Raw genomic sequence first — 72,089 nt, forward strand, 5'->3', positions numbered from 1 at the left:
AAGCAGTCAGTTGACAAAGCATTCCAACAGACTGATGATAGTGCAGCCCGAGGTGATGATCAGGCAGCTCTGCACATTTATTCAGCAGCGAGGTGGGCAGAGCGATTCTGCCAGCATAACACAACACTTCAAAGACAGAATACAGTCAAAAGATTTGCCTCTCTTCAAAAATCTTCTCAAAGAGATTGCCACTCTAGAAAAAGTTTCTGGTGTCTCAAGATGGGTTTTGAAACCAGAATACCGGTAGTAGCAGCCAGAAATTCAGCTTTATTCGATCTTGAACACTGTGAAGCGTCCCGTTTTATTTTCATTTTTTATTTTTGTTACTAGATGAGAAAGCATGAGCTAGGAAATGAGTTTGTACATGATAAAAGTAGCAGTTGCTTTGCGATTTTGAGTTGCAAAATTCAACTTCTCAAGACCTGGTAAAAGCTACAGAATGAAAAGCTTGTAGTGTATGCATTAGAGTCACGAGCAATGTGCTCATTTTTGGAATTTCAGGTCTCAATATCCAACAGCATTAAATTTAACGGCAAGTGTAGAGTTATCCATCAATTTGGAGATGATAAAATTTCTTATATGAGCATCAACCCTTTGGTGGAGCCCAACAAATTAAATGAGAAAGAATTGACGTCCCTCAATTTACAAGTAGCAATTAATAGATTGTTTACTCACATTACATTCATCTGGTCATTCCTGATGTTCTTCTCCTGTACAACAGTCTCATGACATGGTCAATGTTTGGCGAGTCAGGAAGTATTAGCACAGCCTCTCTGGCACGCCATATATTATCACGGACATATTGAAGTGTCGATGAGGGATGAAGCACTTGGTTTCTACATGTAATCTCCACCTATTTCAAGTTCAAAATGAAAATTGTAACCTATAAAAACTAACATAGTATAATTTCTTTGTTTATATATACATACATCAACCCAAATGTATGCATGATTCAACATTCAAAAATCCAATTCAATAGGTTTCAATAGTTTGATCACAATTGTTCTTTTGCTAAGCCTATATATAAGTCTGAGCTCTATCAAAACTATGTTTATGAGATTTGACATTGACAACATTATTTTTATTTATTATTTTTTTTTACAATCTGACATAGGCAATATTATTATTTTTAATTAGCATCGTGTATTCAACTTATACTGATTAATTCTAAGAATGACCGATTCTGTTCCATTGAAATTTTCCACTGGTTATAAGAATAAATCAAGAAGCGATCATGATGAATGCCCCATCAATCTAGCATGCTTAAGTTAATCACCTATTAAGAGAAATTCATTTATTAATTTACCAAAACTAAGACTCAATCCTCAAATATCTTGGAAACTAAGAAGGTAACCTATCGTTACACTATTAATCATTGCTATTGAAGTAGTCCTAGACTTTCTAGGGGATTGTATATTAAGAATGTCGAAAGATGGAAGTTAAAAGATCAAGATCATTAAGCTCAATGGATGTGGTGGAGCTTTGCAGTCCTACGTGTCCCATAGGATAGAAAGTCTTGTTGTGTTGTTAGTCAAAGTCAAGATGTGGAAGAGGCTACTTATGGAGGTTCAAAGCTCATGGAACTCAAGCTAAGTCTAACGAGCCCAATATACTCATTTTAAAGAAGCAAGGCTAACCAAGAGCAAGTCACTTACCGTGGCCCATGTCTCGACATGAACCCCGACTCACCTTCTGACTCAGTCTCAGCCCCCGCACCCTTTCTCAACCTCAGTCTCAGCAACTAACTCACCTTCTCTCTTAGTCTCAGTGACTAGCTCATATTCTGGCTCAATCTCGGGCCCTCACATTCTCTCTCAGTCTCAATCTCAGTCTAAACAATCGATACACTTTCTCTCTGAATTTTAGTCTCAGTGACTAACTCACTTTTGGCTCAGTCTCGAACCCCTGCACCCTCTCTCAGTCTTAGTCTTAGCGACTAACTTTGTCTATTCTCAATGTCACTCCATATCAACATCACCTTTTTTCACCTTCAAGAAGAGCTTCTACCCTACACAAGCTCACTAACAAAGACTGCAAATATTCTAGGACATATGACATCCCAAGAATGGAGGAGCAGTTACGAGATTGTCGAATATGGTCTCTTAGATGCCCCCTACTGACATGGAGTTGGATGAGTAGGGAAGCAACCAATGGCTACGAAAATCTAGCATCACGCTAGCGGAGCCCTTGCTCTTCCTAGCCCCTCGCTGGTGGTCTCCACCTTATGACAAACTTAGAATTCATAACCCTGCACTAGTGACTCAGTCTCGGATCCTGATAACGTCATGGCTAAATCCTAGGTCCTAATCTCATCCGTATCTTGACATCAATCACCGATGACATTTTCCTCTTGGCTGCTTGAGATTATCAGCTCAAGTCATACCAACAGATAAGTCTATAGTCCATTTTACATAATTTTGATTCAATACATTCCTTCCATCTCTCATAAAAATCATCCTAGTCTCAAACTAGCGTCTCAACCTTACCACGGGCTCCTGATGTCTCAACTCTATGATAGGCCCGATTCCTAATTTCTGATCCCAGCATCGCTTAGGCTCAGCCTCAGATCCTGACATCATCCATATAGCTGCCTTAGTGACTATCTCCCTCATTTCTCATTCAAGCAAGCCACATGCAATCCACAAACATAAGCAAGACAAGTTTCAAAAAGCAAAGATTATTTATAACAAAAGATCTTTTACATGTTGCCAGGATAGGGATAGGATAGGGACAACTCCCAAATTGAAAAGACAAGAGACAGGGACAACATTAAAAAGACAAGAGATAAAGACAACATCAAGAAAAAGAGGTACAATTAGTCGGCCTTCTCAAAGACGAGCAGTTCATTCCAAACTTACTTTAGATCTAGGAACGACATATCATTTTCTCTTGGAATCAGTTTGGCTCGAATGAATTGGTGGATGACACCCTTAAAGTTGTGCTGGGGCAACTTGATGCTTCTCTGAGCAAGCAAATCATAAAACTCCTCAAAAGCTAAAATAGCTTTCTTTTGGGTTTCTTGATGGTTTTCTTGGCTCGTTTGATATTCCATTATCTCAGTCTTGGTAACCTCCAATTTAGAGGCCATCTTAGCCTTGGTAGCCTCCCATTCCATCGACACTTTTGCTCTCTATTCCTTCTCTTCAGCCAATTATAGATCTAGTCATTCTTTTGTTAAGTCTGAGGTTAGGAGCTCAGATCAAAGCTGCAAATGTTGACCCTCCACATTGACCAGCTTCACTGCCTGCAAGGCCAATTTGCACTGGGCTTGAGTAACTCCTCATGAGCTCAAGACTCTGAAGTTTATATCCTCTCATCTAATTCCTCCAAGGCTTGCGTAGCAGCCTTTGCCTGAATCAGATCCTCTCCCAGTATCTGAGCCTTATCAGAGTAAGTCTTGGCCTTGTACTCCACCCTACCTCATTCTTAGCCCTCTGCGAAGCAGCAGTCAAGTCCTTTTTGACTTCTTGTCTCGACTGACTCTTTAGTTTAGCTACTCAATCTTCCATATCGTGTTATTTTTGTGTCAGATTGTTGAGGTAGTATAATCCCTTCACCTCCACCTTGAATTGTACAATCAAAATGGTAGTTTATAGATGGTATAGGAGCTTCAAATTAGAAAGCACATCATACCTTCCTACTAGACCAAACCAAGTGTCTGTCCATATTCAAAATGCCTAGGTGCAACATGGTATCTTTCTCATAAGTGCGAAGTTGAGTGAGTCAGGAAAGGCTAGACCCCACGAGCACTTCCTCAAGAACATGAGGCAAGGGGGTTGAGTCAAGGTGAGGTCTTATGGGCTTAGAAGATCCTGAGGGCAACTCATAGATGATGGTGGTGCTTAGATCCTTCCCTTCGAAGGCTAGGCTGCTTTTTGTCTCTTCGAGACCCCAACCTTAATTTTTGACCTCTTTGCAATTTCTCCCAAGGATGTTGATTTCCATTTCTATGTCTCCCCAATCGCAAGAGCTAACTTTCAACCCTCACTCCTATCCGTTGTAGCGGAGCTAGAGGGTTGTAGTTTTTTAGAAGAATGTTCCACCGAGGAGGATAGATCTCAACTAGGGTATGTGCTAGGGTCTCACCCTTGGTCATAGCTTCAGAAGGAATATCAAAATTCCACCCATGGTAGAAAGATGAGGGATCGACAACACAAAGGATCCCTCGGCCATACCTTCTGAGGTCCACATACCTCCATGACATTATGTCTTACTTTAGGATCTTACTCAGCGATGCGTTCAACATTATTTAACCCACAAATCAGATGAAAAGTTAGTTAGTTAAAAAGGAAAAGTTAACTAAAGATGTGCCTTACGCAAGTGATTGTCGAGCTTCACGACCTCAGGGCTTAATACAGTCCAGTACAATATGGCTTCATATTTCACCAGAAGATTGGCGTTGAACCTCAATCCAAATAGGATATCAGTCGTGTCCAGATATGCAGGCTCCAACTTAGTCATCAAATGATGGCTGAATTGGTAGATTGTCCTGCTAGAGTGTTGGCCAGGTATACAGTTGAGATGGTTTGACAAAGATAAAATAGTTTTTCCACCCCTAGTGTGAACGGGGTACTTGCCTAGGAAGTAACACTCTAACTTAGCCATGAAGTAAAAAATATTAGTACAATCAACCTCTAGGGTTTTAATGTTTGAGAATATACTTAAGTTTAGCCAGTCTGACCAAGGGTTGATCCAAATAGGACTTGATGTTTGGAAGAGAGAAATCTAGTCAGTACTAGATGACTAGCAAGGATAAGTCCTAATCGAAGAATAGACAGGTGAAAAGTCTACTGAGTGACTAGTCATAACTGAAGCTTAGGTAAGGGGAAGTCCTAGTGAGTAATGTCAGACCCTAGTGAGTGAAACTAGGTAGTGGAAGTCTCGGTAAGTGAAGTCGGTCATAGTGAGTGAAGCTAGGTGGTGGAAGTCTTGGTGAGTGAAGCTGGGCCCTAGTGAGTGAAGTTAGGTAGTGGAAGTCCTATTGAGTGAAGCTGGGCCCTAGTGAGTAAAGCTAGGTGGTGGAAGTCCTAGTGAGTGAAGCCAGATAATGGAAGTCCTAATGAGTGAAGATGGACAACCCTAGGGGAGATAACCCTAGGTTATATGTGACCGACTGATTTTTAGTCGATCATGCGTGGTCGACCATACTAGCGAATCCTAAAATCTGTCAACACTATTTTACTTTACTATTGTATCTATTGTGCTAACTCATTGTTGTAGGAAAATCTTAGTAGATCAGCTTGGTTAGATATTAAGCAAGACCAGAGAAAGTCCAAACAGGTCTAACCATCCGGAGGACTAGATGTTTGGCATATAAGTGAAGGTAAGATATTGGAGGAGAGTGACTAAGTGAGGACACGTTCGGATTGAGGGGACAGTGGGCGTCGATCTAATTTAGGTTCATTTCAGAAACCTAAATTGAGATCCTGATTAGATCCTAGTCTAGAGGATATAGTCTAAGTCATAAATTAATTATATTATTACTGTGCTAACTTTATTTTACAGGTTTAATATTGTCGTGTTGGACTAACTTAACTTGCAGGGAAAAAGGAGTAAAAAGGCCTCGGGTGAACAGTACCCGAGGTATCTTCGAGCATTGGAAGATGTCTTCGCACTGTTCATGGAAGGCTCCTTCAGTGCTATAGAAGGCGCCTTTCAAGGGATAAAATTAAAACTTCATCGCAGATAAGGAGCAACGAGTTTAGGATCTGATTTGACACGTTGGAGGCACCTTCAAAGTTATGGAAGGTGTCTTCCACACTTTTTATAAGGATGTCTCAAGGAGCATTCAAAATATAACTTCTATACGAGCTTCTATGCGTCTGATTAACTTTCCGATTGCTCCAGCTTCCTGCTGCTGCCCTGCTACAACTTTGCTATGCCCGATTACCGTCGAGAAGCCGACCAAACACTGAGCTCGGGCTGATTGCCTACGAAACATGTTTGGTAACAAAGTATTAATTCTTGTACTTAATTATTGCATATGGAAAGTGTAGTGTGTTACACTTTTTGATACTTTTTATACTCGATCTCCTCTTTCAACGGTTCCAGAAGAAGTGTTTTAGTGGATTATCGATCGATAGGTCCACGAAACCTAGATCTTGGAGTAGGAGTCGCCGAATGTTCCGAACTAAGTAAAACCAAACCGTATTTTTTTTACTTTTTTTTATTTGTATTTTCACTGCACGTACTTTGATTTCAAAATTGAAAAGATAAGATTTTTGAAAACCACATGATTCACCCCCTTCTTACGCGTGTCTCAATCTAACAAAAAATGCCAAGCTCTATTTTCCTAAGGTAAAATAGATAATGAAAGATGGTGGGTTTAGTAGAATCTGATACAACTAAAAGATGATAACTGCGCTACAGATTAAAAATTAAGAGTTAAAAGTTAGTTGAGATAAAGAAAGCTAGAAATAATGGGCTAGTTCTTATAGGAAGGGATGGAGGGGAAATCTAAGGTCACCATCTAGTTGGCCGAAGAAACATGTAATATATCCTATGGGTGACTCATGTGGTCAGTGCTCCAACATCAAAATCATAATTTTATGGTCGGAAGGAATGCAAAAGGTTTCTCAGAGCTATGGGGATACACCCTGGGTATAGGTGATTTGCTGGAACTCATATCACTTATCGAATGGATCATCAACATCCATGGACTCATAAAGAAAGAAGAAGGGGGAGAAGATAAAAAAGCCAGAGAAGAAAAGAGCGACAAACTTATTATACATGGGGAAGGAGACGAGGACAAAGACTTGAAAGCAAAAGGAGATGAATGAACACGACCTCACGTTTTCCTAATCTAATATACCTTAGCAGCGACATAGTAGTGATGTCACATCAATCCACCAAACCGTTAAATGGTGAGATCTCTTCCCCACTGTCGGATCATTATGTGAGATTATCATGATCACGATAAAGATTTTGCCATCAAGGCGCAATAGTGCTAGGTTACGAGAAGACACATCCCTCTCTAAGACCGTTCAAATGCAACCATCGGATGCAAAAATGGGAAAAGGCACCAATGCATCCCCAACATTAGATCCAAGGTTACTTCATTAATAACATCATTACCGCCATTGCATTTAATACTATAAAGCGCTCTGCTCGAGACAAATACCTAACATTTCCCATTAATACCGCAACATAGGGCACCAATAATTAGCATAATACGCAATCTCGTGTATCACATCCATTAAATTCAAGATTTTCTCTCATCACAGTCCAATCATTCAAACTATACCTTTTTTTAACTAGACTCGAGGAGGAGACTTGTGATACGGTGGAACTCTATAGTCCTATGTGTAAGTACCCATAGTTGGTTTTGATGTGATCAATCAAGTTAAGTTAGGCTCTGCGTGTTTAATGTCTTGTGTCTAAGTATGCAGGGACCTAGGAACATAAGAAGTTGAGCGAAATACATAGTTAACGAAAAAGATGGCATGGGAAGTGAGTCGATGGACTCAGTACTGTTAGGACCCTTAGCGGTCGGCTCGAGGAGAGGTGAATAGCCCCTGCACAAATTAAATAAAACAAAACCTTTCTCGAATAAATAACTTGATTAAAATAACACTTGCATATAAGAAATACAAAAAGAAATAAAAGACAAAGGCACACAGATTTACTTGGTTATAATCGGGGAGGTTATTAATCCAAGGTAGTGAAGTCACACTAATTTCTCCTTCAGGCGGAGAAACCTCTTTACAACAATGAAAGCATAGAAAAAAATGAAGCTAAATAGAAATAAAAGTGTCTACAAGTGTTGCTTGAGTATTTCTTGTTCTTCTTAGCTTCTGGGAGCAGGGCTGCTTATATATCCCTGCTTGGGGTGCCTGGAGGCGTTCCAGGCGCCTAGAATGGGATAGAAATCTATCCTCAATGCAACGATCAAAGACCACATTGATATGGATGAAATTCGAGGTTCGGGCTCCCGGAATGGTTCTGGGCACCCCGGATTGGTCCGTGCGCCCCAACCTTCTCTGGGCACCCTAACTTGGTCCGGGCGCCCCAGGCATCAAAAGTTAGCCTTTTGCTAACTTTTGGTCTGACCTTCCTTCTTCGGTTCTGCTCGCCTCGGTCCGGGTCTTCCTCTCTGGCTCTGCTCGCTTGGGTAATTTCGACCATTCAGAATAGGGCTCACTCGAATCTAACTTCCGGCCTTCTCGTCGAGCAATCTTCCGCTCCGACTTCTCGTCCCTCGGAATCATCACGTGCTTCCTTCTCGTCCGCCAGCGTACTCTTCCACAGCTTTTCGCCCCTCGGATGCACTGAGCCCATCGGCTCTCTCCCGTGCTGACCTCGCTAGCTGCGTCTTTTGCTCCTCGAGCAATCTTCTGCTCCTAGCTTCTCATCCCTTGGAAACACTGCATGCTCCCTTCTCGTCCGCCGGTGTACTCTTCCACAGCACCTCGTCCCTCAGACGCACCGAGTCCGTCGACTCTCTCCCGTGTCATCCTTCTCGCTAGCTACATCTTTCGCTCGACTTCCTGTGCTCCTAAGTTCCTACACACTTAGACATATGGTTAAACACAACATGACCTAACCTAACTTGTTTGATCACATCAAAACTACCTTGGGGTACTAACAATCTTCCCCTTTTTGATGTGAGAAACCCAAGTTAAGTTAGGGCAAACCAATATAAAGTAAAAGTAATAAATTTGCAATTAAAGTGTAAAAAATTTGAAAAAGTATAAACTACCTCCCCTAGACTTAATCTTCCCTTCTCCCCCTTTGATCACATAAAAAAGTGGGGTACTTCAAAAGTCTAAGGGTAACTTGTCAAGAATTTTAAGTCATTTAACAAACAAAATTCTGAATTTATAAGGTTAAAATGAATTAAAAAACCTTTAGTGAATCCTAAACACAAGTCTAAGAAAGAAATAGAAATTGAAATCCTTAAAACAATTTTAGAAATCTTGAAATATTTTCTAAAAAATAGAGCATGCATTTTGACAGAAGAAAATATATTTTCAAGATTTATAATTTCAAAAATTCTTTTAAAAAAATATTTAGATAAATAACTTGAAAAAAAATTTCAGAAAAAGTTTTCTTAATTAGTAGGGATAACTCTTGCGAAATAATTAAAAGTTTTGAATAACAAAATTCAAATGTTAAAAAAATGGGATTTTTCTATAGATGAATATTGAATTCCTCTTTCTCAAAAAAAAAAAATTTAGATCAAATTTATTTTGAACAATAATTAAACTTAAAATGAATTTTGTGGAAAAAAATCAATTGTAAAAAAAATTTCTAAGTAAAAAAAATGTTTGAGTAACTATTTAAAGCATTGATTACAATTAAATGCTTTATTAGTTAGTCAATTAAATATTTTATTTCATTAATTGACTTCCAGACTGTGACGAGACACTAGACTTTCTTGATTATTGGAGCAACAACCATTTTCTAGATAAAGCCTCTTAAGGAAATCAAACATTTAATCTACTCTCTGAAAGCCCTAACTTTAAAGTTTTAATCCAAGAATGATTTTGGAACCCAATATAGGTTCCTTCCAACTTGGTTGATTAAAAATCTTTTAGGAATATATTTCTGAAATTTTTTCCTAATTTGTCCATTGTGGTAATTAAGGTATCAATTTAGACTATTAAATTTTCTAATACTTGTACTATATGAGCATGTATGATTTTTCAAGTTCTTTATTTTTCTTTTTTGCAAATTATCATTTACCAATTTTATTTTGTCAAATTCTTCTAATGGACAAGATTTGGCTAAAATTAATTTTAACTCTTGGTTTTCTTTTTCTAGCTTATAGCAATCCTATGATAATAATTTAACAAACTTGAATAATTTATCGGGAGACAGAGATCGTACGTGACTTTATTTTGTCAATCCCATCATCCGTAGTTCCCCCTGAACTACTACTTTCTTCCGATGTAGCTTCCCCTTCATCGATGCTTTCGATGCTCATTTCGGACAAGCTTGCTTCGCGTTCATTTTCTTGATGACTTGCCACTAACGCAAGTTCGGAGAAAGCCTCAATCTCTGATTCAGACGACATTTCGTTCCACGTAGCCTTTATTGTTTTGTACTTGTTAGATTGGACAGGCTTCTTGTTCTTGGTCTTGTCCTTGTTCTTCAACTTAGAACAGTTGTCTTTAACGTGCCCTTCTTCATTGCAGTGGTAACATTTGATTTTTCTTTTCTTTCTACCCTACATATGGTTAGTTTTTCTATATTTAAATAATTTTTTAAATCGCCTTACCATCATTGTCATTTCGTCATCGTCGAGAGAGGATTCTGAATCTTGTTTGTCCATTTTTGCCTTAAAGGCAATATTGTGCTTTGGCTCCTTCTTTGAATTTGCACATCTTGTTTCATGGATTTCAAAAGTTGAAAATAACTCTTTCAAGGTAACAGATTCTAAATCCTTAGAGATATAGTAGGCATCTACTAATGATGCTCATTTTGTATTTCTAGGAAATGCATTAAAAGCGTACCTTAGTGAATCTTGGTTGCTTACATTTTCTCCGAGATTCGAAAGTCTGGTGATAAGCTCCTTAATCCTCGAGTGAAGATGTGCTATAGTTTCATCTTCTTCTAATCGGAGGTTGTTGATCTGGTTACGAAGTAAGTCTTGTCTTGCAATTTTTGCCTCCGAGGTTTCTTCATGAAGTTCTAAGAATTTTTCCCAAAGCTCCTTGGCGGGCTCGTAAGCTCCAATCCGGTTGACTTCTTGTGGCGGTAGGATGCTCAGCAGATGAAACTCTGCCTTGACGTTTGCCACTAAATCAGCATATTCCTTCTTTGTCCATTGATATTTTTCCTTGCCCTCGGGTGCTTCAAAATCAAATTTCATTATTAATAATAAATCGAAATATGTTTTGAAAAATACCTCCATTCTCTTTTTCTAGCTCACAAACTCCCCCTCGAACTTTGGTGGATAGATGCTTGGTCCGACCATCTCGTGTGCTTCGTTCGACGGTTAGTCCTCCTGAAGTGTCCTTGCTCTGATACCACTTATTAGGACCCTTGGTGGCTGACAAGAGGGGGGGTGAATAGTCCCTGCACAAATTAAATAAAACAAAACCTTTCTCGAACAAATAACTTGATTAAAATAACACTTGCATATAAGAAATACAAAAAGAATGAAAAGATAGAGACACATGGGTTTACTTGATTACAACCGGGGAGGTTGTTAATCCAAGCCAGTGAAGTCGCATTAATTTCTACTTCAGGTGAAGAAGCCTCTTTACAGCAATGAAAGCACAGAAAAGATAAAGCTAAATAGAAATGAAAGCGTCTATAAGTGTTGCTTGAGTATTTCTTGTTCTTCTTAGCTTTTGGGAGTAGGGATGCTTATATAACCCTGCTCGGGGCGCCTAGAGGCATTCCAGACACCTGGAATGGGATAGAAATCTATCTATAATGCAACGGTCAAAGACCACGTTGATATGGATGAAATTCAGGTTATGGGCGCTCGGAATGGTTCTGGGTGCCTCGGACTAGTCTAGGCGCCCCGACCTGCTCCGGGCACCCTGACCTGCTCCGGGTGCCCCGACCTGCTCCGGGCATGTCGGACTGGTCCGGGCACCCCGTGTTGATACCCCAAGGTTGTTTGATGTGATCAAACAAGTTAGGTTAGGTTCTATTGTATTTAACCCTGTATCTAAGTGTGCAGGAAGTTAGGAGCACAGGATGTCAAGAGAAAGACGTAGCTAGCAAGAAGGACCGCACGGGAGAGAGCTGATAGGCTCGGTGCGTCTGAGGGGCGAGTTGCTGCGGAAGAGTACGCGGGCGGATGAGAAGGAAGAACGCTGTGTTTCTGAGGGACGAGAAGCCAGGAGCGGAAGCTTGCACGAGAAGGCCTTAAGTTGGATTTGGGTGAGCCCTATTCCGGATGGCTGAGATCACCCAAGCAAGAGGAACTAGAGCGGAAGACACTGACCGAGGTGAGCGAAACCGAAGCGGAAGGCCTGGATTGAAAAAAGTCAACTTAGTTGACTTTCTTAATCCGGGATCCCCATAATAGGATTTTATTTGGATCATGCTTGATCGTGATCCGTTACAAAGGGAATAAAATTTTATCCCCCTCCAGGCGCTTGGAACCCTTCCAAGCGCCCCGAGCAGGGCTATATAAGCAACCCTGCTCCCAAAACTAAAAGATAACATGAATTATTCAAGCAACACTTGTACATGCTTCTTTGTCTGTTTTAGTTTCATCTTTCTGTTCTTCATTGCTTTAAAGAGGCTTCTTCACCTGAAAGAGAAATTAGTGCAACTTTATTCCTTGGATTAACAACCTCCCCGGTTTTAACCAAGTAAAGTTCTCTATGTCTCTATCTTTTCAGTTTATTTCTTATTTTGTCTATGCAAGCATTTTATTCCAAGTTATAAGTCCAAGAAAGATATTTGTTTTGCTTAATTTGTGTAGGGGATATTCACCCCCCTCTAGCCGACCGCCAAAGGTCCTAACAAGTGGTATCAGTGAATGACGCTTCAAGAGGACTAATTGCCGAATGAAGCACATGAGATGGCCGGACTGAGCATTTGCCCACCAAAGTTTGAGGGTGAGTTCGCGAGATGGAAAAAGATAATGGAGGTATTCTTTAAAACCAACTTTGAATTACTTTTAATAATGAAATTCAGTTTTGTAGCAGCCGAAGGCAAGGAAGAATACCAGCGGACGTAGAAGGAGTAAGTCGACTTCATGGCAAACTGTAAAGCAGAGTTCCATCTGCTGAGCATCCTACCGCCACAAGAAGTTAACCGGATCGACGTCTACGACTCAGCAAAGGAGCTTTGGGAGAAGTTCCTTGAGGTACACGAAAGGATGTCCGAAGCCAAGCTCGCGAGACAGGATCTGCGAAGGAATCAGTTAAGCAACATAAAACTGGAAGCAGAAGAAACTGTTGCACATCTTCACTCAAGAATGAAGGAACTAATCACCGGACTCACGGATCTTGGAGAAAAGGTAAACAACCAAGATTCGCTAAGGTACGCGCTAAATACATTTCCTAGATCTACTGAGTGGGCATCATTAGTAGATGCTTACTATATTTCTAAAGATTTAGAAGTTGTCACCTTAGAAGAAATGTTGTCAACATTTGAAGTCCATAAAACAAGATGTGCAGATTCGAAGAAGGAGCCAAAGTACAATATTGCCCTTAAGGTTAAGATGGACGAACAAGATTCAGAATCTTCTCTCGACAACGACGAAAAGGTAATGATGGTAAGATAATTTAAAAAATTATTTAAATCTAGAAAAACTAACCATTTGTAGGGTAGAAAGAAAAGAACAATCAGATGCTACCATTGTAATGAAGAAGGACACGTTAAAGACAACTGCCCTAAATTGAAGAACAGGGACAAGGGTGAGAACAAGAAGCTCATCCAAATGAACAAGCATAAAAACCTGAAGGTGACATGGATGAAACGTTGTCCGAATCAAAGATTGAGGCTTCCTCTTGACTTGCATTAATGGCAAGTCATCAAGACAATGAAAACGAAGCAAGCTTGTCCAAAATAAGCATCGAGAGCATCAATGAAGGGGGAGCGACATCGGAAGAAAACAGTAGTTCAGGGGGAGCTACAGATAACGATATCGACAATATAAGTCAGATACAATCTCTTCATTCTGATAAGTTATTTAAATTTATTAAATTATTATCTAAATACTGTTGCAAATTAGGAAAAAAATAAAGAATTAAAGTTGATTCTAGCCAAATCTTATTTATTAGAAGATTTTGAAAAATTAAAATTGGAAAATGATAAATTGAAGACACAAGTAGAAAACTTGAAAAATCATACATGTTTAACTATTCAAACTCAAAATTTTAAAAGACTAAGCTGGTATCTTAGATTTCACAGGGGTCAAATTAAAAAAATTCCCAAAAGTTATGTGCCCCCAAAATTTCTGATTAATCATGTAGGAAGACACCTATATTGGGTTCCAAAAACTTGTATAAATTAAAATTTTAAATGGACTTAGGGTTTTCAGAGAGTAGATTAAATGTTTGATTTCCTTAAGAGGATTTGTCTAGAAAGTGATTGTTGCTCTAATAACCAAGAAGGTCTAGTGCCTTGCCACAACTTGGAAGCCAATTAATGAAATAAATTATTTAATTGACTAACTGACAAAGAATTTAATTATAATTAATGCTTTAAAATAGTTATTCAAACATTTTTTTAGAATTTTTTTTACTTAGAAATTTTTTCTTACAAAACTTAAAGTTTCTAAAATTATTGTAAATTTTTCTAAGTGATATCAAAATAATTTTTAAAAATTTTCAAAGTTTTTAAAAAACTTGATAGGTTTTACAAAATTATTTGAAAATCAGAGTTTTATAAAAATAGATGTTTTTTAAAATGTACCCTTAGATTTTTTTTGTACCCCATTTTTTTATGTGATCAAAGGGGGAGAAGGGAAAATTAAGTCTAGGGGGAGCTAGTGTAGCCTTTTCTAATTTTTTGTACTTTTTACAAAATTTATTTCTTTTACTTTATGTCGGTTTACCCTAACTTAACTTAAGTTGCTCACATCAAAAAGGGGGAGATTGTTGGTACCCCAAGGTTATTTTGATGTGATCAAATAAGTTAAGTTAGGTCCTGTTGTGTTTAACACTATGTCTAAGTATGCAGAAAGTTAGGAGCACAGAATGTCGAGCAAAAGACGCAGCTAGTGAGAAGAACCGCACGGGAGAGAGCCGACAGGCTCGGTGTGTCCGAGGGACGAGGTGCTGCGGAAGAGTACCCGGGTGAACTCGGTTCGGACGCCCAGACTTCGGGCGCTCGGAATCCTTCCGGGCGCCCGGAATCAGATTTTATCCTGATCGCATTTGACCGTGATCCGTTACGAAGGGGATAAAATGTTATCCCCCTCCAGGCGCCTGGAATCATTCCAGGTGACCCGAGCAGGGCTTTATAAACAACCCTGCTCCCAAAGCTAAAGGAGAACAAGAATTATTCAAGCAACACTTGTACACACTTCTTTGTCTGTTTTTGCTTCATCTTTCTGTGCTTCATTGCTGTAAAGAGGCTTCTCTGCTTGAAGGATAAATTAGTGCAACTTTATTCCTTGGAATCTCACCGATTGTAACCAAGTAAAGTTCTCTGTGTCTTCGTCTTTTTAGTTTATTTCTTATTTTGTCTATGCAAGTGTTTTATTCTAAGTTTTAAGTCCGAGAAAGGTATTTGTTTTGCTTAATTTGTGCAGGGACTATTCACCCCCCCTCTAGCTGTCTGCCAAGGGTCTTAACACCCCGGACTAGTCCGGGCGCCCCGACCTGGTCGGGGCGCCCTGGGCATCAGAAGTCAGCCTTTTGCTGACTTTTGGTCTGGGTCTCCTTCTTTGGTTCCGCTCGCCTTGGTCCTGGTCTTCCGCTCCGACTCCGCTTGCTTGGGTGATTTCGGCCATCCGGAATAGGGCTCACCCGAACCCAACTTCCGGCCTTCTCGTTGAGCAATCTTCCACTCCGGCTTCTCATCCCTAAGAATCGTCACGTGCTTCCTTCTCGCCCATCAGCGTACTCTTCTACAGCTTTTCGTCCCTCGGACGCACCGAGCACGTCGGCTCTCTCCCGTGCTGACCTTCTCGCTAGCTACGCCTTTTGCTCCTCGAGCAATCTTCCGCTCCTGGCTTCTCGTCCCTCATAAACACTGCATACTCCCTTCTCATCCTCTAGTGTACTCTTCCGCAGCACCTCGTCCCTTAAACGCACCAAACTCGTCGTCTCTCTCTTGTGCCGTCCTTCTTGCTAGCTGCGTCTTTCGCTTAACTTCCTATGCTCCTAAGTTCTTGCACATTTAGACACAGGGTTAAATACAACAGGACCTAACTTAACTTATTTGATCACATCAAAATTACCTTGGGGTACCAACAGGTACATCCGAAGGATAAGATGCTATGGAAGAGTATAGTGGTAGACGAGAAGGACTCGTGCGTCACTTTCGAGGGATGAGAAATCAGAGAGGAAGACTACTAGATGAGAAGGCTGAAGTTGGGTTAGGATAAGCTCAACTCTAAACGGCCAGAGGATCACCCAAGTGATCGGACAAGTCAACACTAAGTTGGCTGTGTCCAGGCGCCTGGAGCAGTACTGGAGCCATTGCAGCGAGGATCAGACTGGAGTCCACATCAGCAAGGTTTCAAACACTCGGACTGGGTTTAGTCACCTGAAAAGCAATAACTTCATTGACGAAGAACCGTTACAAAGTGGATCAAAACAACAATGTTCAGGCACTGATTAGGTCCAGGCGCCCAAAATGCGCCACGTCGGCAAATGGCCAGTTTCAACCAATGGGTTATAAATAGAGTTTTGATCTATGAAGTTCAATACAACACTCATTAACAACTTTGTACTTTCATTTCTTTACTCTGCTTTATAAATTTGCACTGTTAAATGTCTATAAGAGGCTACTCCACCTTCACCGAATGTGAAGTTTAGTGAGCTCTTATTTACCTTGGATTAACAAACTCTCTTGTTGTAATCAAGTAAAGTTCTTTGTCATATCTTTATTTAGTTTATGTTTTTATTTGTTCAACTAACGTTTGCTCATCTTTACCGAGTTCAAATAGCAAGAGATAGTTTTAAATTTAATTTGTAGGTTATTTACCCCCTGTAGCTAGCCTAATGCGGGCCTACACTGTGTCACATAGGATAGAAACTCTTGCTAAATTGTTAGTCAAAATCAAGATGCAGAAGAGGTTACTTATGGAGGGTCAAAGCTCATCATAGAAGGAACTCAAGCTAAGTCTAATGAGCCCAATACACTTATTCTGAAGAGGCAAGGCTAACCAAGAGCAAGCCAGTTACCATGGACCCTATCTCGAGATGAATCTCGACTCACCTTCTAGCTTAGTGTCGGGCCCTTGCACCCTCTTTCAGTCTTAGTCTCTGTGTCAGCAACTAAATCACCTTCTCTCTCAGTCTCAATCTCAGCGACTGCCTCATCTTCTAGTTTAGTCTCAAGCCCCTGAATTCTTTCTAAGTCACAGTCTCAGTCTCAATCTCAACAACTGACATACCTTCTCTCTCAGTCTTAGTCTCAATGACTGACTTACCTTCTTGCTCAGTCTTAGGCCCTTGTACCATCTCTCAATCTCAAGCTCAGCAATTGACTCTGTTTGTTCTCAAGGTTATTCCATACCAACATCACCTTTTTTCACCTTCAAGATGGACTCCTGCCCTACATAAGCTCATTGACATTGACTATGAATATTTCAGGACATGACATTCTAAGAATGGAGGAACAATTGCTAGGTTATCATATCTGATCTCTTAGATACTCTTTACTAGCATGTGGCACTGGATGAGTAGGGAAGCAATCAATGGCTGTCAAATCCAGTCTCCTCACCAACTCTTACAATAATGATATTTGGGGTGGTGTGGAGGTGCTCTCTTGACAACTATATAACCCCTCTCAAAGGTAATGAGAGGAGATTCTAAATTCTCTTCAACTCCACCAGGTTTTAACTTTCTTCTCCATCTTCATTCTTCAATATACCATCTCAAAGAAACCCTAATTTGAGGATTAGAGTGACCTAGGATTCATTCCCTGTTTAGTCTAACCCTCTATTTGAGTGTCTAAGGTCTTTTCATTTCCTTTATCGATGATTTTCAAAGAGTGTGCATGTAAGTGAGTTTGTTGATTGGTGGCTTGACCGTCCACGATATTTTGGAATTCAATGTTTGCAAGATTCTTATGCATGGATATAAAACATTTTTCAATGTTTTGAAGATATTTATGCAGGGATATAAAAAATTTTATCCATTAATGCATGTTTTTTTATTAGTAATCTAGATATTCAGTTCTTATTATCTGATTAATTTTAGAGGTGACCAACCCAACTATACAGAAGTTTTCCACCGTATTGGGAGATTATTGGTGCAATCATTCTCGGGTCAAGGTTGACCAGTTAACTAAGCTAAAGTGGATTCAGATTTGAGTTTCGATGTTTGGACAATATGTTTTGGTAAATATGTGAGAAGCAGTCAAGTAGGTCAAGGTTAATCGGATACTTGATTGGGAAAGTCTTAACTCAAGGTTAGGCAAAGTAAAGTCCTAACTCAAGGGTTAGGCAAAGTAAAGTCCAAGTGGATCAAGGAGGACTGCACGTTAGGAAAGAAAAGTCCTAACTATAGTTAGGAAAAGGAAAGTCCAAGTGAGTCAAGGAGGATCACACATTGGTAAAAGAAAGTTTAAGTGGGTTAGGGAGGATCACACATTGGCAAGGAAAAATCCTAATTGAGGTTAGGCAAGAGGAATATCCAAGTGGATCAAGGAGTACCACACTTAGTGATCGGAAGTCCAATGAGAAGTTGGCAAAGAGAAAGTCCAAGTGGGTCAAAGGTTGATCGGACACTTGGAGGTCGTAAGTCCAATAGGGAGTTGGCATGAAACGAGGAAGTTCTGACGTAGCAAATTTTCGAAGGTCATAACTTTTGACTCTAATATTGAAATAAGGTGATCTCAGATGGAAAATGAAGCTCCTTTAGAGGTCTACACATTTTTCTATTTACCAATCGATTAGGTAATAGATTAGAGGGGGAGGGTAAATCGATTAGGTAATCGATTAGTTAATGAAGCATAGTACACAAAGTGTCTTGATCGATTGGGTAATCGATCAAGATCTTTCCTAATGGACTAGGTAATCAATTGAGAGAGTTTGTAAGTGAACAGTAAGTTTCTGAATTGATTAAGTGATCGATTAAAGTTGTCAATCGATCAGGTGATTGATTGAGAGAGTTTCTTCATGATGAAATCTGAGTTTCCCAATCGATTAGGTGGGAGGAGAAACTCGCGATAAACAGTGAGCTTCTTAATCGATCAACTGATCGATTGAAGCCAAGCAATTGATTGGCTAATCGATTGAGAGAAGAAGAAAAGAGTCATTGTGAGGTTTGGATAACTGGATTTGCTCAGATCTGACGTAGTAATTGATTAGGAGTAAGGTCAATCATTGGGAACCCTAATCTGTAGGATATAAGGCGTTCGAAGGATTCAAATCAACAACTCTTCTTCTCCGCTCACCACCAGTTCTTGGAAGACTCTGAGAGAAGTGCTACTATATTTTTGAGTCTACAAAAGGTATTTCAAGAAACAAGAGATCAAGAAAGTAAGGTTCTCAATTGTATTGTGTATTTACATCTTATTTCCATTGTATTTTTATATGTGAGCTTGTATAAGGTTTCTCTATCTCCGAATTATTTTTAAGAATAAGTGTTTTCATAGTGGAGTGTGTGCATTGTGTGAATCCTTGGGTTAGTCATCTCAAGGAGGTGGTGTTGGTGTAATCGACCTAGGTTTGATCGGTATGATCATGATTTTGATGTGTATGTCAAAAAGTTTAAGTTAGACTTTCATATGTGTTTGATATGTATTTGAGTCTTGTAGGACTTGATGAAACACATGAGGAACTTGGTGCGGCCAAGTTTGGGAAGCTCATCTTAGGGCTCAGATCCTTGAGTCGGTGAAGGATGGTGGAAGATATCCAAGGGACCGCCAGACGAAGAGCAATGGAATAAAGCTGAGGGAAGTGAACTTTAAGGCAACGCGAAGGGTGCATGGAAATGAGCCACAGGCTCGGGTACATCTGAGGGATGAAGGCCGAGGAAGAGGGCTTCAAGGGCGACTCCGGAAAGGATGAGTGTGAGTGAATGTAAGGTACCAGTCAACTGGTACTCTGGACCAGTCGACTGGTCCAAATTCATGAAGAGCACAGAAAGGTTTTATGCTCATCGGCTATGGAGATCAGTCAACTGGTATATGATCGTTGGCAGAAAATGAGTTCTGCAGAAAGCCGTTGGCTGTGTCTAACAGCTACATCAGTCGATTGGTGCATGGACCAGTCGACTGATGTCAGGTTGAATTGATATGATGATCAACTCTCTCATCTTATTTATAGGTACCTTTGGGGCATGAAGGAAGTTATTCATGCTTGTTGAATAACTCCTAAGTTCTTGCCTAAAGCTTCCAAGTCTTCTCTTCCTCTCCAAACCTAAGTTTCATCTTTTAAAGAGGAAGAGACCATTGTGAGAGGTTTGCTCCACCGAGAAGGAGAAAGCTCTAGCTGGAGATTGCCGGGGACTAATCCACCGAAGGATTAAGGGTTCGCCCACCTCAAGAACAAGCCGTGGAGTAGGAGCAAGCAATCTCCGAACCACGTAAAGGAATCGTGTTAGCGTTTGTGTTCTTTACTTATTGCTTTCATTGTTTTAGTTTCATTTTCACTTGTGCAAACTAACCTGGTAGAGAAGAAATCAAATTGGGGGTGACCTAGCTATTCAACCCTCCTTCTAGCCAGCCACCGATCTCCTATAGATGGATACCAAGTAAATCCTAGTGTTAGCATTTCTTTGAGTTTTCCATTGTAACATATCAACAAGATGAAGCGATTAGAGCTAATCCCCCCCTCTAGCTCCCGTATTGTCATAACAAGTGGTATCAGAGCGAGATCACTCTTCTTTAGACTAATCACCAAGAGAGCAATGAGCTAGAGGAAGAAGAAGAGATTGAAGCTTGAAGCCCTAATTTCAACAAGTTGAAGACTTATTTTCAAAGAGTACAAGTTCTAAAATGGAGTGCCAAGATGGATTTGGATATGATATACAAACACCTCCACCATTCAGAATCGGTAGCTTCAACCTTTGAAAATCAAGGGATGAAAATTTCTTTATGATGGAAATAAAGCAATGATTTTCTCTAATGGAGGAATTACAAGCTTCGATGAATAGCAAAGGGAAGCTTCTCAAGAAAAGAAAATGGACCAAGGAGCAATTAAGTGTTGGAACCCCAAGGTTGTTTTGGTGTGATCAACAAGTTAAGGTAGGTCCTGTTTGTTTTAACCTTGTGTCTAAGTGTGCAGGAGCTTAGGAACACAGGTAGTCGAGCGGAAGACGCAGCTAGCGAGAAGGACAGCAGTCTGAGGGACGAGGTGCTGCGGAAGAGTACACCGGCGGACGAGAAGGAAGCGTGCGGTGGTTCCGAGGGACGAAAGCTGGAGCGGAAGATTGCTCGGGGAGCAAGAGACGCAGCTAGCGAGAAGGACGGCACGCGGTGCGTCCGAGGGACGAAGACTGCGGATGAGTACGCCGGCAGACGAGAAGGAAACACGCAGCGATTCCGAGGGACGAGAAGCCGGAGGGAAGCTCGCTCGAGAAGACCGGAAGTTGGGTTCGGGTGAGCCCTTTTCCGGATGGCAGAGATCACCCAAGCGAGCGGATCCGGAGGAGAAGAACCGGACCGAGGAGGGACTGAACCAGAGAAGAGGTCCCGGACAAAAAAGTCAACGCTGTTGACTTTGGGCTCCGGGGCGCCCAGAATAGTCTGGGGCGCCCGGAACCCTTCCGGGCGCCCGGACCCTAATTTTGACCAGGATCACAATTTACGTGATCTGAACATTGGGGGATAAAGTTTTATCCCCCCAGGGCGCCCGGAACCCTTCCAGGCGCCCCGACCAAGGCTATAAATATAGCCTTGGTCCAGAAGCTTTTAATCAATTCAGAACTCACGCATTTCTTTCAAACACTTGTACGCTTCCTGTAGTTAGCTTCTGTTGTGCACTTCAACTTTGTAAGAGGCTTCTCCGCCTGAAGGAGAAATTCTAGTGCGATCATCTTTCTTGGATTAACAACCTCCCCGGTTGTAACCGAGTCAAAACCTGGTGCCTCGTTTTCTGTTCTGATCTTAGTTTATTGCTTTGATTATTTTACAAGTGTCAGTTTAAGAGTTCGAGAAGGGTTGGTTTGTGTTTTGATTTCTGCAGGGCTATTCAACCCTCCCTTCTAGCCGGCCCAACGGTCCTACATTAAGAATATCTGAGGCAAGCGATAAGGTAATCAAAATTTTAGTTATTTTATTTCCTAACAATATTTTGTGCAAAATAGGCGATTACAAGACTGCAAACGAATTATGGAGAAATTTGGCCAAACTCCATGAAACTCCACTCTCAATGGAATTTAAGGAGAAAGGCAAAGAGGGAAACTTTTTGTTCTAAATACAAGAGGATTCAGAGGCTGAGAGATGCTGAACATTTGAGAAAGGAATTGAAGAAGCATCCACCTCAAAAATTGAGGGAGAGAGATCATTGACATTAGAAGAACACGAAGCCTCATCATCGAGGTCAATGAGAAAGAAGAGGTGGTGCCTCCATAAGTCAACAAAGCACAAATTGTCAAGGTATATCAATTTCAAGTTGCAAAAATAAAAATCACATTATATACTTTGAGTGTAGGAAAAAAGAGTACTACAAGAGTAAGTATCCTAAATTGATGAAGAAGAAGGCTCAAGCGACTCTCAAGTTGAAGGAGAAGCCAAAAGAGGTCAGGCCCATAATACAAAAAGGGAAGGAGCACATTGTGTTTTTCTTATAATCAAAGAGGGTATTATCGAAACTAATGTTCAAAGGGAAGAAATCCAACCAAGAAGAAAGGAGGAAGCTCAATTCAAGGGGAAACTTCAAAGAACAAAGTTAAGGTACTATTAGTTAATGATATTTATTTAAATAATGATAAAAGCATGCTAGATCCCATCTTTATTATTTTAATATTATTTATCATGAAAATAGAAAGTATAAAAATTTAAGTAAAATTATAAGTCATTTCATGTTAGAACCACCTTACCAAAGGATAGGAAGGTAGAAAATGGTCTAGGCAAGAAATCTAAGATTTTTAGATATATGCCTAAAAAGAAAAATGCTCAAGGAAATCAAGAAAAATCCAAATGTAAAAATTCAAGAATAGAAAATCAAGTCTTGAGGTCAAGACTTTATAGATTGGAAAAGACTCTTAAAAGAATAAAAAATATCTTTAAGGGGTCAAATGAACAAGATCGAAGGGTAGATCGGTAAAATTCATTCAATGGTAAGAAAGGTTTGAGATACAAACCAAAAGTCAAAGAGAATGTGTCATCTTATCATAGAGTTCCATATAGTTATGGAACTAACCTTAAGTCTAAGAGTCGAGTTAAGGAAAAAAGGGAAGTTATCCCAAGAGGTAACCTTGAGATGACTAGTATGACTAAGCTTTTAAGAAGACTAAAAAAGTCATTAAGAAAGTCACAAGGAAGGTTATTCCTAGAGTTGACCTAGAGATGACTAAGACTTCTATGAAGTCTAGAAAGGTCATTAGGAAGGTATCAAGGGAAGTTATCCCTAATAAATACCTATAATACCCAAAAAGCACCAATAGATTTTGTGTTCCTAAGAATGTGCTCTTTATACCCTAGATGGGTTTAGAGTATGTCAGCTATAATTGGAAGGGTAGTTAATCCAATCTTGGTGAAGTTGACACTTTAGGGTATTTCAAAGTATTATATACCTTGAAAATAAAAAGTTAATTTTTACTCTTAAAAGAGTAAAATGTGCCAAAAATTTAAAATATGGGCTTATTCAAATTGGCACAAATAGGATAGAATCTAAAAATTGTCAAGTTGAGATTTTGACATTTTCTAGGGAGAAAAAGGCAAAATTAGGTTTATTTCTAGATTTAGCGATTAGTTAGTGATATTTAGATAGTTAATTTAGGTATTTTTATTTATGCTAAAATTACTATATTTTGCATGCCCTATCACATATCATGACATCATTGTTTTTGCATTCATATTGTTATGAAAAATATCGCATGCCATGTTATACATACATTATTTAGCCATGATGTTTCTCTTTTGAAAAATATACATTAGATGTATGTCATGATCATTTTTATGCATTATTTTAATATTTTAAAATTAAAGATAATGACATAAATTGACATCCTAAGTTAGCTAATCAAAGTTTAAATGTTTACTTAGAAATGTATGATCCCTTAGTTTAGGGAAAATTTTTGTTACATCTCACAAAAATTATAAGGTTGGCTTGTTTGTGCGTTGAGACACATTAGATATAAATGAGATGTTAGGAAGATGAACAAAACTCAAAATATTATTTTAGTGTATCTTTTTGGAGTTATAGTATCATTAAAATATAAAATTATGTGAAGTCCAATCATAGGGAAAGTAAGTTTATAAGTCATGTGCATTTAGCCCAAATATCATGGTTGGAAATTTAATTTTGAAAATCATTTCAAAATTATTTTAGAAAACCTTCGTAAAGTCTATCTTTTGATAGTAATCACCATTGATTAGTTAGATACAAAGTAGAGTGAAACATTGAAGTTTTTTTTTAATGGCTTTTAATTGTGTATCAATCTTCGATAATGAGAGTTATTTTTATAGAAAACTATTTTCCTTGATAGTATATGATATAAATAATATCTACATAAAATTTCATAAATTTTGGAAAATTGTAGAATTATATAGGAATTTTTAAACTTCGATCTAAAATTTATTTTAGAAAATTAGAAATCCCAATCGATCAAGTGATTGATAGGGACTTGATTTAATTGATCGGGTGATCGATTGCTGATGGATTTTTACGAGCAGAACCCCTCAAATCAATCAGGTGAGATTAAGAGTAACTTAATCGATTAAAGCCCAACTTCAATCGATTAAGACATGACAAAATCGATTGGTAGCTGAAACCAATAGATTAGGAAGGTTGTTTTTTTGTTTAAGTGGTATGATTTTAGTCCATTAAAGCCACATTTAGTCAAGTTAACCATCCCTAATCCTCTGAAATACTTGTATAAGTATATTAGGGTAATATTTTCGATGAAAATAAGAAAGGAATGGTTAAAAGAGACTAATTTAGAGTTTAGGAGGAGGTTTAGTTTCAAAGTTAAATTTTGAACATTAAAACTTCAATTTTGGGTTTACTAATACTTTAGGAACTCCAAGTCATTGTTGGTGCAATGATAAGAGTTAGTACATGTTTTGAGGGAGAGGTCTTGTTAGAAGCAATCTTGAGGATCCAGTGTGACCATGTGTTTTGATATTTGGGTAAAGAGTTTAAGTTAGGTTTACCCTTGTATTTGATATGTGTATTTAAGTTGTGCATATTTGTAGGATACACATATATAACTTAGCTTTATGGCTTTGGGTCCAGTGAAGGATGGAGCATCCGAGAGACTATAGATAAGACAGCAAGGACAATCCAAGGGAATCACACTTTGAGGCATATGCGAAGGATGACATTGGGACAAGCAGTGGACTTGAATGCATTCAAGAGACGAGAGCCAAAGGAAGTAGACTTGAGGGAAAGAGGTCAAGGTTACAAGGAAAAGTTAAGTGAGTCGTGAGGGTCCGATTGTTGAGAGATTATACTCGAGGTAAAATCCTAGGTTTAGGATTTATTTGTCGATTGACAACTTTACAAGTCGATTGGAAGTGAACAGAATACTTCTATTCACTTGGCCAATGTTGAGCAGTCGACTAGTAAAGTCACCAGTCAACTGGTATTGAGTTGTTGGGATGTAACGGTCGAATTTCCACAGAAGGTAGTCTACTAGTATACTTACCAATCGACTAGTAGGCGGGGTTTTCCAACTTATGACCTATATAACCAAGGCTTTAGAGCTTGGTTAGATTTGATGAAATTAGTGGTGGTTAACCATAATTAGTAGTCAACAAGTTCTCAAGTGCTCTTTGTAATCCAAAAGGTCTTGAATGGTGTTGTGGTGAGGTTTCTTCACCCACAAGGAGACTTGAGGTAGATGGAGTTTGCCGAGGGCTAATCCACCAACAGATAAGGATCATTCACCTTTCAGGTAGTAGTGGAGTAGGAGCAAATTATCTCTAAACCACGTAAATTGACGTGTAGTGGTTTGCATTTCTTTTCTTGTCTTTAGCTTTTATATTCATATTTATATTCTTTGTAATTCACTATGCTAACGAATACGTAGGAAAGCTATTTGGGGTAATGATCTATTCAACCCCTTTACGAGTCAACCATCTATCCCCAATAAGTGGTATTAGAGCAAGGTCACACTTCACCGAACTAACTGCCAGGAAGAGCAACTTTCACGGATGACCGACTTGATTGAATCATCAAAGTATGAAGGAGGAAGTCTATAGGACATCACATTTTGAATGATGAAGATAAACTTCTTTGAGACTGATTAGGACACTATGGTGGTTGTCGAGGAGTCATTCAAAGTCCCAAAAGACAAGAAAGGGAAGAGACTCTGACCACATTACTGGACAGAAGAGCAAACCTTACAATCAAAGGTAATATCAATTTTAATCAATATTTTATCTAATTATGTGATGAGTGATGTAGGTGAGTATGAGAACGCCCATGATTTATGGAGCAAGGTAAATATGGTTCTAAGCGAAGAACCTAAGCCTACACACAAAGAAGAAAAGCCCAAAGAAAGGGACGAAGTGGTTCAAGTGGAGGAGGAGCAACCCAAAGGTGGCATATGTTCAACTTTAAAGAAGAAGGAAGATGAGGAGGTATCATCCACATCTTCAAGGGTTGAAGAAGAATCCAAGACAAGTGAAGAAGAAGTCTTGGAAGTTAACCTTCCAAGCATCTCCACCAAAATCAGGTCAAAGGACCACATTGTATGCTTTAGTTGTAATGAGAAGGGACACCACAAGAGTATGTGTCCAATGGGTAAGAAAAGGGTAAATCCTAAATTCATTCAAGTTGTTTTAGATGTTAATGTGGGTTGTAGGAATGAAGAAACCAAAAGGTGGAGAATGCGCATTGTGTGCTTCACATGTGGGGAGAAAGGACACTACCACACCAAATGCCCTAAGAAGAGGGAAATCAAGAAACTAGCGTATTTGAAGAAATGAGAGAAGAAAAGGTCATGTCGAGGAAGAGCTTCAAGGGTAAGGGAGGTATACCCTAATTTGAATTATAATTTAAATTTTTATTTTTCCATGCATGCTAGGATGGATAATGATTATCATCATATAGCAATAAAGAATTTTGGCTTTAAGTATCATGATAGAAGTAGAGTAAATTTTAGAATTAATCCTAAGGTACCTATGCATGATAAACTTAGATAAATTAGATTCTCATTACCTAAGGAGAAGAAGGTAATGGAGAACCTAGGCAAAAATCCTAAGAAGGGGAGATGCATGCCTAGAAAGATGGGTAGGTCTAGGAATGTCCATGGTGGACAAGTCAATTCTAGGGTTAGGAATCTAGAAAAGGAGAATCAAGCTTTGAAGGTAAAACTTGATAATTTGAAGAAAATCCTAGAAAGATTCAATGTTAGATCTAAGAGGTTAAGTATGGTGTTGGGTAGCTAAAAATTTAACAATGATAGATCAAATTTGGGATACCGATCTAATTCCTCCAAGGCCAAGAAAAGATCATATGCTAGGGTGACATATGATAATTGCAAGAGAAGAGTAACCAAGGGAAAGGGAGAGCCATCCAAGGTAAATGAGAAGAAATATGTTAGGGTTGCATATGATTATGGCTAGGATGAGGTGTCCAAGGTGCACCATTGTGGTTTAGCCATAATGGAGAAAGCATCTAAGAAGATGGCTAAGGTTAAGAGCTCTAGGGGAAGTTCAAAGAGTCAATTTAGGACTCATAGCCAATGGATCTCAAGTGGATATTACTTGGGATTCTAGATGAGTCATGGAATGTGCCAAAGTGGTTTAGAGATGAACTTGAGTCTCAAATTCAAGGAATTAGCATAATCGGGTTTAGTTTCATGCATAAAAAAATATGAATTGGATTCATAGTGCATGAAAATTGGTTTTAGAAGTATAAATTCCATATAAACTAATGCTAGGGATGCATTATGGTTTAGTATATGTAGACACATCAAGAGAAAGCCAAAACTAGAACTTTAGGTCAAAGTTCAATCGAACCATTTAGATAGTTTTAGATTTTGTGTCAATCTTGGGATTCGAAGTATATACATTTTAAAATATATTTTTCCCAAGTATCATGAGTAAAATAGACCTTACCATAAAATTTAGAGATTTTTGGATGTCTATAGAATTTTTAATACATTTCTAAAGTTGGGTCAGAAATACTATTTGGGTCGAAAATAGGATGTCAGTCGATTGATGAAGATACTAGTCGACTAGTAATAGTGTTTATCAAATACAGAATGGTTATGTGAGGTTATTTTGATAAGGGCAGTCAACTGAGATCTAAGGTAGTCGACTGATATAAATCTGAAATTATTTTTCAGCATTGGGTTTGTTCAGGACCACTCGTATAGGTGTATGAGATCTTTGGGAGATAAATACATGAGTTTATAGTCAATTTGGATGATCAAGTTTCGACAATTGGGATATTGTTGGAAGCTTTTTGATATCAGGCAAAGAGGGAGAAGTAAGGTCTAAGTGGCAAACCTTAAATAACTTTGTGGTGAAAAATTCCTAACTCAATGGGAAGCTTAGGTGTACGAGGAGCCTTGTGATATGTTCCAATACATGTTGCATGTTTCATTAGCATGATTGATTATTATTATATTTTCCTTAACTTAAACGTATTGTCAAACATAAAAAAAGGAGAGATCATTGAAACCAATCTTGAGGGTCTGGTGTGACCATGTGTTTTGATGTTTGGGCAAAGGGTTTAAGTTAGGTTTACCCTTGTATTTGATATATGTATTTGAGTTGTGTAGGTTTGTATGATTCACATATGACTTAGCTTGATTGTTTCGGATCCGGTGAAGGATGGAGCATCTGATGGACTGTGGATAAGGCAACAAGGATAAGCCGAGGGAAGCACACTTCGAGGCATACACAAAGGATGACATTGGGACAAGCCGCGAGCTTGAATGCATTATGCATTCGAGGGACGAGAGCCAAAAAAAGTAAGCTTGAAGGTAAGAGGTCAAGACTATGAGGATAAGTCAAGTGAGTCATGAGAGTCCGAGTGCTGAGAAATTATACTCGGGGTAAAATCCTAGGTTTATGGTTTATCAGTCAACTGGTGACTTTGCTAGTTGACTAGTTCAGTTGACTGTACAATCGACTGGGAGTGAACAGAATGCTTCTGTTCGCTTGGCCAATGTGGAGTAGTTGACTGGTAAAGTCATAAGTCGACTGGCATCGAGCCGTTGAGGTGTAATGGTCGAATTTCAACAAAGGGTAGTCGACTGGTACACTTACTGGTCGGCTGGTGGGCGGGGGTTTTCCAACCCATGGCTTATATAACCAAGGCTTTGGAGCTTGGTTAGATTTGACGAAATTAGTGGTGGTTAACCCTAATTAGTAGTCAACAAGTTCTCAAATTCTCTTTGTAATTCAAGAGGTCTTGGTTGGTGTTATAGTGAGGTTTCTCCATTCACAAGGAGACTTGAGGTAGCTAGAGTTTGTTGGGAGCTAATTCACCGACGGATAGAGATCGTTTACCTTACGGATAATCGTGGAGTAAGAGCTAGTTATCTTCGAACCATGTAAATCGATGTATAGTTGTTTGCATTTCATTTCTTGTCTTTAGTTTTTGTATTCGTATTTGTATTCTTTGTATTTTATTGTCCTAACGAATTATAAAAAAGCAATTTGGGGTAACAAGCTATCCAACCCCCTTCTAGCCAGCCACCGATCCCTAATAGGTTTTCCTTAAAAACATGATTTTTTTATATATATGGATGAAGAGTCAATGGAAGATAGGGAACCTTCATTGTAATGAATGCTCTAGGTTGAGTATTGAAGACAATGGAATATTAGACATTTTCATTGTGATGAATGTATGCTCAAAGTTGAGCATATGGTAGAATGAAAGATATGAGATTTTCATTGAGTTCCTTTGACAAAATTGACTCTTAAGGTGAAAAGTTTTTTATGTGTGTCAAATAGGGAAAAAAATATAGGGTTTAAGTTAAAAATCCTCATTCATGCTTTAGCATGGGATGAAATTGGGCTAATTGGTTAGCTTAACTTAAAAATATTATCAAACATTAAAAAGGGAGAGATTATTGGTGTAATCGTCCTCGGGTTAAGGTTGACCAATTGACTAAGCTTGAGTGGATTCAGATTTGAGTTTTGATATTTGGTCAATATATTTTAGTTAATATGTGAGAAACAGTTAAGTAGATCAAGGTTAACCAAATACTTGACTGGAAAGTCCTAACTGGAGGTTAGGCAAAGTAAAGTCCTAACTTGAGGGTTAGGTAAAACAAAGTCTAAGTGGATCAAGGAGGGTCGCACATTGGTAAAAGGAAATCTTAGCTGCGGTTAGGCAAAGGAAAGCCAAGAGAGTCAAGGAAGACCGCACGTTGGCAAAGGAATGTCTAAGTGAATCAGGGAGGACCGTACATTAGCAAGGGAAAGTCCTAACTGAGGTTAGGCAAGAGGAATATCTAGTTAAAGGTTGATCAGACACTTGGTGGTTATAAGTCCAATAGGCTTTTGATTAGATAATAGATTTAGGAGGTTAATCGATCAAATAATCAATTAGTTGATAAAGCACAATACAGAAAGTGTCGTGATTGATTGGGTAATCGATCAAGATCTTCCCCAATCAATTGGGTAATCGATTGGGAGAGTTTATAAGTAAATAATAACTTCTAAATCGATTAGGTGATCGATTGAAGCTGTCAATCGATCAGGTGATCGATTGAGAGAGTTTCTTTGCGATGAACAGTGAGTTTCCCAATCGATTAAGTAATTGATTGGGAGAAGAAACTTGCGACAAACAGTGGGCTTCTTAATTGATCAGGTGATCGATATAAGTTGTGTAATCAATTAGCTAATCGATTGAGAGAAGAATAAAATAACCGTTATGAGATTTAGACAGCTAGATTTGCTCAGATCTAACATGGTAATCAATTGGGAGTAAGGCTAATCGGGAACCCTAATCCACGGTATATAAGGCGTTCGAAGGATTCAAATCAACAACTCTTCTTCTCCACTCTTCACCACCAGTTCTTGGAAGACTCCGAGAGAGTACTGCTACATTTTTAAGTCTATAAGAGGCATTTCAAACAACAAGAGATCAAGAAAGCAAGGTTCTCAATTATAGTGTGTATTTATATCTTATTTTTTCATTGTGTTCTTGTATGTGAGTTTGTACAAGATTTCTCCACCTCTAGATTATTTTCAAAAAGGATTATTTTTCATAGTGAAGTATGTGCACTGTGTGGATATTTGGGTTAGTCATCTCAAGGAGATGGATACCAAGTAAATTCTAGTGTTAGCATTGCTTTGAGTTTTCCATTACAACATATCAACAAGACAAATCAATTGGAGCTAATCACCCCCTCCAGCTCCCGGAGTGTCCTAACACACCAGTCAACGACATAAATTGAGAAACGTAGATGGATCCTTACGAATGCTCTAGCATCACGAGTTTTTCAAAATCCCCAAGTGTAATATGTTATAGGTAAAATTTGAATCTTCATTATTTAACAAGTTCGTCCCATCTTTTACCACCCTAGAGGAGTCATGCATGCATGTGATAAAAAAAAAGACGATAACACTTACCTCACATGCCCCTCTACTGCTTACCCAGAGCCATGCATGTATGCATGGTAGTAGCTCTTCCAGGGTGACTCCATACATTCTGTAAAGGGGTAAATGATTGGGGGCATTTGTCCTATCGCAGTGACCTTTTACACGGAGAGGTCAAGCACTTAGTGAGGTATTTTCGCACCATTGAAAATTGATCTCAAGATTTATTATAGTAAACACCCATATAGATATCAACTGCGTCAACCTGTAGGGCACTATGCATGCATGCATTGGAGTAAAAAGGTGATATCTCTCACCCCAAGCGGCCTAGTATCGTCACCCCATGGCAAGATATAGGCAGGTAAATCACAGGGGATATTTTTGTCCTAGCACAAGGATCCTTTGTATAGAGGAGGTCAGATATCCAACGAGTCATTTTACACCCGCTGGAAATTGATCTAAATACCTATTGGAGCAAACACTTATGTACCAATTGCCCTAACCCGTGGGAGCGCGATGCAAGCGTGCATTGGTAGAAAAAGGTGAAACCGTCACTTTAGCGGCCCCTCCAGAGTGGCTCCCCACTGTCTGGAAGGGAGGCAAATCATGGGGCTTCACAGAGCAACAACAGCGCATGTAAAGAGTGGTTAAGGCAATCAACAGGACATTCCGCACCTATTAGGAATCGATCCCAGACTTATTAATAGTTATGAACTAATTGCGTCAGCCCATGGAGTCGTCATGCATGCATGCATTGTAGTAAAAGGTGATTACGTTCACTCCAGATGCCTCTCATAGTCCATCTCCAAGTAATGTGAAGAGAGGTAAATTGCAAAGTCAACTTATAGTTGATCGCTAAGTGGCTAGGAGGTAAAAGAAATTTTTCCCCAAGGGCATACAACCGTTAGGATTTAATTTGTTATCCTCTAACAAACCTACTCCATGTATTATAGCAAAAGGTGATTTCATTCACCTAAGCACCCCTCACATCCCATCCTAGGTTATGTAAAGGAGGTAAATCACGGAGTCAGCTGTCCGCTAAGTTAACTATGGGATGGGAGAGATTTTTTTCTCCGAAGATATGCACCCGTGCCGATGTATGCATGCATTTTGTAAAATGGTAAAATTCATCGTCCTAATGACTCTCTTCCCCTGACTGTTTTATATTATTGGGAGAGAGTAAACCAGTAAACTAAAATTAGTTATCACATGGAAAGATAATTTTTCAATTTGTATCAAAATTTGATATGCTGTAATTCTATAAATTTATAATATGATAATGAACTCGATTTATGTGAGATAGGGGTGTTAAAAATAAATCCGATCCGATGATCCAACCTGAGTTGATCCGAAAAAAATCAAGTTCGAGTTGGGTATTTTTGGATTTGGGTCAGGTTCGGGTTGGAGGGTTTTCGGGTTGAAATTTTTTGGATTGGGTCGAGTCGGGTTTAGGTTGACCCAGGTTAACCAAAATATAAGATTTAGTGGGTTTTTTAGAATTAAATTAAATTTTATTTTAAAAATTAAGATATTTTTATGTATATTAATATCAATGTTAGTATGATAATGATGGAACATTGAGGGGGCGTTTGGTTTAGGGTAATAGGAGTGGGGAATGTGAATGAGAATCATTGATTCCCATTGTTAATGTTTGGATTATAGGAATAGGAATAGGAATAAGGGAATGAATCCTTGAAATTGGGTAATAACTCATTCCCATGTACCTCCCCTTCAATGAGCCATTACCCTATTTTCATCAATCAAAATATTCCCTTATTCCAAAAATACCCTTGACTTAAAACTAAAATTTTCTCCATTAATATCAAATATCAAAATATATTTATTTATTTTTTCTTTCATATCACTTATCTCTCCTTATTCTCTCTCATTATATTTTCTCTCTCATCATAGTTTCTCTCTCATCATTTTATCACACACTTTCTCTCTCCTTAATCTCTCCTATCACACTCTCTTTCCTCTTTTTTCTCATTACACTTTCTCTCTCATCATACTTTCTCTCTCCTCAATCTCTTCCATCACACTCTCTTCCTTCTTTTTTTTCTCATCACACTTTCTCTCTCCTCAATCTCTCCCATCACATTCTTTTTTCTCATAACACTTTCTCTCTCATCATACTTTCTCTCTCCTCAATCTCTCTTGCCACACTTCCTCCTTTTTTCCTCAACACACTTTCTCTCTCATCATACTTTCTCTCTCCTCAATCTCTCTTATCACACTTCCTCCTTTTTTCCTCAACATACTTTCTCTCTCATCATACTTTCTCTCTCCTCAATCTCTCTTATTGCACTTACTCCTTTTTTCCTCAACACACTTTCTCTCTCGTCATACTTTCTCTCTCCTCAATCTCTCCCATTATATTCACTGTTCTCTTTTTCTCTCACCATACTTTCTCTCTCCTCAATCTCTCTCATGACACTCTCTCTCCTCATTTTTTCTCACTATATTTTCTCTCTCTTCATCCTCTCCTATCATACTTTCTCTCACATCATATTTTCTCTCATCATGCTCTCTCCAATCACACTCTCTTTTTTCATTTTCTCTTATCACACTTTCTCTCTGTTCATTCTTTCTTATCACACTTTCTCTCTCATAATACTTTCTCTCTCATCATTCTCTTTCATCATATTTTTCTCTCACATTTATCTTTCTCTCACATATAATTTTTTCTCTTATTTTCCTTTAAGGGTAAAAAAGGAAACTTTGATTTATTCCGATAGAAGATATACAACTAACCAAACATTGCTTTTAAGAGTGATATCCATGTTCATACCCATTCCCATTACACAATACAATGATTCTCATTCCGATTCCTATTCCTAGGAAAGAACCAAAGTAAGATTTTGAGATAAAAGTAAAGAATTATAGAAAAAATAGTTGAAAAAATCATTTTGAGTAAGATTTTCGGATTATCTCGATCAAGTTTGGGTTGATCGAGTTGGTCAGATTCAAATTTAGATTTAAAAATTTTAGGTTAAATTTAGATTCGGACCAGATTCAAATTGAGTTAAAAAAAATAAAAAATCAATCCGATTTAATCCGATTGATCCATCTAAACTAACATCCTAATATGAGCATCAATGTACGGACGCATATAGTTACGATTGGTGAGCAATGATTGCTATAGATGCTCGTATACATGGTACGTGCATGCATGTCAATGTTAGGTGAGCAGTGGCCTTTCACCGTGTGGCCCGAAGACAATACAAAATATATATATACACACTATATATTTTTTTTTCCTTGTTTCTTTAGAACTCTAAAATTTGTCCTCCACCATTCCGTATATTCTCTTCCTTCGTGCATGGCGTGTCGGCTGACCCTACGTTAATATAATTCATTTTGTGGTCTTGAGTATTTATATATTAATTTCTGATCCAAAAGACATGAAAAGTCCAACGTACCCCTCATATCATATCATTAGGTTCTCTAGGTCGTCACCCAATCACCTCATCAGCCTGTACCTAAACAAGCTTTAAATCGAGCTGAGAACTACTGGTTTGCTACTCAGACATGTATGTCCTACCTAATTAAACCATGCATCACTACTGCCTAATGCCTATAACTAGCAGGCACTCTTTCAGTTCCCAGGTTGTTTTCAAGAATACATATATATATATATATCAAAAAAAAAAAAAAAATCCCCAAACCACCAACCATGACACAACCACAACCACATATAGTATGTGTAGAAGATTAAGAGGCAATCAAGACGTAATTATATTAGAGAAAACTAATTAATGAAATAAATCAATAATGCATGTGTACGTACCTCAGCTTCCTCCTCTACGTTTAGACGTAGCTTGTTAACTATGTACTTCATGAGCAGTCTCACTGTCATTCCACCGTCCCTTCAATTAATGTGAAATGCGATTAATGAGAAAGCTAAGTCAAAGAATAATGCTAATTGAGCTCTAGCATTGATCTGAATTATCTGTACCTTATTCTCAGGTAGCTCTTCGCGATCTGAGGCAATGGAGGGTGTTGATCTCCTCTGTGTGAATTCCACATATAATTAATTGGTCGATCTAGATCCATTAAAATTACTGTGTGATGCTCGAAGCTTACCGAGTTCGGTCGACCTGCAGCATGAACCAAAGGCCGGCTGGACTTCTCGCCGGACTGACCACCCTCATCGGAGGCTCGACGGCCTTCGATGAAGACGACGGGCCGCCGCCGTCGAGCAAAGGGAGCTCTGTCGTTGCCGGCGTCTGTGGAGTACTTCTTCTCCCTTCTAGTGCTGCAGGCGGCGGGGTCCTGGCGAGGCGCAGTTGGAGCCAATCGGCGTCGTCGTCGTCTTCTCCTTTTTCCGCTTCAGTTATTTCTTGTTCTGGTAGCCGCTGTGGCGCTTCATCCATGGAGGAGTCGATCGGTCAGCTTTCCTCCTGGCGTCGGTGGTGGATCATCGTCGTCTCCGTGAATCGCAATCCTGCAGGAAGACTCAGGAGGAGGAGGAGGAGGAGTTCCACCTCATGGCGGTGCATGGCGGTGGTTAAGAGAATGCGGTGTGATTACCGCTGGGTTATTTCTTCCTTGGCGTTTTATTGGCAACGGAGAAATTTTCCAATTTCATTAAGTACTATCTTATTTTAAGTGGACCCGTACTAATTAAGGGATTTTCATTTATGTTAATGTGCGATATTAATATTTAAACAGTAATATAATATAATATTTAAAGAATAAAGATGATTAGTAGACCCTAAATAATGAATATTAATATTAAAATCAATAGTATTAATTAATCATTTGTAGAGCTCTACACTCAACTTAATTTTTGGAATTCTTCACTCGATTAATTCGATTAAATAATAGTGGACGAGAAATTTATCGATCGTTTCAGTAACCTGAATCAAATCGATTCCCAAACTCTTCAAACGTTGTAAAATAATCTTGAGCAGTCAACGCCCTGAAAAGATTAGTCGTCTCGTCGTCGTGTTGTGCACGTGAATTTAGATTCCCGATATTCTAAAACATTGCTAAAATAATCCTTCCGCAGCCCGCGTTTGCAAACGTTGGCCTTGGCATGCACGTCAATAATTTAAGTGCACGTTTTGATAAAGAGTTCGATCGCTTAATTGAACAAAATTAAAATATATAGGTTTCATAAACCATTTACTTATTTATTTGTAAAATTTTAAAAAATAAAAATTATTTTATGTTAAACTTTCTAGCATAATTTATTAAAAAATAATATATTTATTTAATGAATATTTTTAATGAAATACATAAAGTTAAATTTATCCAATAAAATATTAAAAATACTAACTAATTTGGAACGAGTAATAAATTATTTTAATACTATTAACATATATTTTAATTATATATTTTTAAAAAATTATTGATCAATTTTATCTTTGATCGGAAGTCTTGATCTAACGATAAATTATTGTTATACAAGCTAGAAGTAACATATTCGAATAGTAGATATAATTATTGATTTTTTTTAATAAATTTTAACTTCAATAAATTATCAATCAAATTTATTTATGTAAAAATATTTAGCTATTATACATTGATAGTGAATTATTAAAAAAAACATGCATAATAATTTGTGGCAAGGACACAATAATAAGAGTGTGAAAAAGATAATGAAGGAGAATAAAAAGGAAAAAAATGAATTTAAAGAGAAATAATAGTATAATATTAAATATATTTTTTATTTTAAAAATATTTTTATAAAAAATATCCATTAGGAATAAGTATAACCAATAAATATTTTAAATTTATTAATTAAACTTAATTTTGCTCGGTAAATTAAATTTTTATCAATAAAAAATTAAAATAGATAAAACCTTAAATCTTACCGACAAAACCCTAAACAGCATACTTGCAAGTAAAAAACAAATGCACAGATCTGCAGGACGTCCGCAGCATAAAATTATTGAGAAAGACAATATCGTTTAGTTTAACTCATTTAACAACCACATTAACTAATCTAAACAAACTTGATTAATGCTTGCATTAATAGTGTCCCCTTAATTAACTATAAATATTTGAAAAACCAAATTAAGGTCTGCATCAAATTTTTAAACTCATCTTTATCATTTTTAATTATGATTTTCATGAAAATGTATCTTTGTTTTTTATTAAATGAAATATAAAATACACTGCCAAATCTCAAAAGCACTTGATATACAGATGTTCTGTTCAAACAATAAGGGTATCCATAGTAGAAGCTCCTTCGGAACTCTCACTGTCTATGTGGCTAAGGGGGCGGATCGGAGCTCCCTCTCATACTTTTGATTTAACAAAGGATCGGCTCCGTGTTACTGAGCCGCTCTTTTATTTTTTTATTAATTAAAAGATATATAGAATTTTTTAATTTTAACATGATACTTATGCGATATTGAAGGATTTCATGAACATAGTTTTACCCCTATGAATGCTCTAATGTAAAAGGCTAGCTACTTACTACCGATCGAACCAAGAACTTTCATTGTGCAAGCAATACTATTAAATCCGGCCCACTGTACTTAACCACACTATTAAGAAGGTGGAGTCTTAATTATATTTGTTGTTATCAGATCAATTAATACTCTATGACACAGATGCCTCAGCCATGATCTGCATGCATGCATCCAATTATTTCTCCAACACGTTTGCAATGTGTCAATATCTAGGTGAAATTATATATCTTACTATTAATAATATGATTCCTTACTAATTAAATTAATTATGATAAAGTCTAGAATAAAATTATATTAATATTTTTTTTCCTTTCATTAAAAATAATTTTAATTTTTATTTGTAATTTTTTTTCATGATTCTTTTTTAGTAGTCCTATATTTTAAGATTGATAATATTGTGAACGGAAATTTTTTTATAAATATTTTAAATTGACAATGTTAAAAAATATATTTTTCTGGATCTTTTGGTTAAAATTAAGTATAGTATCTGTTATTATTAGTTTAATATTTGATATAAAAATTTAAATTAATTCTTTATGAAAAAAAATATGTTGCATTAACTTATTGTTATGATTCTCGAACGTCCCTGGACTGATACACCATTACTAAATTTAATTTATAGACCTAAAATATTAATTTATATATATTCATATATTATATTACATGTAATATAACATGTCCGCTGCAAATGACGTCCACGATAGTTTTTATTTATTTTTTTAAGCTGCAGTTATACTAATAAAAGTTTACCCATTTATATATAACCTTTATACCCATCTTAATTAATTAGTTAAGATAGATCATTCATTAATCACATAAGTTGCTCAATATTGTTAAAAGCAAGGCATGCAGTATCTCTCTCATCAGTCCTAATTTTGTCTTTGTCCTTTGAATTTTGCTTGATCTTTGTTTACTACTAAGTACGTGTAGCGTCGGTGCTAGCTCTAACTCTTGTATTAACAAGAAAGAGACCTTAATCAATTTCACTGTTGGCCTTAGTACGTGCAAGTAATCAGTCGTTGTCGAAGAAGAAATTGGAGAGTTATAAAACAATAGGATGACTAAATTATTGATATCAGAAGTTTCAGCACTTGAATGGACCCATGCGAACCGACACTCGTAGAGCAAATAGAGAAGATGAAGGCCAATACAGTCCCAATTATACTAACTAAAACTAAATTGGTAAAGAATATTTTAATCATATAATAATATAATACTTTATGTATTTTTATTGAGATTAAGTTTAAATAATTTTGTTTTATGTTTTATTTTTTATTTTCATGAAAGGTTAATTATATTGGGCTCATAAAAATATAAAAAACCAATAATACCATCGGTCCCCGCTCGTCATATCCGACATCAACTAGATCATATAAGATACTCATGCAATATCGTCAAATGGATTGGCATGTCTATAGAAATACCAACTTACATCACCGTCAAACACATCACAAACCCAACAATCACAATACATAATCATAATCGTACATCCCTCATCATCGATGTACATCCCTCATCATCGATGCACGCTACCATCATCCACGTGATCTATCATTCACATCCACGTGATCTGTTATTTTTCAACAACTAGTGCATGTTGGTAGACTTCAGACACCATCAAAAATAAATGAAAGCTGAGGGCATCCTGTTTGACAATGTCTGAAGCCTACCATCATACACTAATTGTTGAAAAATAACAAAACCAGAAGACAGTGGTGAGGGGCGACCAAAATAATTGATCAATTCACCCTCAAGGCTCACATTTTATATCGTAGCAGTCTTCACAGGTGTCTGAAGCCTATCAGTGTGCACTAGTTGTTGAAAAATAACATAACCAGAAGACAGTGGTGAGGGACGACCAAAACAATCTATCAATTCACCCCTCAAAGCTCACGTTTTATACCGTAGTAGTCTTCTACTTCTTAGCCTCATTAAGATATAAAGATTAATGCATCAAATCTATCCTACCCTATTGAAATACCTAATTTTCCTTTCAAGATCACCCCTCAAACATCCTTACACGGGCATGTTCCTGTCACGAACGCCCCTCGGAAAATTGAATAAGAGACAATCCATATAAGATCCACAAGATATTCAAACATTCAATCAAGTAGGGTAATTAAGCCCTAATCACAACAATTCACACAAGAAAGAATAGATACAAACATGGCAAAATCATAGAAATAGGAATGTTGGCAAATCCACAAGAGTTTACATCAAATCTCCATTACAAATACTCCCTCCATCCTAGAACAAGAGATCTAATCCATGGAACAAGGAAAGAATCCAAAAGAAGAAGAAAAGATAAACATCTTGATCCCCAAATCCAAGAAAAAAAAGGGAAGAAAAGCTTATTTACAATGAAAAACCGTCTTCGGATCCAATCCTCGCTCCCCGGAGTCGAAACGTTGAAGATGCGCCCTTAGAATAGTCAGAAATCCCTCCAAGAAGGTGGATGAACGCCCAAATCTTCAATTTCCCCCAAAAGGGAGAAGATCCCCTTTCAAATCTTGAAGAAACCTTTATATAGAGGTGAGGTTCGGGCGCCACACGACCCTGAGGCATGGCCGTATGAGGTTCACATGGCCAGAGTCATTCCCTTCTCTGCCAACCTTACACGGGCGTGTGTGATACACGGCCGTGGCTTGCTTCTATCAATGCTCCCCTTGCACAACCGTGTAGATCTACACAGCCCGCACTGCTTCCGCCTCTAGAAACTTGGCATGGCCATGTGGTGTACATGTCCAGGGCCCTCTTGCTCACTGGAAATCCTACACGTCCGTGTGATGTACATGGCCAGGGCCTTCCTGGTCTCTGGAAATCTCACATGATCGTGTGGTGTACACGGCCAGGGCTCCATCCGGCTTCAAATATTTACACGGCCGTGTGAGGTTCACATGGTCGTGGCAACTTCCATCTCTGTTGTATCCACATGGCCAAGGAACTCCACACGGCCTGGGCAACCCCCTATGGCAGGGTCGTGTGAGGTACAAGAATGGTGCCTTCCTCCTTTGCTTCGCTTGCGGATTTGGCCTTAAACATGAAACCTTCACCAATTTCGACTCCTGTGTACAGAAAATGCATAAAAGCATATCTCCGAACAAAAAGAGTAAATATGCTAAAAGGAAAGCTGGAAGTATAAAAATACATAGACAAAGCATGTGCAAAGTATGTGAATGTGCGTCAAAACATGCTAAACAAGTGTATACAATCTACGCACATCACACCCCCAGACTTAAACCTTTGTTTGTCCTCAAGAAAAATGCTGTAATCTAAATTCATATGTTCTACAATGCTCTCATATCCCTAATGCATTCTCCTAACTCTATCAAAAGGTTTTATTAGTAAGCATGATTATGAAAACAAGTTAAGTTTGGCTCAAGCATAAGTACCCTGTGCACAGTGCAAATAAAACAACTCAAAACTCTTCAAGTTTCAATCTATGTCCTAGTCAAGTCGTCATCAAGTTTGAATTCCTAATGTTTCCAGTGATAGACAAGTAACCAGTGATAGACACTTAATTGCCACACACTTGGTTCATATTTCTCAATCAACCCAAGGTCTCAAAGGCGTGCTCAATCTCAAGAGAAGCTAAGCAGTCATTTCCCCAGTAACCTAACTCGGTCTCAAAGGGGTGACTAGCTAGATTCCACTCATGACAACTGTTTTTTATATCCCTTATTCATTTTTTTTTCTTTGCTTTTTTTTCATAAGTATTTGCATTGTGCAAATCTTATTCACAAATGTACTTTTATCACAAATGTTGGGATATTTTGATTTTTCCAAATGAGCTTACATGAGTTGAGCCTCATCCAGTAATCAAAATGAAGTTTGAGAAATCACCATGGAAACCAAGTACTAAACAAACAAGATGAATCATGACTATTTCAACGATATCAATCATTCAAGCATCAAATATAGGTGTAGTAAAGATAAGATCCTTAAGGTCAAGCCAAGACTAAAACTCATCTCCATAAGATACTTAGCTTATTTCATTCTACCCAAGATAGAGAAAAGAGGTACATTAAGCATACTACTAGCATCACATAAAACATCATGAATCTAGATAATGAACGTGCTAACATTTAATCTTGAAGACAAGAAAGCATATAAGTGAAGTTTTGATGTTCTCAAGATGTATGCCACAAGATTTTTAAAACAAAATGTAAGACATAAGCAAAAACAAAAACAAACAAAGCAATTCAAATGCATCTAATGCATTCCCCCAGACTTAAACTTTTCATTGTCCCAATGAAAACTAAAAACAATGCGGAGGAGATAAAAAGTAAGAGAAGTTACCAAATGATGCATGCCAAATACCCATGTCATTAACTTCTCCATCATGTAGTTATACTCCTCCTAATCTTTGAGTCCTATAAAAGAAGATTGACAATAAAAATTAAGTAGAGGATACATGTTTATTATAAAGAATGAAATGAAAGTAGAAAGAACTAAAGATAAATGAAAACAAGGAAAATGAACTTGGGCTGCCTCCCAAGAAGCGCTTGTTTAAGGTCATTAGCTCGACCACCTCATAAGATTCATCTAAATCTCGCTCTTAGAGGGGTAAGATATTTCAACACCCTCCTACCAAGGGCTCTTATTATGGAGGGAGCTTTCAATATAGGAGTTAAAAAAATGAAGTATCGCTCTCTCCATCTTCGTCTTCTTTAAAGTTCTTTCGGGTGGTCGAAGACGGTTCAAATTGAGCTTCCAATTATTAGCCCAAGTGAAATCTGCACATGTAAAGAAAATACAAATCTCCCACAAACATATTACATAAGATAGAGCCATAACCATATTAAGATAAGCAGAATAAGAAATAAAAATTGAATCACATCCAACAAAGTCAATGATAGGTACCTCTATAAAATTTTCCAAAAGATCACAAGAAATACTATCCTTACTTTGCTGAGAAATACCTGAAATTTCTAAACATGTAGATGTGACTTCCTCTGAATCAAAAGATGGTTCTGGCTCTGGCTCAGGTGTTGGCGATATCAAAGATGGCGATTATTGAGACTCAACCATATCTACATGAGTCCCTACACATTGTTCCACAACATGATCAATTTTTACAACCTCTAAGGGTTGTATGAACAAAGGTAGTGATCCTTGAGATGCTGCTTCCACAACATATCTCCCTACACATTTTTTTTCATATCATCATCATCAACACAAACATCAAAAAATAAACCAACATCTATGTCCTCAATAGGAGAATCAATAACAAGAGGATCAATAACTTCACTTGCAGTTTTAAGTTGATCTACCACATCACATTTATCATTTGAAAGTTCAATGTCACTATAACACCCTATAAAATTTGGAGGTAGATCTGAAAACTTATTTACCACTACATTATCTTCACAATCCTCATATGAAGAGTCTTCATCTTTATACAAATTCAAAAATCTGCACTCAACCTTACCAGTGTCACAGAATTTTTTAAAGTCATAGTTCTCATTGACCCCCACTAACCTTTGTGGAAAAGGTACCCTTAGTGAAGGTCTTGGGAAAGGTACTTCTAATTTCCCATATTCCCTTTTAGCTTGTGGAGGAGATTCAACTTGCTTATCTAGTGTTGGTATGATCAATCGTTGAGGGAAAGGTACTTGTGGCATTTGGGAACCTCCTGGAATAATGGAACTGAGTTCATGTGGTCTTCTATTGTTCTTCTCCTCAATTCTAAACATGTCATTCTTCAGAAGTTCTTCATGATTTTTTTCAATTCTCAACCCAACATCATCACACTTTTCACTAGATCTTGTCTACGAAGGAGGGGGATATTCTTTAAACCAATTTGAAACAATACTTTCAATCTTTGCCCCTAAATGTTTGAACTCCCCGTTCTGTGACTTGTGATTTTCAAAACTCATAGATGGTTGAGTTACATTTTGTTTGACAGGATCTATCACATTTATGGCTTGCACTTCTTGAATGTTTAAGAGAGATTTCATCCAACTTATGTTCGACCATTCATGGAGGTTCAATGTCACTTCATCAATTAATATATATACTTCATCTACACTTTTATCCATAAAAGAACCTCCAACTGATGAATCTAATAAACTCTTGTCTGAGAAAGAAACTCCCCCATAGAATATGTGCAGAATCAACCATTTTTCAAAACCATGATGAGGGCACTGTCTTTGAAGGCTCTTGAATCTATCCCATGCTTCAAACAATGATTCTCCATATGCCTGAGCAAAATTTGTTATGCAATTCCTCATATACACTGTTCTGCTTGGAGGAAAAAAATGATTCAGAAATTGCTTCTCCAATTGCTCCCAACTTGTGATACTTTGAGGATGGAGAGAATATAACCAAGTTCTTGCTTTATCCTTGATACTGAAAGGAAATGCCATCAATCGAACTGCATCTGCTGACACTCCTTCACATTTCACCATATCACAAATCTCTAAAAATGTTTCAAGATACAAATAAGGACTTTCTGATACTTCTCTTCCAAATTTATGACCTTGTATCATAAAAATTAACTCTGGGTCTAGTTGGAAACTTTCTGCTTCAATTTGAGGTTGCACAATGGGAGATAAAAATCTTGCAGAAAAGTGTATAGAAAAATTTCTCATGGGCCTGCTTGACATGTTAGTGCTCATGGATATTCAAGAAAAAATTATTAGAAGAAAAAAATTGAAGAATCAAAGACAAGAAATAAAATGCAATATGAGAAGCAAGAAAAACAATGCAGAATTAAAATTGCAAGAAAGAAAGTGCATAATGAAAACAAGAAAGAAAAGATAAAAGGAAAAAAGAAAAATGTATAGAATACTTCATATGCTAAAGATTGCAAGATATGTTTACAAAAGAAAAGAAGAAAGAAATTAAATCAAAAGAGAAAACAGAGAAAAGTTAGATTAGAGTGCTAGAAATCAAGAATGCAAAGTTAGAATTAGAATTAGAATTGCAACAAAAATAATTGTCAAGAATTAGAAAGATATGCAAATGATGAAAATAGAATTCTAAAGATTAGTTTCAATTATGCTAATGAAAAGAAAAGGATAGTTATGTTTAGTCTAACTCAATTGATAATCTCTAATGTTATAGCGCAGTCCCCGACAACGACGTCAAAAACTTGTTGACCTCCGCAAGTGTACGGATATGTCGTAAATAATAATAAAAGATATCGAATCCACAGGGACTGGAATAAGCACTAAAGATGTCTCAAAGTGAGTTAGCTAAACAACTAATCAATTGACTTACAAAATCTAATTGTAACTATGAAAGGTAAACAAAGAAATAAAATAATAGGAAACAAGAATAAGGGCAATGATAAAGGTATGTTCTAAGAGTTTTGGTTTCTTTATAATGTTATTCAATGTAATGATCTACCAAATCTTATTTCTCAATTGTCCACCGTTTGTAGAAGGTTGTCGGTTCCCTCTTGCAATAGACAACTGGCCTAGGACTAAAATATATCTAAATGTGATCAATTAGGAATGAACCCTATGTTGTCCTTACACGGGCTTGCCTGTCACGTGCATCCCTCCGAAAATCAACGTAGAAATCCACTACTTCTTAACCTCATTAAGATATAAAGATTAATGCATCAAATATATCCTACCCTCTTGAAATATCTAATTTCCCTTTCAAGATCATGTTAGAGTGTATACTGGAAGCCTAAGCTTTTGTAAACATTTATTTTGAATAAAGAATCACATTTGGTCAAATTGTCTACATTTAGTTGTAGTTGTTCAATTAATTTATATTGTAGATAACATAGTATGTGATGCCACATACAGAAGAGGATGTTATCAGTACCTTATAAATTATAAACAGTGGCTCACGACTAAAATGGAAAGGAACAAATCATTGGAAGGTCGTAGTGTAATTAGGAATTAGTTTATCTTAACTATATAATTACACTAGTACACTTAGAGTGTATTGAGTAGGACCATTTGAGGTTGTTTCTTTTATACTGACTTTATAAAGGAACAAATACCTCAGTTATTATGGAAGTGTGTGCTCTTAATCCTAATATAATAATAAGCACATATATTTGATATTTATTTCTTTAATTTATCAATGGGTGAGATTTAGTTCGATGAATCAATAAGCCTGATAAGTTGGGAAATGATATCACTTATAGTGTGTGTTGTTGGTTATAGAAAGAAATTGGGTCCTAGTAATCTAGGTTGATAATGCCCCCAAGATGAGCTCATAAAGATTGTCATGTTAAACCCTGCAGGTGGACTTAGTCCGACATGACGATAAGGTTGAGTGGTACTATTCTTGGACTAAGATATTAATTAAATGAGTTGTCAGTAACTCACTTAATTAGTGGACATTTGACATCTTAAACACAGGGAGACTAACACACTCATAATAAGAAGGAGCCCAAAAATGTAATTTGGGATTAGTGCGGTAGTTCAATAATAGTTCTCTAGTGGAATGAATTATTATTGATAAAATTAAGTTGTGTGTTCGGGGCGAACATGGGATGCTTAATTTTATCGGGAGACCAAAACCAATTCCTCCTCTCGGTCCCTATCGTAGCCTCTTATTTATAGAGTACTATACCCACCTATACCTACCTTCGTACCCATGATGTAGGGGCCAGCCAAGCTAGCTTGTGGTTCATGGGTGGCCGGCCCTAGCTTGAACCCAAGCTTAGGTGGCCGGCCCCCATCAAATTAAAAGGAATTTTAATTTTAAATATTTCTTATGTGAAAGATATAATTTATTGGAGAGATTAAAAATTAAAATATCTCTTTTAAAAGGATCTACAAAAGATTAAAGAAAGAGATTAGATCTCTTTCCTTATTTGTAGATTGGAAAGATATTTTATTTTTCTTCTTTATAAATTATTCACATGTAGAATAATTAAAATGATAGAAATTTCTTTTTATCAACCATGAAGGGATTTTAAATGGAAATTTTATTTTTTAAAATTTCCGAAGACAAATAAGGAATTTTAATTGTTGATTGAAATTGCTTTGTTTGGTCTTGTTGATGTGGCCGGCCAAGAGATGGAGTTTTAAGAAATTTTGTTTAATTTTTATTAATTAATTCATGTCAAGGAAAGTTAAGGAAATTTTATTGTAATTAAATTTCCTTATTTACCAAAGCTAAGGAATATAAAAGAGGGGGTTGGGGTGCCTTCATGAGATACAACTTCTATTATTCTTCTCCCTCTTTTCTTCCTTGGTGTGGCCGGCCCCTTCAAGCTTTCTCTTCTCCTTGTTGTGGCCGAACCTCTTCTTCCTTTTAGAGATCAAGTTGTGGCCGGATACAAGCTTGGAGAAGAAGGAGAGAAAGCTTATATCCCTTGGAGCATTGGTGGTGTTTTTTCTTCATCCTTGGAGGTGCACTTGAGTTGGCCGAATCTTACAAGGAGGAGAAGAAGGTGTTTTGGTGGTTTCTCATCTCGGAAGATCGTTGCCCACACAACGTCCGAGGTTAGAAGAGGAATACGGTAGAAGATCAAGAGGTTTTTCTAGAAGGTATAACTAGTATTTTTCTTTCCGCATCATACTAGTTATTTTTGAAAATAATACCAAATACAAGAGGCATACGATTTTAGTGTTTCGAATTTGTTTTCGATGTAATGTTCTTTTGTTTTTCTTTTCCTTGTGATTTGATTGTTCTCTTCGGTTGACCTAAAGTTATTTTAGGAAATTAAATATTAGTTTTCCTTAAAAGGTTTTGTCTAGTCGGTGGTGGTTGCTCCCATATCCAAGAAGGTCATGTGCCTCGCCACGTCAGTACTAGAAACTAATTTTGAAAATTAATATTTAATGGAATTAATAACCTAGGTGATTTGGATCGAACGTGTTAAGTTCCACAGGAGATCCAAGTCAAAACCTAAAAGAACAAATAGATTAAATTTGGATCAAACGTGTTAAGTTCCGCAGGTGATCCAAGTTTAATTTAAAAGAACACATGGTAGCTAGGAAAAAGTTCAGACCTTTGTACAAAATTTTTGTACAGTGGAACCATTAGGTTTTCCGAGTAGCAACCAACATATCACCCCTCAAACGTCCTTACACGGGCATGTTCCTGTCACGAACGTCCCTCGGAAAATCGAATAAGAGGCAATCCATATAAGATTCACAAGATATTCAAACATTCAATCAAGTAGGGTAATTAAGTCCTAATCACAACAATCCACACAAGAAAGAATAGATACAAACAAGGCAAAATCATATAAATAGGAATGTTGGCATATCCACAAGAGTTTACATCAAATCTCCATTACAAATACTCCCTCCATCCTAGAACAAGAGATCTAATCCATGGAACAAGGAAAGAATCCAAAAGAAGAAGAAAAGATAAACATCTTGATCCCCAAATCCAAGAAAGAAAGGGAAGAAAAGCTTATCTACGATGAAGAACCGTCTTCAGATCCAATCCTCGCTCCCCAGAGTCGAAACGTTGAAGATCTGCCCTTAGAATCGCCAGAAATCCCTCTAAGAAGGTGGAGGAACGCCCAAATCTTCAATTTCCCCCAAAAGGGAGAAGATCTCCTTTCAAATCTTGAAGAAAACCTTTATATAGAGGTGAGGTTCGGGCGCCACACGGCCCCGAGACATGGCCGTGTGAAGTTCACATGGCCATAGTCATTCCCTTCTCTGCCAACCTTACACGATCGTGTGTGGTACACGACCGTGGCTTGCTTTTGCCAATGCTCCCCTTACACGGCCGTGTAGATCAACACGACCTGCACTGCCTCCGCGTCTGGAAACCTGGCACGACCGTGTGGTGTACACGGCCAGGGCCCTCTTGCTCACTGGAAATCCTGCACGACCGCGTGATGTACACAACCAAGGCCTTCCTGGTCTCTAGAAATCTCACATGGTCGTGTGGTGTACACGGTCAGGGCTCCATCTGGATTCAAATCTTTACATGGTCGTGTGAGGTTCACACGGCCGTGGCAACTTCCATCTCTGCTGCATCCACACGACCAAGGAACTCCACACGGCTTGGGCAACCCCCCATGGCAGGGCCGTGTGAGGTACAAGAATGGTGCCTTCCTCCTTTGCTTCGCTTGCGGATTTGGCCTTAAACACGAAACCTTCACCAATTTCGACTCCTGTGTACAGAAAATGCACAAAAGCAGATCTCCAAACAAAAAGAGTAAATATACTAAAAGGAAAGCTGGAAGTATAAAAATATGTAGACAAAGAATGTGCAAAGTATGTGAATGTGCGTCAAAACATGCTAAACAAGTGTATACAATCTACACACATCATGCATGTGTAGTGGAAGAAAATAATAAAACAAGAAAAATAGGGATAGAAAATCGAAAACAATGACACAGTTGATTTACTTAGCTCAGAGCCTTCGACGACTCCTACTACAAGACCCAGGCCTCCTGGATTTATCGATGGACAATCCACTAATATTCTCTATCGGTAAACTCTTAGTAGAATAATCAACTACAATGAAAAGAATATGAGAGTATAACAACCATACACTTCCTTAGTAATAAAGCAAATAACTTTAAATTAAATCGTTATCCAACACAATAATGTCGAAATGGAAGTACTTATGTATTGGTGTCAGTCTGCTGGCAACGATTGGATGAAGTAGAGTAGTTGTACAGCCGCAACACAGTAGTTTGTACTAAGTCGAAGCAGCTGGACGATCGATGAAGAGTGTAGAAAATTGATGTCTGAGGTTGCTATTTGAAGCTCCTTTTATAGGCATTTCTGGGCGCTTGGATCACTATGAGTGCCTGGACCACCCTGGGCACTGTATTGAGGCCTATCCGATCCTAATTTATCACTAAATTATCCACCTCCATGTGTTTGGACCGGTGATGCGGTCACACCTTGGTGAAGCTCTATACACCTTGCCTCTATCCACTCCTGGACGCTTGGACTACCCCCAGGCACATGGACACTGATGTATGCCGACCAATCGGAGTACGCCAACTCATCTACATGAGTGGCTGAGTTCGGACCAATCCAGATGCTTGGACCTACTCCAGGCGCCTAGACCTCCGGGTGCCTAGACCCTTCCCAGGCACCTAGATGTCCTTTTTCTAGCTTTCACTATCTTGCACCACCGAGTTTGCATAACAAACTGTTAGTATTAGCTCTAAGAGTCAATTATGAGATGATTGACACATTCGGATTAGAATATTAAGTTAGACTCAAGTGAATCCAACCATATGGATTCAATCTAATCCGAATTAGACTTGAGTTATACTCAAGTAAATTCATTCACTAAAGAGGATTAATGGAGATTAATGAAACATTAGAAGAGTTAATTTCAAAATTCATTCAATTTTGAAATTGAATTAAAAAATGAAAAGTTCAAAAATAGCCTTAATGGAAAATTGAATTAAAAAAATGAAGAGTTCAAAAATGGCCCTAATGGAGTGTTAATGCTCATTAAGTCTCATTAAGTGAATTAATGCTCATTAAGTATTTTCACTTTATGAAGTACAAAAGCATTTTCTCTCATTTTTTAGTGTGAATTCATTCTTTTTCTTCTCCTCTCTTTCTTTGGCTGAAACTCATTAGAGGGTTGCTAGCAAAACCTGGAGTGTTGGTCTTCTCCATTTTCTCGTGTTCGTGTGGATACTGAAAGAGGCACGGGCACATGATCATGCCGAGATCCTAGCTGTCAGGAGATCGAGTACATGCATATATCAAAGGTATAACTCTCTATCATGTAAAAACTTAGTATATGTTTTTCTTCCTTCGTATAGATCCTCTGATAGGAACTAGATATTTTCCGCTGCGCTTTCTGCGTGTTTAGCATCCGAGTTTCTTACAGTGGTATCAGAGCCACTTGTAAAGGCATATACTAAGTTGTTAGAATTTTATATGTGATATAGAAATTGCATGATAGGATTACTATGATTTGTAAAATTATGAGTCTCGGCCAGACTATGAGTCTTGATCAGATTGTGAGTCTTGGCCAACAGTCTGAGTCTCGACCAAAAATTGATGTTTTGTTGGGAATGAAACATAGTTGGTATTGTAGGCAGTAAGGTCTTAGGTATGACAGCAACTCATACAATGAGTATGTGAACCGTGGCGTTACAACTCATAATTAGTTGTTGAAATGATAGTAGATTTATGTCATAAGGATATTGTAAATATATATGACATGGTGCATGACTATGACCCTCTTTCCAATATGATTGTATATATACATGTGATGTTGCAATTCATAATATGACCTGCGTGTCGTGCCTTCATCTTTTATCACTCTAGTTGTAAATTTAGACTACCCTCAAATGTAACTCGAGGTTTCTATTATATTTTGTAATGCACAAATTAGAGAGAAATTAGTCTACTGGATGATGGTGAAAAAGAGAGAAGGACAACAACACACGACAATCAAGGAAGCACTTAGAGAAGATACTTGGACTTAGGTTGCCTTTTTGATCTTCTCATTAGATTGAGAAGATCATAGTTATGGGGCCATAACCATGTCACATTTAATTTTATCATATATGTTGATGTGTGTCATGATTGTATGTGATACATGTATAGTTTAACAATAATTAGATCCTTCTAATATATGTCTACCAAAGTTTGGTACTCACTTCTATATCGATCAATTGTAGTCAGGTTTTGCCAAAGCAAAGTAATTCGATTTATCTTGCTAGAGTACGATAGAATAATTGTGATGTCCGACTATTAAACTTTGTGTGTGACTTAACTAAGTTATATCAATTAGATTGAGAACTTAGAGGCATATCCCATATAATGAAATTCAAGTTATACTAGTCTTGGGCAATTAGTCAAAGCTAACTCAAGATAAGCTATAATGTGGATTTTATAAGATGGGCAAATGAATAAATAGTCTTGTTCACCGAATGATACAAGAGTTACATAGGATGTAATTGATAAACGTTACCTACTAAGTTATACTAAGTCTTAGGAGATTAGCCAAAGCTAACTCAAGATGATGTATAACGTGGATCTTGTCTCACATGAATGCCATCGCGATTGGATTTGGAGCTAGTAGTGTGGGTAAAACCACATCCATGACTTGCTCCTACCAAGCTTTATAATTTAGTGGGAGAATCATTTAATTAAAGTCCTAATTGAATGACCTAAATATGATACTTATTTCTGTATTTTATTATTGTAGATTACCATATCATCAAATACATCGAATACCCTCTCTTTGCGATCTATCCTTGATAAGGATAAGCTCAATAGAGCTAACTTCCTGGACTGGTATAGAAACTTGAGAATAGTTCTCAAATAAGAAAGAAAACTGTACGTCTAGCAACCCATTCCTGAAGCACCCCCACTACTGCCACTAGAGCTGATAAGGATGCTTATAAGAAGCATCAAGATGATGGATGAATTAGATGTATCATGTCTCATGCTCACCACCATGAAATTTGAGCTTCAGAAGCAACATGAGAACATGGATGCTTATGATATGGTTAAAAATCTTAGACAACTATATCAAGGACAAGCAAGACATAAAAGATTTGAGATATCTAAGGCACTATTTCAGTGCAAAATGCAAGAAGGAAGTCCCATAGGGCTTTATGTGCTCAAAATGATCGGGTATGTGGAGAATTTACAAAGGTTGGGATTCCCACTAGGCCAAGAATTGGCCACTAATCTTATTCTATAATCATTGCCTGAGAGTTACAATCAATTTTTCATGAACTACAACATGAATGAAATTGACAAACCACTGCCTGAGATGTTGAGCATATTGAGAACTGCTGAACTCAACCTTAAGAAGGCAAAGCCTAGTACCATTTTGATGGTGCAAAAGGGAAAAGGCAAATGGAAGCCTAAAGTTAAGGGTAAGACCCAAACCAAAGGCAAGGGCAAGACTCATGCATTGAAACCCAAAGGCGGGGTTGCTAACGAAGGAACCTGCTTCCACTGTGGTGAGACCGGACACTAGAAGAGGAACTGCAAGTTGTACCTAGAGGAACTAAAAAAGAAGAAAATTGAGACTTTTGCCTCAGGTATATATGTTATAGAAGTCAATCTATCTATTTCTTCTTCATAGGTATTAGATACCGAGTGTGCATCTCACATTTGTATTAATATGCAGGGGCTGAGAAACAGTAGAGTATTGACGAAGGGCGAAGTGGACCTATGAGTAGGCAATGGTGCAAGAGTTGCTGCTGTCACTGTAGGAACATATTCCTTATATTTGCCTATTGGGCTTGTTTTAGAACTAGAAGAGTGCTATTATGTGTCTGCTTTAACCAAAAACATAATCTTTGTTTCTTGTTTAGACAAGAAGGGGTTTTCATTTATAATAAAGGATAAATATTGCTCTATTTATTTAAATGACATGTTTTATTGTAGTGCACCTCTGCTAAATAGACTATATGTTTTAGACTTTGAAAACCCAATCTATAACATAAATACCAAACAGTTCAAGTCTAATGATTTGAACCAAACATATCTCTGGCATTGTCGTTTAGGTCACATAAATGAGAGTCACATATCTCAACTCCATAAGAATGGACTTCTTTCTCATTTGATTTTGAATCATATGAGGCATGTGAATCTTGTCTTCAAGGAAAGATGACTAAGACTCTATTTAGTGGATATAGCAAAAGAGCTAATGATCTGTTAGGACTCATACATACTGATGTATGCGACCCTTTTAGAATAGCAGCTAGAGGAGACTATCATTACTTCATTACTTTCTTTGATAATTTCAGTAGATACAGCTATGTGTATCTGATGAGATACAAGTTAGAATCCTTTGAAAAGTTCAAAGAATTCAAGAATAGAATACAAAACCAACTTGGTAAGAATATTAAGATGCTTCGATCAGATAGAGGTGGGGAATACCTTAGTCAAGAGTTTCATGACCATCTTGTTGAATGTGGGATCATATCTCAATTTACTCCACTTGGAACACCTTAATGGAATGATGTATTAGAAAGGAGAAATCGTACTTTATTAAATATGGTACGATCAATGATGAGTCATATAAATATTCCTACTTTCTTCTGGGAACATGCTCTAGAGACGGTCGCTTTCACACTTTACCTCGTTCCATCTAAGGCAGTCATAAAGACACCATATATGATATGGACTGGGAAGAGTCCCAAGATGTCTTTCATGAATATTTGGGGTTATGAGGCTTACGTTCGACGATAAGTCTCAGATAAACTAGGACCCAAATCGGGTAAGTGCTATTTTATAGGATATCCCAAGGAAACAAAGGGATATTGCTTTTATAATCCCACATATGGCAAAGTGTTTGTTGTCAAAAATGGTGTTTTTCTAGAAAGAGAATTTGTTTCTAAAAAAACTAGTGGGAGTAAAGTCAATATTGAAGAAATTTAAGATACCCAAACTATCACTGACGCCTTGATTGAAATTGAACATGTACTATAAGATGTTGTGGATCATGATTTTATTACATCGTAAGAAGTTGTGGAGCAATAACTTGTTCAAGTAGCACAAGCTTTACGCAGATCTGATATGACTCATCGTTAACCTGAGAGATATTCTTTTCTCTTATTTGACAACGATGATGTAGTGCTAGTTGGTCTCAACGAGCCTACATCTTATTAGGAAGCTGTACAGGGTCTAGATTCTGAGAAATAGCTAGAGGCCATGAGATCTGAAATGGAATCCATGTACACTAACCAAGTATAGACTTTGGTTGATCCACTTGAACGGATCAAACCTATTGAGTGTAAGTGGGTCTTCAAGGTGAAGACTGACATGGATGGTCATATGCATACCTATAAAGGTAGATTGGTGGATAAAGAATTCAAGCAGATTAATAGTATAGATTATGATGAAACATTTTCACCAGTTGTGATGTTAAACTCCATTCGGATCATGCTTGCTATTGTTGCTTACTATGATTATGAGATCTGGAAGATGGATGTCAAAATTGTAATTCTTAATGGAAATCTCCTCGAGGTGTACATGACACAACCTAAGAGTTTTGTAGATCCAGAGAATGCTGGAAAGGTATGTAAGTTGCAACGATCCATATATGGATTAAAGAAAGCTTTTAGAAGCTGGAATATTCGATTCGATGATACAATCAAAGTGTTTGGTTTCATCAAGAATGAAAATGAACCTTGTGTCTACAAGAAGGTTAGTGGGAGCACAGTCATCTTTCTCATATTGTATGTAGATGGCATACTTCTCATTGGAAATGATATCCCTACTCTTCAGTCAGTGAAGACTTGGCTTGAGAATTGTTTCTCAATGAAGGACTTAGGTGAAGCAACCTACATTTTAGGAATAGGATCTATGGAGATAGATCTAAGAGATTACTTAGTTTAAGTCAGAGTACATATATTAACAAGGTGCTTAAACATTTTTCCATGTAGGATTCTAAGAAGGGATCCCTACCAATGTCATATGGTGTGAGTCTTTCGAAGACTCAATACCCTTCATTTAAGGAAGAAAGGGACAACATGGATCAGATTCCTTATGCATCTGCTATAGGATCTATCATGCACGTCATGCTTTGTACTCGCCCAAATGTCTCGTCTGCGTTAAGCATGTAACGACCCGCCTTCTAGGTACTAAGCTGTAAGGCCGATCGCTACAGTTATGCTGTGCTAACTGTGCGGAAAACTGATCTAATTTAAATTTTAGTTGCTAACTGATAACTGTTCCTGGTTCTACATGCACTGAAGGATGTAATCTAAAGTATACCTAATATATACTACATCCTCTATGGTCAAGGAGCTGAAATAAACGTTCTCCGGCTATTATCAGACCTCCCAATCGATCCGTTGATCGATTGGAACATCGGATCGATCCAGGAATCGATTCAGCCGGCTACTGTACGCGGGACATAAATTGGATCGATCCAGTGATCGATCCAGCACGCTACTGTGCTCGGGACGATATTCTGGATCGATCGGCTGATCGATCCAGATTGACCGATCGATCCAGGGATCGATCCCCGAACCTTCTGTTCGCGACAAAAATTGCTGGATCGATCGGATAATCGATCCAGAAACCTACTGTTCGCGGAGCAAGTTGCCCGATCGATCAGCTGATCGATTGGGACCCCCCAATCGATCCACCGATCGATTGGGGTGTCTGATTTCGCACTGAAACTCTGATTTCAGCACTGGTTCGTGCCAAAACCTCACACTACAACTATCTAATGCATAATAAACACTCTAATAACATATGACTAGCAATCTAACTTGTTATAGTGCATGGTTCTTTAATTTCTAACATTGAACAACTTAAAATGCATAAAAAGCAAAATACTGAAGTTCATAATTCTAAGCTAGAATGTTTAAGTCCCCTAAAGATCTTTGATTCCAGTTCCTGCCACACACACCATCTTTGCATTGCCCTCCAGCTTCCTCTGTTAGTCCATCTTTCCTTTACCTCTATCTGCAGTATAAGGAAAAGTAGAATCTGTAAGCTTAAAGCTTAGTAAGAAACCATCTACCTCACAAAAACATGCATTCGGTGCAATATGGTTTTTAAAGCATGCTATTTGAAATTATGCACTGAACTTGCTAAGTCATGGTATATTGAAATCATAAAGCACAACACATGAGCATGGCATAAGCACTGATCATATCGTAGCAAGCAATAAAAGCACTGAACTGAACATAAGCTAAACTAACTGAAACTAAATCTGTCACTAGAAACAAACTCAACTAGCATAATTGATTTTGAGTTTTGAAATCTAATACATAATAAGTGAAAATACTAAACATGCTGTTGGGCCCGGCAACTGTACTTGCTGTGCGCACATCCCTACTAGACCCGGGGTTGCAAGTCCCGAATTTAGCAGGGTTGTCTAGGCTATCTGAACCTAGGGACGACTGTGGGAGTCCAACCCAATGGATATCTAATCCAGTACAGTGCCACTGAAAATAAAATACTGATATCTATAGCTAACTGATATAACATGCTGTTTCTAGGTTATCTGAACCTAGAGGCGACTGTGGGAGCCCACCCATTGGACCGTAGTCCCATAAAACTGAACTAAACTAATGTGCTGGTTTAAATGCCTCTAATACATCTAACCGAGCTATTAAACATAACTGAGGTGGTATTTAGCTACACTAACATTTTACCGAACACTTGGTGTGCTCCAACTCTCTCCTCTAATGGGGAGATCACCTCTAGGCACCCGACAACGTCTAGAATCTCCAACTAAAGGGGAACAACGTGTCTGACTCGTCTAGAGGTGTTCAACTAGATCCCTAAATCCTCGAGGAGGGTTAAAACACACCCTATGTGCCGAAAAACCTGCATATAGCTAAATCTAACAGTATGCAATCAAACGAAAACTATTATACTGCAGGTGAGGGGTTTCTTACCTCTTGATCGTAATTTCTTACGATTCTCTTCGCTAGAGTTCTGGTGGAGATGATCCTCTCGACGATCCGATCACGTCTTCGCGTTCCTCTCGCGGAGAAGAACCTCTTTCGTGTTGGAGTCGTCGCCGGAAGGTGAACCGAGGGCCCTTGGGGCTTGGGCGCCGAGAGAAGAGGAGGAAGGGGAGTGGGCGGCGGTGAAGGGTTTTGGGAGAGGGATAGGTCACGGTGGAATTGATATTGCCGAACCAAGTTAATCAAAATAACCCAAACCCACTTAAACCTCCTATTTATATCAAGTGGTAATTCCGGTCCAACTCTAATATAAATATAAACGTTTCTCCTTTCTCTCAGCACGGCCCTGCTGGGTTCAACTGGTTACTAACATTATCCCTTACACCATAGGTCTCGGGTTCGATTCCCGCCTAAGCTATTTGCGGTTCTAATTATTTTTGCTACTTCCGCTACTCGGAAAATTCCGGAAAAATATCTAAAAATTCCAGAAAAATCATACTATATTTCTAAAACAGTTTTGAGAATTTTTGGGTGTTACAATCCCCCATACCTTATAAAAAGTTCGTCCCCGAACTTAAAACAATTCTGGGTACTTCTGTCTCATGCTGGCCTCTGTCTCCCAAGTCGCCTCTGCTGCTGTGTGATTTTGCCAGCTGACTTTGACTAATGGTACTTCCTTGTTCCGTAATTTCTTTACTGCTCGGTCTATTATCTGAATAGGCCGACTGTCATAGCTGAGATCATCACGGACCTGTACCAACTGGGGCTCAATCACCTGGGTGGCGTCTGGAATATGCTTCTTCAGCATGGAGACATGAAATACGTTGTGGACAGCTGACATCTCCTGAGGTAGCTCTAGTTCATATGCTACCTTGCCCACTCTCTTCGTGATACGGTATGGTCCCACATATCTGGGAGCTAGCTTGCCTTTCTTCCCAAAACGCATGACTCCCTTCATGGGAGCTACTCTGAGGAAAACTGTATCCCCAACTGAAAACTCTAGGGGTCTGCGTCGTGTATCAGCATAGCTTTTCTGGCGGCTCTGCGCTGTCTCTATCCTCTGGCGGATCTGCTGGATGGCTGCTGTGGTATCTGCCACTAGATCTGTCTGAATCTCTAGTTCCTTCTGTTCACCACTCTCATACCAACAGATTGGTGATCTGCACCTCCGCCCATAGAGTGCCTCATAAGGTGCCATGCCGATAGTGGCCTGATAACTGTTGTTGTATGTAAATTCTGCTAACTCGGTATTTGCACCAACTTCCTTGAAGTCTAGGGCACACGCCGGAGCATATCTTGAGTACCGATTTACTCGCTCCGGCCATCGAGGATGGAATCTTGTCTTGAATTTCAATTTGGTGCCCAATGTTGACTGACTCACTCCCGAAGTGTGATGTGAATCTGCTCTGTCCGAAATGATGGTTCGTGGGACTCCATGTAGTCCGACGATCTGGAGATCAACTGAGCTAGCTTCTCCATGGAGTAGGATATCTTGATAGCTAAAAGTGGGCTGATTTAGTCAACTGTCGACTATTACCCGATGGCATCAAAACTATTCGTGGTTGGTAGCCCCACTATGAAGTCCATCGAGATATCCTCCCACTTCCATTCGGGATCTGAATAGGCTGCAGAACTCCTCCTGCATGTTCCGCCTTGACCCTCCGCGGTGAGGCAGATGCTAACATATCTGGCGATGTCTCGCTTCATCCGGGCCACCAAAACGTTCTTCAGGTCTTGATACATTTTGGTGGAGCTCGGATGCATATAGGGAGTCCTGTGAGCCTCATCTAAAATCATCCTCGTTAGTCCCTCGATCCGGAACGCAAGTCTATCACCAAAATACAACACCCGCTATCGGACACTCAATTCTCTACTTTCTTATACTAGCCCTTGCTTGATTTTCGAATTTCAGGATCCTGAGCTGACTGAATATCACCAAGCAAGGTAGACTCTAAGGTCATAGTAGAGAGCTGTCCGACGATGAGTTCGAGACCAAAATCCGCGATCTCCTTCTGTAGGGGTGGTGACATGGCTGCTAGAGATAATAAAGTAGCGCTGGATTTTCTGCTAAGGGCATCTGCTACCCTATTGGCTTTCCCTGGGTGGTAGAGGATGTCTATGTCATAATCTTTGACTAGCTCTAGCCACCTGCGCTGTCGCATATTCAGATCCTTCTGAGTGAAGAAGTACTTCAGACTCTGATGATCTGTATACACTCTGCACTGAGCTCCATACAAGTAATGTCTCCAAATTTTGAGAGCGAACACTACTGCTGCAAGCTCAAGATCATGAGTAGGGTAGTTCTTCTCATAATCCTTGAGTTGTCTGGAGGCATAGGCGATCACCTTGCCATCTTGCATCAGCACTGCTCCTAATCCCAATTTAGAGGCGTCACTATATATATCGAAGCTGTCTGTATTTTCTGGCAGTGTCAGAATAGGTGCACTAGTCAATCTCCTCTTGAGTTCGCTGAAGCTGTTCTCGCAGTCCTCTGTCCACTGAAATTTCTTGTTCTTCCTGGTGAGAGCTGTCAGTGGGGAGGCTATTCTGGAGAAGTCCGTAATATCCTGCTAATCCCAGAAAGCTCCTGATCTCGCTGGCGTTCTTAGGTCTCCTCCAGTTACTTACTGCTTCTATCTTGTTGGGATCTACCATAATACCATCCTTTGAGATGACGTGACCCAGGAAGGACACCTGATTTAGCCAAAACTCACATTTCGTGAACTTGGCGTATAGCTGGTTCTGCTGAAGGGTCTGCAATACTAGTTTCAGGTGCTCTGAGTGTTCTTCCTGAGTTCCTGAGTAGATAAGAATGTCATCGATAAACACAATAACAAACTTATCTAAATACTCCCTGAATACCCTGTTCATAAGATCCATGAATGTAGGAGCATTTGTCACGCCAAAAGGCATGACTACGAACTCGTAATGTCCATATCTGGTCCGAATCTTGTCTTGGTATATCACCCTCCTTGACTCGACTTGGTGATATCCCGATCCGAGGTCAATCTTAGAGAACACTGCTGCTCCTTTTAACTGGTCGAACAGGTCATCTATTCTGGGAAGAGGATACCTGTTCTTGATCGTGACCCGATTCAGTGCTCTGTAGTCTATACATAGCCGCATGCTTCCATCCTTCTTCTTCACGAATAGCACAGGCGCTCCCCATGGTGAGTGACTAGGGCGTATGAAGCCCTTGTCAAGTAGCTCTTGTAGCTGCTCATGAAGTTCCTTGAATTCTGCTGGAGCCATGCGGTAGGGCGCTTTGGAAATAGGATTGGTGCCGGGAAGATCTCTATCTCAAATTCAATCTCCCTGGTGCTAGGCTGGTAACTCTTCAGGGAAGACTGGTAGTCACATACAACTCGGACCTCTGCTGGTTGTTGGTTCCTGGCCGGTAGTGACTACATGTGCTAGGTACCCGCACATCCGAATCCATCAACCACGTGCCTTCATAGTGAGAGAAATTTTCGGCTTTCCTCTTTGGTTCTCCGATGTACTCGAACTATGCTTCGGGTTGGAATACGACTTTCTGTTTACGGCACTCTATGGAAGCACCATATTTGATCAGAAAGTCCATCCCAAGGATGACGTCGTAGTCAGCCATTTCTAGCAGGATCAGATCACAAAAGAGTTCCCGATCTGCTATAATGACTGGCACTGCTCTGAGCCAGTGCGTGGATGCCATGACCTCTCCCGAAGGTAGTGCCGTCAGAAACTGACCACTGAGTATCTCTGGAGGTATTTCTAATTTCTCGGAGAACATCCTGGCTATATATGAATGGGTTGCCCCAGTATCAAATAGAACAGTAGCACTATACTGAAAAATGCTAATCTGACCTGTGACGACTGTCGAGGCATTTTCTACGTCCTCTCTGGTGAGTGAGTAGATCCTCGCATTCGCCATAGCTGGAGGGGCTTCTAATCGGCCCTGGCTGATGAGTGGACCTTCTAGAGCGACCTGCATCTGATGTAACTGAGCTGGCTGGCCTGCATACTGGATCTGCTGTGGCTGAGGAAGACCGGTCTTGTTCGGGCACTGCTTGGCCATGTGCCCTTCTTGTCCACATTCAAAGCATCCTCGTGTGCCCTTGCGACAAACCCCGGGGTGGAATCTCCCACAAGTGGCACACTTTGGATAACTGGGTCGCTTGCTAGATGGCCCTCCTTTTGAGTCACTCCCTGATTTGCGCTTGCTGTTGGAGTTCCCTTTCCAGTTAGAGCTGTGGCCTTGCTGTTTTTGAGTGTGAGAGTTTCCTTGGCCCTTGGACTCTGAGAAGACTTGCTTCTGCTGCCTCATGCTGTTCTGGTAATGCTCTGTGGTCAAGGCACTGCTCACCAATTCCTCTGTGGTTTGTGGCCTATGTATGCCACCAGCCACGTTTACTGCTATCTCTGGCCTCAGCATCTTGAGCATCAACCTGATCCGTTCCTTTTCTGTGCTGACTAGCTCTGGGCACAGACGAGCCAACCTGTTGAATTTCTTCACGGCTTCCTCAACTGATAGGTTGCCCTGACGAAACTCAGTGAACTCGTCGTAGTGGCGATTTGTAACCCGCATATGAAAGAACTCCTCAAAGAATTCCTTCTCAAAGTCAGCCCATGTCATCTGGTTCACTGGGCGCTTCGTTCTGATTCTTTCCCACCACATGCGTGCGTCTCCTGTCAGGCAGAAGGAGGCACACTTCACCTTCTCGTGTTCCGGCCAGTCCAGAAGCTCCATCGTGCTCTCCAGTGTCTTGAACCATGCTTGTGCATCCCATGGTTCACTAGTGCCTGAGAAGTTCTCTGGCTTGACTCGCTGCCACTGGATCAGATAGGCTTCCTTCCTTGGCTCAGCTGCTGGGACTGCTGGTGCTGAGGCTGGTGCTGCAGGTTGAGCTGGTGGAACCTCTAAGACTACTGGAGTCGTCAGATTCGGTTCCGGGGTGACTGTGGGGGTATTCTGCTGATTAGCCTTTAAGGTGGCTATTTCCTGCTGCTGTTCAGCTAGTTGCTGCTGTAACTGAGCCACTAGTGCTGTAAGGTCTGGAGGAGGCACTGAACTGCCTGCCTCTTGCTGGGGCTCAGTAGCTAGTGCCCTTCTAGCTGGGCGTCCTCGTGCCATTTCTAAAGACATGGAGAACATAGGTATAACTAACACTATCACAGTTATCTAACTACTGATATCATGTTTAAACTATCACGTACTAACAAGCAGTAGGTATATAAACATGAACTGTAATAATAACAAGAAGCATAAATGAAGTAGAGGTGTTCTTACTTGGAAGCTGTAGGCACAATGCTGATGTGTGTGTAGGAAGTATGGAACACTGCTCTGATACCACTCTGTAACGACCCGCCTTCTAGGTACTAAGCTGTAAGGCCGATCGCTACAGTTATGCTGTGCTAACTGTGCGGAAAACTGATCTAATTTAAATTTTAGTTGCTAACTGATAACTGTTCCTGGTTCTACATGCACTGAAGGATGTAATCTAAAGTATACCTAACATATACTACATCCCCTATGGTCAAGGAGCTGAAATAAACGTTCTCCGGCTATTATCAGACCTCCCAATCGATCCGTTGATCGATTGGAACGTCGGATCGATCCAGGAATCGATTCAGCCGGCTACTGTACGCGGGACATAAATTGGATCGATCCAGTGATCGATCCAGCACGCTACTGTGCTCGGGACGATATTCTGGATCGATCGGCTGATCGATCCAGATTGACCGATCGATCCAGGGATCGATCCCCGAACCTTCTGTTCGCGACAGAAATTGCTGGATCGATCGGATGATCGATCTAGAAACCTACTGTTCGCGGAGCAAGTTGCCCGATCGATCAGCTGATCGATTGGGACCCCCCAATCGATCCACCGATCGATTGGGGTGTCTGATTTCGCACTGAAACTCTAATTTCAGCACTGGTTCGTGCCAAAACCTCACACTACAACTATCTAATGCATAATAAACACTCTAATAACATATGACTAGCAATCTAACTTGTTATAGTGCATGGTTCTTTAATTTCTAGCATTGAACAACTTAAAATGCATAAAAGCAAAATCTCAAGTTCATAATTCTAAGCTAGAATGTTTAAGTCCCCTAAAGATCTTTGATTCCAGTTCCTGCCACACACACCATCTTTGCATTGCCCTCCAGCTTCCTCTGTTAGTCCATCTTTCCTTTACCTTTATCTGCAGTATAAGGAAAAGTAGAATCTGTAAGCTTAAAGCTTAGTAAGAAACCATCTACCTCACAAAAACATGCATTCGGTGCAATATGGTTTTTAAAGCATGCTATTTGAAATTATGCACTGAACTTGCTAAGTCATGGTATATTGAAATCATAAAGCATAACACATGAGCATGGCATAAGCACTGATCATATCGTAGCAAGTAATAAAAGCACTGAACTGAACATAAGCTAAACTAACTGAAACTAAATCTGTCACTAGAAACAAACTCAACTAGCATAATTGATTTTGAGTTTTGAAATCTAATACATAATAAGTGAAAATACTAAACATGCTGTTGGGCCCGGCAACTGTACTTGCTGTGCGCGCATCCCTACTAGACCCGGGGTTGCAAGTCCCGAATTTAGCAGGGTTGTCTAGGCTATCTGAACCTAGGGACGACTGTGGGAGTCCAACCCAATGGATATCTAATCCAGTACAGTGCCACTGAAAATAAAATACTGATATCTATAGCTAACTGATATAACATGCTGTTTCTAGGTTATCTGAACCTAGAGCTAGGTTATCTGAACCTAGAGGCGACTGTGGGAGCCCACCCATTGGACCGTAGTCCCATAAAACTGAACTAAACTAATGTGCTGGTTTAAATGCCTCTAATGCATCTAACTGAGCTATTAAACATAACTGAGGTGGTATTTAGCTACACTAACATTTTACCGAACACTTGGTGTGCTCCAACTCTCTCCTCTAATGGGGAGATCACCTCTAGGCACCCGACAACGTCTAGAATCTCCAACTAAAGGGGAACAACGTGTCCGGCCCGTCTAGAGGTGTTCAACTAGATCCCTAAATCCTCGAGGAGGGTTAAAACACACCCTATGTGCCGAAAAACCTGCATATAGCTAAATCTAACAGTATGCAATCAAACGAAAGCTATTATACTGCAGGTGAGGGGTTTCTTACCTCTTGATCGTAATTTCTTACGATTCTCTTCGCTAGAGTTCTGGTGGAGATGATCCTCTCGACGATCCGATCACGTCTTCGCGTTCCTCTCGCGGAGAAGAACCTCTTTCGTGTTGGAGTCGTCGCCGGAAGGTGAACCGAGGGCCCTTGGGGCTTGGGCGCCGAGAGAAGAGGAGGAAGGGGAGTGGGCGGCGGTGAAGGGTTTTGGGAGAGGGATAGGTCACGGTGGAATTGATATTGCCGAACCAAGTTAATCAAAATAACCCAAACCCACTTAAACCTCCTATTTATATCAAGTGGTAATTCCGGTCCAACTCTAATATAAATATAAACGTTTCTCCTTTCTCTCAGCACGGCCCTGCTGGGTTCAACCGGTTACTAACATTATCCCTTACACCATAGGTCTCGGGTTCGATTCCCGCCTAAGCTATTTGCGGTTCTAATTATTTTTGCTACTTCCGCTACTCGGAAAATTCCGAAAAAATATCTAAAAATTCCAGAAAAATCATACTATATTTCTAAAACAGTTTTGAGAATTTTCGGGCGTTACAAAGCATGACGACAGATACCAGTCAGATCCAAGTGAAAGTCACTGGACAACAGTCAAGAATATTCTTAAGTATTTAAGAAAAACTCAAGATTATTTCTTGATCTTTGGAGGCGATGAAGAGCTTGATATAAAGGGTTACACTGATGCTAGATTCCAAACTGATGAAGATGATTATAGATCACAATTAGGGTATGTATTTTTCTTAAATTGTGGTGTTGTGAGCTAGAAGAGTTCCAAGCAAGACATAGTCGCTGATTCTACAATAGAGGTCGACTACATTGCCACTTCAGCTACAGTTAAAGAGGCTGTTTGGATCCGGAAGTTCATTACAGAACTTGGTGTTATTCCTAGTATAGCAAACCCAATAGACTTTTATTGTGATAATAATGGGACTATTGCATAGGCTAAGGAGCCTCGCTCTCATCAGAGATCCAAACATATACTACGGTGATTCTATCTCATTCGGGAGATCATCGATATAGGAGATGTGAGGATATGCAGAGTACCAACTGATGCTAACATTGTAGATCCCTTGACCAAGGCTTTGGCATAGAGGAAGTATGATGGTCATACTAGGTCACTGGATATTAGATATTTTAGTGATTGACACTAGTGCTAGTGGAAGATTGTTAGTATTAACCCTAGTACCAATTATGAGATGATTGCAAAGGGCTTCTTTTGTATCATATTTCATTAGTAAATAAAAGACATAGTTGGTTATTATATTTATTTCACTTCTGTGTAGAATGAATAAGTATAATATGTTGGTACAAGAAGCATCAGACGATCGAACCTGGATTTTGATAATGACAAAAGGGTTTAAAGTTAAAGTCATTTGTTGTCTGACAAGTTTGAATGAGATTACAGGAAAGTCTTAAGTGTTCTTAGGAAAAAGTCCTAGTTGCGGTTAGACAGGTGGAAAATCTTAGGAGGTGGTAAACCTAGGTCTTAGAGGGTGGTAACCTTAGGCGGAAAGTCTTGGCGGGTCGAGCGCTTCGGGCAAAATCCTAGAGTTGGAGACTCTAGGTTGAAATCCTGGTGGTCGCGAACCGGGTGGAAGTTTGGACGGGTCGTGGAGCGGATGTCCAGTATGAAGACTGAAAGCCTCGGGCATTGAGCAAAAGTCCAGTCGGGCTAGAGGACCGGTCTAACAATAGGTAAACTCTCCTGAGAAGAGTATGTGAAGATGCGCTCCCCGGTGAGGGAACAGTAGGCGTCGGTTTGACCTAGAATTTTTGGAGGAAAATCTGAAGTCAGGACTGGATAGTCTGGAGACTATCAAAATAACTTATTATTTCATATTTTATTGTGCTAACTCTATTTTGCAGGATATGTTTTGTATTTTAGACTAACACATCTTCAGGGAGAGAAAAGGACGTAAAAGCCTCGGATGAACAGTTCTCAAGGCACCCTCCATAGAGCTTGGAGGCGCCTCGGGTGTCTTGGTCGAAAGCCTTGCACAGCAAGGCATGAAGGCGCCTTCCAAGGAGATGGAAGGCACCTTGAACCCTGGATGGAGGGCACCCTCCATGGAGCTTAGAGGCACCTTCGGGTGGATAAGCGGCGCAGGAAGTGGAACTCCACTGCCTGCACCGCTTATCGGCACCCCGAAAATGGGGATAAGTATCCCCGCTGAAGGCACCTCATATGGAGGTTGGAGGTGCCCTCAATGGCTTACTTAAGACTGGTTCGAGCAGAGGCAAAGAAACACTTAATTTTGGCAATCTTTCTACTGCGCACTGCTCAAAGGACGATCTGACAAAGCCATAACTCGACTCTGACAACTGGAAGCCTTAAATTCTCTTTTCTTATTTGTTGGTATACTTTTATTTATTGCATTTAAAGTGTACTTTGATTTGTAAATTTCCGAAGCTATAGTGATTGTCCATCGAAAACACTCTTACGTGTGGGCCTTGGAGTAGGAGTCGTCATAGGCTCCAAACCAAGTAAAATCTTGGTGTTTGTGTTTGATGTTTACTATTCCGCTGTGTATCTTTGATCGATTCTTTAAAACGAACGAATTAGCCATGAGCGCTATTCACCCTCCCCCCAGCACTTTTCAATTCTACATAATAATGCCCTATGGTAGTAGGTTCTAATCTACAACATATCGATTGGTTGAATTAATAGTGAGATATGTAGATATATATAACATTACTTTAAATTATTCCCAGTCAAGTATTAATATACAAAGCCAATATTAATGTATTGAGACTAGCATGTAGGTCAACGGATGACTTAATCTCACAAGTCATGGATATAAGATATTAGGTTGACACATGAGTATATATTAGAGAATATATATTGAATAATCCGCTATGAGAATATTTCATGGATCGTTATATGAGTGTCATAAACATTCTTATGTGACTATTGGTATGAATAATCCTTAGACCTGAAGTCATTACGGTTCCCTATATAAGGAGTTGTGTACTTTGGTATCGTTAAACACCATCTATAACAGGATGGACTATAAAGTCGATCACTGGATATGTAATGAGTTATGCGGAGAGATGTGAGTGATCTAGATGAAATGTATCTTTTCCATATGACGAAAGTGATATATGTGGGCTCCTTGATTAGTAGGACACAAGAAAGCATGACCATGCTCATATAAGTCAATATGAGATATTGAGCTTATTTGATTGTGTATGTTTACTTAGAGATTAAGAAACACAAAGATTGATAAGAGGATGACACAATCTATGCCTCATTGATCAATCTAGATATCGAGGATAGAAGGATTGAGTCATACAAGAAATAGCCACGGAAAGGTTAAGTCGAATATCGACATTCTCGTCACTTGGGTTGCAATGATGCCTTACTAGATGCTACTCATTGCTTATGTATCTAAAATGGTTTTAGAAACATTGCCAACATTATGAGAACCTATTGGGTCATACACAAAGAACATATTGATTTGAAGATAGGTTCATTTTAGTTTGACTAAAAGGTGATGAACCATTGGATGAGATTATTTTAGTGATTGACACTTGAGCTAGTGGGAGATTGTTAGTATTAGCTCTAAGAGTCAATTATGAGATGATTGACACATCCGGATTAAAATCATTGAGTTAGACTCAAGTGAATCTAACCATATGGATTTAATCTAATCCGAATTAGACTTGAGTTAGACTCAAGTGAATTCATTCAGTAAAGATGATTAATAGAGATTAATGAAACATTAGAAGAGTTAATTTCAAAATTCATTCAATTTTGAAATTGAATTAAAAAAATGAAGAGTTCAAAATTGCCTTAATGGAGTGTTAATGTTCATTAAGTCTCATTAAGTGAATTAATGTTCATTAAGTCTCATTAAGTGAATTAATGTTCATTAAGTATTTTCATTGGATGAAGTATAAAAGTATTTTTCTCTTATTTTTGAGTGTGAATTCATTCTTCTTCTTCTCCTCACTTTATTTGGCTGAAACTCATTAGAGGGTTACTAGCACAACCTTGAGTGTTGGTCTTCTCCATTTTATTGTGTTCGTGTGGATACTGAAAGAGACACGGACACATGATCGTGCCAAGATCCTAGCTGTCGGGAGATCGAGTACATGCATCAAAGGTATAACTCCCTATCATGTTAAAACTTAGTATATGTTTTTTCTTCCTTTGTATGAATCTTTTGATAGGAACTAGATGTTTTTCGCTGCGCTTTCTGCGTGTTTAGCACCCTAATTCCTTACACAAACATAATATGAAAAAAAAAATTTGACAGTCTCAATATTGTCTGATCTTGACTTTAGATTTCTCTAAAACCCTAGGCTGGACCGACATCTACTGTTCCCTCAACTAGGAATACGTTCTCACTGAATCTCTCATCCAATTGATTACCTCACTTACTACTGCTAACTTAAGCTTGATCTCTTGACCCAACAAATCTTCCTGCTAGATGCCTCATTTAGACTTCAGCTAGTTGTTAGGTTCGTTAGGTCCCACAGACCCAACTAGACTTCTTGCCAGATATCAACCTTATTAGTGAAGAATGTGTAGGTACCCCAAGGTAGTTTGATGCAGTCAATCGAGTTAAGTTAGGTCCTATGTGTGTTTGATGTCTTGTGTCTAAGTGTGCAGGAACTTATGAGCATAAGAAGTCGAGCAAAAGATGCAGCTAACGAGAAGGATGGTACAGGAGAGGGTTGATGGGCTTAGTGCATCCGAGGGATGAGATATTGCGGAAGAGTATGCTGGCAGACGAGAAGGAAGTGTGCGGCGTTTCTGAGGGATGAGAAGCCGGAGCTGAAGCTTGCTTGAGGAGAAGGCGGAAAATGAGTTCAGGTGAACCTTATTCCGGATGGCCGAAATCACCTAAGCGAATTGAGTCAGAACGAAGGAGAAACGAGTAGTCAACAAAGGTTGACTCTCCGGGTGCCATGAGAAACTCCAAGCGCTGGGATGCTCCGGGCGCTCGAACCCCCTGGGCCAGCCCAGGGTGCCTCCCTTGGTGAGCTTTGAATGGGCTGCATCAACACAGTTTGGGCGCCAGGAGGTGCTCCTGGTGCCTGGACCAGATATGGTTTATCCAAATCAAGTCATTGCGAACCATTGTGACGTGGATAAAGTTTTATCTACACCCAAACGCCCGGAGCCCTTCCAGGTGCCCGAACCTGCTATGTTAGCAAACGGTTAGATTCGACCAACAAGCTATAAATAGAGCTCTGGTCTCAGTGGTTTAGATAATCACTTGTACATGAATTCATTTTTTGTTCTACTACTTTAATTGTGAGTTATCAACGTTGTAAGAAACTACTCCGTCCAAAGGAGAATTCTAATGAGCTTTTCATAATCTTGGATTAATAAACTTCTGATTACAAACCAAGTAAAATTTTGTTCTTTTTTTTTATTAACTAGTTTATTATTTTTTTATGCAAGTGTTTGTCTAAATTATTTCAAAAGATCAAGAAAGTTCTATTTACTTTTTCAGGGAAATTCACCCCCTCTTACCGGCCGACCAAGGACCATCAGAATGCACTGATAGCCAAACTTATATTTTGATATATAACAAAGAGTTTAAAGTCAGAACACATGTATTTTGATATGCCTATTAACCAGACACCAGGTAGAAAGTTTAGATGGGTTGGGAGTGTAAGTACCCCATAGTAGTTTTGATGTGATCAACCAAATTAAGTTAGGTTCTATTGTATTTGATCCTTGCGTCTAAGTGTACAGAAACTTAGGAGCACAAGAAGTCGAGCGAAATATACAGCTAGTGAGAAGGATGGCATGGGAAAGAGTCGACGAGCTCGGTGCTTCCGAGGGATGAGGTGCTGCGGAAGAGTACGCTAGCGGACTAGAAGGAAGCACGTGACATTTTCGAGGGATGAGAAGCCGGAGTGGAAGATTGCTCGAGGAGAAGGCCGGAAGATGGGTTCGGGTGAACTCAATTCTAGATGGCTGAGATCACTAATAACCATGATTTTGCTATAATTTTTTAATTCATAATGCATATTTTGAATGATCTTCTCATAGATTGAACTTATATTTACATCATATTTCATTAATTACATTTAATCTTGGACTTAATTGCAAATTGGCTTATAATCATGGTATTAGATGCTAATATTTGATATATTCTTTGTAGGCATCAAAAGGGTAATGGATCCGATCAGATTAGACCACATTTGAGCTTAAATCTAGGGCTAAACAAGACGATCAAACCTTGGAGCGATTTGGACCGTTCATCCAAGATCGGAGCAGATCTAAGTCATCTGCTGAAGATCCAGGCCATCCAACCTAATGAGGATCAGATTTCAACCGTTGATGAAGATCCAGAGGTTTTGATCCAGATCTGAGATGTTCTCACCGTTGATCAAGACTCGAAACAATATGGACCATCCGATCAGATGTGAGAAGGATTTAAAACTTGAGAAGCTACAATGACTTCGACGAGCTCGGCATTTCTCGCGATATTCCATTGTTCATCATCTTCTTCCGACCGCAGCTTCCCTTCCACAACCCAAATCTGTGAGCTGAATTTCTTCATCGCTGACGATCTCTTAGCTGTTGGTGTTCGTCATCCGAGGTCAGAGAGTGGCAGAGGGCATTCCCTAGTCCGTGAGCTCGAATCTCTATTTCCCTTCCTACAATTTAGATCAGAGGGTGTTCTCCAGATTTGCGATTTCCATCAGCCAACGGAGCTTGAAAGGCATTCCCAGAAGCTTCCGATTTCAATCCGAATTCCTCTTCATCCGCTGCACTCGAATCGATCTGATCAATCAATCGAGTTAGGAAAATTCCTAAATTCATCATCTATTCTTCATGCGATGAGAGTGCCCGCTAATCGTGAGCTCGAAGGGCGTTCCCAGAAGCTGTGATCGTATGCTGCACTAGCTGGGAGCTTGATTCTTCGCCAGTGATTGCTTGATGGGCGCTCCCAGAGGCATCTTTGCTTCACGACAGAGAGGAGAGGTTTAGTTCCGGATTAGGGTTGTGGAATGCAATTTCTTCTTATTTTCTCTTCATTTTTCATACATTTGCTCAGATCTGGTGATCTGATAGTTTAGATTGTCATTTACTTTCCATTTTGAATTCCCTATTTCGGTTTACACAAGTTAGTGCTGTTGGTGCGAGTAGCACTAACGGTCTAACCTAGGTTTTGATGAATGACAAATAGGTTAAGTTAGTTTTGTTGTTGTCTGACACTTTGATCGAGTGTGCAGGAGAAGTCCAGACAGGTCGACGGGCTGACCGGATGTCTGGCACGAAGTCCAGCTAGGTCGACGGGCTGACCGGATAGTTGGCGAGAAGTCCAAGCGGGTCGACGGGCTGACCGGACGCTTGGCGAGAAGTCCAAGCGGGTCGACGGGCTGACCGGACGCTTGGCGAGAAGTCCAAGCGGGTCGACGGGCTGACCGGACGCTTGGCGAGAAGTCTAGCTAGGTCGACGGGCTGACCGGATAGCTGGCGAGAAGTCCAAGCGGGTCGACGGGCTGACCGGACGCTTGGCGAGAAGTCCAGACGGGTCGACGGGCTGATCGGACGTCTGGCAGGTAAGTGAGGTAAGTCACTGGAGGGGAGTGACTGCGAGGACGCGTTCCCGGGAAGGGAACATTAGGCGTCGATCCGGCTTAGATCCATTTCGGATGTCTAAGTCGAGATCGTGACTAGATTCCGGTCTCGGAAAGACGGAATCTAAGTCATACTAACTTATGCTAATTCATACTATTATAAATGTGCTAATAATCTATGTTGCAGGGTATATATTGCCTCGGACTAACTTTGTTTTGCAGGAAAAGGGAGCTTTCTGGAACAAGGTGGTCCGGGCGCCCGGAGGGGATCCGGGCGCCCGGAAGGGATCCGGACGCCCGGAAGGCAAATTATATCCAGCCGAGTCGTCGCCACGTGGAGCATCACGGTTTGTGCAGCTACGTCGCATTCCAGGCGCCCGGAAGGAATCCAGGCGCCCGGAACAGCATATAAAAGAAGCCCCAGGCAGGAGCTTCAGAATGCAATTCATCTGAGAACTCTTCTACTGCTGGTCTTGCTGCTCGACGTTCAGTG

General features: G+C 39.2%; 1 protein-coding gene and 1 non-coding gene across 2 annotated transcripts; one reads left to right on the top strand and one right to left on the bottom strand.

Moving 5' to 3' along the window:
* Positions 1 to 492: 492 nt before the first annotated feature.
* Positions 493 to 35,849, bottom strand: LOC121967510 (protein LAX PANICLE 2-like). Its single transcript, XM_042517791.1, has 4 exons — positions 35,296 to 35,849; positions 35,168 to 35,221; positions 35,000 to 35,078; positions 493 to 853 (listed from the first exon to the last, which is right to left on the bottom strand). Exons 1-4 carry the CDS (start codon positions 35,583 to 35,585, stop codon positions 683 to 685), a joined length of 594 nt encoding a protein of 197 aa, XP_042373725.1. The 5' UTR covers positions 35,586 to 35,849; the 3' UTR covers positions 493 to 682.
* Positions 35,850 to 43,763: 7,914 nt separating this feature from the next.
* Positions 43,764 to 43,869, top strand: LOC121968778. The gene has a single exon (XR_006108316.1). It is a non-coding gene; the product is annotated as a small nucleolar RNA R71 (small nucleolar RNA).
* Positions 43,870 to 72,089: the final 28,220 nt, after the last annotated feature.

Source organism: Zingiber officinale, chromosome 3B (genome assembly GCF_018446385.1).
Source record: "Zingiber officinale cultivar Zhangliang chromosome 3B, Zo_v1.1, whole genome shotgun sequence".
Lineage (NCBI taxonomy): Eukaryota > Viridiplantae > Streptophyta > Magnoliopsida > Zingiberales > Zingiberaceae > Zingiber > Zingiber officinale.

Bases quoted from the DNA above. Each gene is read 5' to 3' on its own strand.
- LOC121967510 (XM_042517791.1), bottom strand. From the start codon at position 35,585: ATGGATGAAGCGCCACAGCGGCTACCAGAACAAGAAATAACTGAAGCG. The intron at 35,222-35,295 runs GTAAGCTTCGAG...GAATTCACACAG, and splicing joins CTGCAGGTCGACCGAACTCG to AGGAGATCAACACCCTCCAT. The intron at 35,079-35,167 runs GTACAGATAATT...CATTAATTGAAG, and splicing joins AAGAGCTACCTGAGAATAAG to GGACGGTGGAATGACAGTGA.